This window comes from Rousettus aegyptiacus, unplaced genomic scaffold (genome assembly GCF_014176215.1).
Source record: "Rousettus aegyptiacus isolate mRouAeg1 unplaced genomic scaffold, mRouAeg1.p scaffold_m13_p_4, whole genome shotgun sequence".
Classification (NCBI taxonomy): domain Eukaryota; kingdom Metazoa; phylum Chordata; class Mammalia; order Chiroptera; family Pteropodidae; genus Rousettus; species Rousettus aegyptiacus.
The window spans coordinates 156,945,958-157,009,876 of record NW_023416307.1 but is presented as its reverse complement, the minus strand read 5'-3'; the positions used below and the strand labels follow the sequence as shown (position 1 = coordinate 157,009,876).

The following is a 63,919-nucleotide window of genomic DNA, read 5'->3' as shown; positions in this document are numbered from 1 at the left end:
CCATGCTCCCCGCTTTGGGGCACTGGGCATTTTGCCCTACAGCGGCCTGGCTGCCCCCCGCATCGGGATATGGGCTCGGTGGGAGCGGGACCTGGTCGTGGTCACCTTGGTGGCCCCGTACCCTGCCCAGCGTCTGGCTCAGCATCGCTGGTGTGACAGGAAAGGCAGAGAGGCTGCTCCCTGCAGCTGTGTGGCCTCGGGCCAGACACGGCCCTTCTCTGAGCCTCGGTTTCTCATCTGTGGCCAGGAACGCAGAAACGCTTCGGTATTTGATGAACAAGTGAGTGGATAAAGGAGAAGTTGGACCAGGCGGTCTCCGGATCCTTAGCGGCTCCAGCCCCCTCCTGCGTCTCCTCCTCGGCTGAGCTGCGAGGCCGGGTGCACGGGGAGCATCCGCGGAGACTGGCACAGGCTGGGGCTGGGGGTGGTCAGGGCCGGCAGGAGGTGCAGGGGAGCCGAGCAGCTGGGACCTGGACGAAGTGATTGGCGACAGAGTCTCGGGGGAGGGCATAGAGACTCCAGGGTGACAAAGTCCCACCCCGAACATGCCTGGTGTGCAGGAACCCCAGCCTGCCTGGGGGCTGCGCCTCATCCCCAGCTCACCCACACTGCAGCGGCTTCTCCCCAGACTTCTGCTCGGCTCACCCGTCTGTCGCTGGGGCTGCTGATTCACATGCTCCGCGATTCTTTCCTCTTCCCAACTAATTATAGCTCCTGTGTGTTTCTCCCCCTGGAAAAATGTCTTCCTAAAAAAATATATTCCCCAAGCCAGCAGTAATTAATCTGGTGAGCCTCAGTGTGCGATTCAGACTGACTCTGAGGACAGGAAGGTCCCAGGTGTGGGGGGATGCCTCCTGTCCGACGGAGACGGGACGACGTGGGGGTGCACACAGAGTGGACATGGGGCGCTTCAAGCTGCAGAGGCTCAGCCCATCCCCCACTTCGCTTATCATGGCTCTGGGGACCCTGGCGAATTACAGTCACAGTAACAGTCGTGGGGACTCTGTTGAGCACTACGATGTGCTGGACACTCCGTCCTCTGACACCTGCCAAAGCAGGCCCTGTTGGCCCCACTCTGTAGAAGAGGAAACTGAAGTTCAGAACTCGCCAGAAACTCGGGGTCACACAGGCAGCAGCCATCAGTGGTGGGGTGAAACATGAAGCCCATGGTGCTAGGCGTTGGGTGGCTGGGTGGGGACCACAGCCAGAGGCCTGAGCAGAGGAGGGCCCGGGGCTATTAGACCCTCCGAGGGACAGGCAAGCACCTGGCCCTCTGGCCTGTCTCCCTCCCCGGCCCTCTGGGAATCGCAGCAGCTCTCCTGGAGCTGGGCCAGGCTTGAGACCACAAGTGTCGTCTGAGGGCTTCGTGGGACCCGGCAAGCGGATGTCTGGGCAGGTGTCCCGGCCAGGTGGGGAGAGAAGACGCCGCCAGGACAGGGTCCCAGAGCAGCAGTGCCAGAGAGGCTGGGCTATCTGAGGCTGGCCCAGTGGGAGCCGGGCAGAGACGGAGGCTAAAACCCAGAGACAGTCAGGTCTGCGTCAGAGACGAAAGGACAAAGATAACCCCAGAGAGAAGAGACAGAGACACGAGGCAGGAGACCGAGCCAAGAGGGGCAGCCAGAGCCTCAGCAGGGACAGCTGAGACGGGAGAGGACCCCAGACCTGGTGTGGGGGAGGGACCTATTCGGCCAGCGGACCAGAGGACTGGGGTCTGAGAGAGGGAAGGTTCTCGGGAAGCTCTTCATACGGTCAGGCTCTGCTGGTGGGGTCTAACGAGAGCCACGGCGGCTTGGACACTCCAGGAGTTGGGAACATGGTACCTTCTCATTGCTATCAATCCAGGAAGACCGCTGGGGGAGGCGGCCCCAGAGGAGGTGAGCACGTGGACAATAGGAGAGCTGAGGATGCATGGGGTCAGGGAGTAGGCAGGGCCCGTTATGGGAGGGGCTCCCCTGGAATCAGCTCTCTGAGGCTGGCCTGTCCCTCCACTCCATTAGCCCAGAGGCAAAGGCCGTCCCCGGGGCTGGGGAGCCGCAGGCAGGGCCTGGGCCGTCTCCTTTGCTGGGTGGGGAAGTGAAGCCCCAGGGTTGTTCACGTTCTCAGCCTGAGGCCAGAGGGGTCTGGCCTGGTCCTGCAGAGCCACCCTCTCCCAGCTGGTGGGGACAGTTCGGAGACAGGTCCAGAGCCCCCCTGAGTCCAAGAAGCGGGCAGGCTTCTCTGCTGTCAGGCTGGGACGACCCCCACCTGCCATTCCCCACTGGCCATTGGGAAGCACGCCCCCTTTACCAGGCCCCAAGTCTAGGGGTCTGTCCCCTCCTCAAATTTCTTGGGCAGGTCTTTGAGCCTAGGACAGGACTTTCCCAGATCCTCAGGACAGGAACTGCCTCCTCCCTCAGACCCTCCAGGCCCGGCAGCGCCCGGCCCCCGCCCCCCGGCCCCTGGCCGCCTTGGCAGCCCAGGAGGTGTTGACAGCCTCACTAAGCGCGGGCAGGCAGCCCCTGGCTCCGGCGTCAGCTTCCCCAGCTCCTCCGGACACCTGACGCGGCCGCCGCCTGCCCTGGGCAGGGCCCGCGAGCCAGGCAGCTGTCGCGATTTCCGGCCAGGGCCTGTGTGGCTGACGCTCTCGGCCACTTTCTCGTCTGGACTCTCCCGGCCAAGTCTTTGCTCTTCTGGGGTCTGTGTCTGGGTCCCAGAGCATCTGTCATAGGAAAGGAGAAGGACACAGTGGGGAGCAGGTGGCCTGGGTGGCTTCGAGCCCAGACTGGCACAAGCCCCCAGGGTGCGTGTGCTCTTGAGCCCTCGGAACGCAGAGGGGAGAAGCGGCCGCAGACCCCTGGGAGGGCCTTTCGCCGGTGCTGGAAAACGGTGCGCGGGCGGGCTCCTTGCTCGGGGTCCAGCTGCCCCAGCGGGCCTGGGACACTGTTGTGACTGGGACATTTTGCGCGAAACGCCTGTTTCATGGATCCCCAGAACAAACCGAGAAACCTCCTTTTGTGACGCCGTGACGGGAGGCTGGCGGAGCGGGGCCGCCCAGCGCGGGTGGATGACAAGCCGGCGTCTTCGCCTGCGGAGCGGGCTGCCAGGGCGCCCACCGCCGGGGATGCTGACACACGCGTGGCTCCAGAGGCGCTAGCCTCCCCCCTCGAGCCCCTGTCCCCTACTAGGTGCGTCCCGGCCGGGGAGACAGGCAGCCTCGGCCTCCAGCCCAGCCCCACTGCAGCCGGCGGCAGACCAAGCTGAGGTCTGAGGGGACAGAGAAGGCCTGAGTAGAGGCCAGGGCCAGGAGAGGCAGGTGGGGGTCCCCTCCTGGCGGGAGCGCCAGCAAGACCCTCTCCTCGCTGGGCTCTGAGCAATGGGGATTGGACTGGCCGAGTGCCTTCCAGTTCGACCTAGACTACCCAGGCCACCCCCAGGGCTCAGCCACCCTCTGGACTGCCACCCTGGCCCCGGCCGCCCTCCAGGCCGGCCCGGCCTTTGGCGGGCAGCACCTCCAACAAGAAGAGAGGGAGAATGCCAGGCCCGCCCCCACGCCGCACCACTTTTAGCCCCGGAGGAACTCGGCGTCCTCCCAGCAAGGGTGAGTGGGTCGTCGCTGGGTATTAATAGCTCAGCTGGAGGAGGTGACCTGGGTTTTCACAGCCAAACCCTGGAGGCCTCGCGGCCCGGGCGGGCAGGGCTGCCCTCGCGTGCCCGCGGCCTCTGCTGGCCCCCACCGCTCCAGGCCTTCCCGCAACCCCGTGCAGCCCCCGACCCCTCGCACGCGCCTGCATCCCGCCTTGGTTGAAGCTCGCTGTGGCCCCCGGGGAGGGGGGGACCCTGGGGTCAGGGCTCCAGTGCTGGGTGACCGGCCTGAGGCTGGTCCGTGACCAGACCCTGTGGGAGACGAGAACAGAGAGGCTTGTGATGAGGCTGCCTCCCCGGACCCCGCTCCTCCGTCTGCTGGCCTCTCATTCCTGCGGGCCGGCTCTGCCCCCAGCTCCCCCACTGGCTGCTCCGTGGGCTTGTCCCCACATATCTGCTCGTGCTGGGCCCAGAAAGGAGAAGAGGCGGGAACACCCGGGGGCAGAATAGAGCCCTGACAGGCTGCACTCTGCTCGGTGGGGCAGCTGAGGCCTGCGTGGGCTGCTCGGCCACCTCTCAGCGGGACCTGGAGCCTTGGCGGGGTTCCGCCCCTGAGCCCCACACCTCACTCCACACCGTGCCACCGACGAGGAAGGGACTCGAGTCCCTGCCAGGCTTCTCGCCCCCTGCCTCGACCACTCACCCTCCCCGAGTCGGCTCATCTACCCCCACCCCGGGGCCCGCCCCAACTGAGTCCGGGGTTTCCATCCTAATCAGGTCAGAACAATGGGCCCTGCCCTCGGACCCCTGACTCCAAGCCATGCCAGGACCTCTACCCGCTGGGCCAGACTGAATGAAGCCCAACCCTCTGATCTCCAACCTCAGCTCAGGCCTTAGGCCCACGTTGAATCTGGGCCACCGGCCGCCACCTGCTACACCAGGCTGAGCCCGCAGCCGGCGCAGGCCTAGCGAGGACTAGTCCCCACTTCCATGCCTGAACCTTCCGCGCCCGAGCTCCTGGCTCCCAGCTCCCGGCTTCTCAGCCTGAGAAGAACCCGTGTGCCCCTCGCACCCACTTGGCCACCCCCACCCTGAGTTTGGAAGCAGCTGACACAGGGAGCTCCTCACACCAGGTGATTCACGACCTTGACGAGCAGAGGCTGGAAACACAGGCCGTCTCTGGGCTGGACCTAGCTGGTCTGGACCGCAGGGGAAGCAGCGTCCACAGCAGAGGGAAGGGAAGCCCAGACTGAGAGATGGGCCTTCGAGCACACAGATGCCCCATGGTGGGATGCAGAGGTGCTCGGTAGCCTGGGGCTGGGACCGTGATCCCCGGGGCAGAGAGGCGGGCGTGCCCACACACCCAGCCTGGAGGAGACAATCGTGATAAATATGGTGTTCCCCTGAACCCCTGCACCTCGCTTTCCTTCCGGCTGTAGAACCCATATTCCCGGTGGCTCGGAGCGGACCCTGGGCCCGAGTCCCGGCTCGCCTTCCCGCACGCCGTGAGACCCAGGGCACGCTGCTCAGCCTCAGCCTCCAATAGTCTCAGCATCCTCACTGGAAATCCCCATGTGATGCCACCTTCCTCTTGGGGTTTTATGAGGACAGAATGCAACTGTGGAGGCAGAGTGCTGTGCACGCCGGGCACCGCGAGGCTCGCGAAGCGGCAGCTGCTAACATTTTATCAGAGATCAAAGTCCAGCTGCTCCGGCCGGGGGGTCAGGGGCCTCCCCTGTCTGCTCCTACACCAGTGCTCTGGGGGACACAATTTGGAAACCCTTGACCTAGATTCGAGGATGGCAGTAGGACCAAAAGTAGCATTAGCTGATGGTTACGGGCGGTGGGGAACAGCACGCAATTTGTCAGCACGGAATTAGGTCACAGAATTCTTAAAACGGAGGAACCACAGAAGCCAGAAGAGCTCGACGTCTGCAGGCTCAGTGCCCCTTCGATTTCCTGGGCCAAGGGTGGCGTGGGCTGACCAGGAAAGGATGGAGTCCTGCCGTGGACGGCAGGCTTGGGCGCTGGCACGTGCCTGCGGGCTTTCTCCAGGGTGACCCGGAGCATCCAGGCGGGGGGGGGGGCGGCCTTCCAGCTCCATCACAATCCCCAAAGCCCCCCGCTTCCCGGGGGGTTCCCTGCTTTCCCACGTGCACTAAGCTCAGTGTCTGGAAAGAGTCCAGCTGCTCCTAGACACGCTGCCCGCACCTGACCGCCTCTACTGACCCCTCCCAGGTTCTCGGCCCAGCTGCTGAGGTCCCTTGGGGCCAATCCCAGGGGCCCTGCAGAGTGGGCTCCGGACATGCTGGGCCACTGGGCACTGGTGACGGACAGCGCTGGCACCTAGCAGCCATCCGTCATCTCTGATCCAGGACACAGAGGGTCAGACAGGGAAAGTGACATGCCCACGGCCATGCAGCTGGGGAGTAACCGGGGGAGAGCTTGACCTGAAGCCGCTGTCCTAAGGGGAGAGGAAAGAAGGGAGGTCCCAGATGTGTGGCAGGCCACCCCTCGACAGGCAGCAGCATGGACCTGCGGCCAGCAATCCCCACCCCGACCTTGGGGGCGGGTGGCCGAGCCTCCACCCCAGGTGCCATTCCCACCGACCTTTCCTTCCAGGTGGCTAACGAGGCTGGGGCGCCACTCAGTGATTGGCCTCGTTAGGCAGCGGGGGCTGCCCAGGGCATGGGGTGGAGGGTGCTGGGCCCCGTGGGGACAGGCCAGACAGCCTCCCGTTAATTACCTGAAAAATCAGACAATGAGGCCCCCTGCCACCCGCTGCCCACGTCCTGCTGGCCCCTAATTACCGACGGCTGCTGAGCAGACCAGGAGTGACCTGGATTTGGACAGAGGGCCAGCCGCCGCCATCTCTCCAGCCCGCACCCTGCATCTGTCACAGGCTGAGGACACAGGGAGTCCAGTGGGAGTGTCTCTCAGGGATTCTCCCCTGAAGCACCCCCCTCCCCGCCCCACCCCAATACCGGACCCTTCCCACCCACTGTCTCCTGTGTCAGGCAGCTCAGGAAGAGAAGATAGGGACGCCTGGAGCCCTAGAAGCCCTCGGGGAAGATGGGGGGCCGCTGGGGGAGGGGCAAAGGCCCAGAAAGGGGTCCAAGAGGCGTGGAGGTTGGTTCAGTGGCTGACCTCCCCCTTCTGCCCAGCTTCTCCAGGGAAAGTTTCCTGAACTGTATCCAGGAATAGAAATGGCAGAGAAGAGGGAGCTGAGAAGTCTCCCGTGGGCCTTGGCCCAGCTCAGAGGATACCGCGGGCCCAGGCCTGGCCCTAGGGAGTCCCCCCACTCAGGGGAGATGGACCCAAACGAAGCCCGCCCCGGCTGCGGCCCGCTGTGTTGGTGGAGGTGCAGAGAGGACCTGGCTTGGCTGGGTAGTCCTGGAAGGCCTCCCAGAGGCGATGGCCTTTAGGCTGAGCCAGGTGGGGGTATGCTGTTCCAGGCAGCATGTGCGAGGGTCAGCCTTGCCCCAGGAGGGATGAGCAGGGGAGCCGGGATGCACGCAGCAGGGTCTAGAGTGAGGCTCGGCGAGGTCGCGCGAGGCAGATGCGCTGTCCCTCTGCCTGGAAGTGCTGGCCGCCGCCTCCGCAGGCAGGTCCTGGGGAGAGAGGCTGACCCGGGGGTGTGGGACTCTTCCCGCGAACACCCTTGGTCGTGCCAAGCCGGCCTGCAGAATGTGCGTGGGCCGGCCTCTCCCTCTTTCCTGTCCTGGTTTCTGAGCTGGGATCGAAAGTGTCTTCTCTCATTTTCCTGGGGGGCTTGGGAAAGACGCCCTCGGCTAAGAGGGACACTCCCAGTCCAGAGAGGTCCAGAGGCTGAGCCGAGGTCACCCAGCCGGATGGCAGGAGTGGACCTCAGAGAGGCGCCCTCCCTGGTCTTCCAGTGGCGATTCTGACCCGGGCGGCGGCCTCGCCCAGCAGGCCCATGCCGTGCGCCTGGCGCGTGGGAGGCAGAGGGGCCCACTGGTCACAGGTCAGCCCACGGACGGCGCCGGCCTGGGGTTCCGGGCCCGGAGACTCTGGAGGACGCTCCGCTTTGCCCCCCGTCCAGCTTCTCAAGGCTGCCCGGTTCCTGCGGTTCATTCCTTTGCCTTCAGAGCCAGCAACGCCAGGATGATTCTTAAAGACCCTCACGATCACGTTAAGCCCACGCAGATCATCCGAGATCATCTCCCTATTTTAAGATAAGCTGATTAGCAGCCGTAATTTCATCTGCAACCTTAATTCCTCTTTGCCCCGCGAGGTAACATATGTGCAGGTTCTGGAGATTAGAACGTAGGCTTCGTCGGGAGGCTGTTATTCTGCCTCCCATGGGCGGACAGGTGGCCGGATGGATGTGTAGGTGTACGGACGGGTGGATGAATGGGTGTTTGCGAGTGGACGAATGGCAGACGGAGGCCCCCGAGGGGGGACGAGGCGCTTGAGGCACAGCAGACCTTTTAGCTCCTGTCCGTCCTCTGCGTCCCCTACCTCTACTCAGGTGCCGCAGCCCCGCGGAGGGACCTTCCCCAGCCCCGCACGGCTCTGCCTTGCATTGCATCTCCCCGAGTGGCTCAGACTCTCTCAGAGGTCAGGCACCCTGCCCCACCCACCGACCCGGCACACCAAGCCAAATGTGGCCCTCGCCTACTAATGAGTGAGGGAACAGTGTGGGACATTCAGCTGGGACTGGAGGATGGAGGGGAGCCAGGGGCGGGGTTGGGGCTCCTTCTGGATGGACGGAGAGGGCACCAGTGGCATCCTGAGCTCGCCCGCTTGGGTGGGGTCGATTTTTTGGGGGGGGTCAATTAACTTTGTTTACTCATCATTTATCTGTTTCAATATAATATTTGATGAATATAAAAGGATATCTGTGAGTGACAGTGAATGATAATGTAATGCACGTTGCTGACCCACTATGCGACACGAGAACAGGAAGGAAGTTTGCCCTGGGGGGCCACGACCCGTGTTGCCCCGGCCTGGGCCGCGCCCCTCGGCGGGAGTTTGGTGGTGGGTCTCCCCGAGCCTGCCACCCCTCCCCAACTCTCAACTCTGCCAGACCAGTGTACCCCGAATCTCTTCTCGGTGTTTTCTAAACACAGTCGGGCCTCAGATAACACAGAGGTTAGAGGCGCCACACTCCATGCAGTGCAAAATCTACACACCGCTTCTGACTCCCCAAAAACTTAACTACAGTTGGCCCTCAGCAGCTGGGGAGGGATGGACTCCAGCGCCCGCCCCCTCCTCAGCCCGTGTCCGCGCGCTCCAGTCCCTCATATAAGCCGGCCGGAGCGACGCGCGCAGCCGGCCTCGGCCTCGGCATCTGCAGGTTCCTGGCCATGGGCGGACCCGCCGTGCGAAACCCAGGGCCGCGGAGGATCCGCCGACAAGGGCACACCGCGTTCAGGGACCCACGCAGTGGGAACCCGTGTCGCTCAAGGTTCCGTCGCGCACAGACCAGCGCCTCGGACGGCATCCTCCGCTGCGCTGGGAGGGGGCGCGAAAGGCTCTGGACTGAAGGCCGCCCCCGCGGTCCGCCACACGTCAGGGCTTAGGGTTCGGCCACCCGCGCTGGGGCTGTAGCGGACTTCTCAGTCGCTGCTCTTAGGGACGGTGCTGCTAACGACACCCTCCCCCCACCCCGCGGGGGACGGGGGCTGACATCCTCGTCATCACTGTCTGGTTCCCATCCCGTGAGTTCACGCTCCCTCCCCCCCCCCCCCCCCCCGCACACGCTGGCGCCTCCAGGCTCGCTGGCGCCCAGAGAGCCGGCCCTGGGGTGGGGGTCAGCGCAGCGCCGGGGCCCCGGAAGGACTCAGCTGCTCCTGTCTGGACCCCTGCCTGTGCACCCCACTGTGAGTCGCCCTCAGAAGTGCTGGCCCCAGGCCCTCCGGTCAAAACAGGGTGACGTGGAAAACAGACTCTGTGGCTGGACAGTCTGGGTTCAAAGGTCCGGCGCATCACACACGAGCCGCGCCTGTGACCTCGGGGGAGTCGCTTCTCCTTCCCCCGCGTGCAGAGCGGGGGTGACCTGAGGGTGCCCTCACAGACGCCACCGAGAGCCCCGTGCGCGCTCCCTCTCTGTGTCCGGCCCTGAGGCGCGGACGCGGGGGTGGCGGTGAGGGCGGCCCCAGCGAGTCACTGTCCCTAAGCCCAGGGCCAGCGGCCTACAGCACGACCGGAGCCCAGCCTCGCGCCGGGGCGCCGCGGCTACCTCTCACCCTCCCACGAGCACCCCGAGCTCCTACCCTCCCTGACCAGCCCCCCTCGGTACTGAGGACTCCAGGTCCTGCCTGGCTCAGGGCCTCCTGGACCCCGACACAGCCCCCGCCCTGCTCCGAGGGGCGGGCGCAGGATGGGCCCTCGCAGCCTCGTACCAAGGGGGCGACAGGGAGCTGCGGCCGGCTCCCCAGACAGCGGGCGGAGGTGGGTTTGGGAGAGTTCCCGGTGCGCCCAGGAGTCGAGCGCTTAATTCTGCAGCCTTGCCTAGTTTTGGGGTGAGGAGTGGGGCTTGGGGTCAGGGTCGCGGCAGGGAAGGGCGACAGAGGAACGGGAGCCCGGACCCGCCCTGCTCATAGCCCTGCGCACAGCGCTGGGCCGGAGGCTGTGGAGGGGGCTCCTGAGTGTGTGCGAGGGGCCGAGGGGCCGGGAGGGGGGATCCGAACGCCGACTTTGTGCCGGAAGGACCCCGCTCCGCTGCCACCACCGCAGCCGGGCGCCCCTCCACGACACAGGCCCAGAGTCGGCGCCGCCTGCACCCCAGCTCTCCCCGGGAAGCGCTGTGCTTTGAACAGGCCTGGGAAGAAGTGGGTGAGAAAGAGTCACCCCCTCTTCCGCCTCCGGCACCCCTTCCCCCACCATCTCCTCTCAGGGAACCCCCTTCTCTGCCGCAGCCTCCCCCCTCCGGGCTCACGCCCCCGCAGCCCCGGCAGGCCGCCCGCGCCAGGGCGGGAGCACAGAGCTTCCAGTTATTTTTGGCCAGGCCCCTCCTCCAGGAGCCGCCAGTGGAGGGGAAGCCGCCCCCGCTCCTGCAGGAGCTGCTGGGGGGGCGGGGCGGGGAAGTGATCGATTAAAACCCCGCTGCCAGGGCTCTGTGCCAGGCGGGCCGCCGGCCCGAGACACTGAGCCAGGCCCCAGGCTCCTCAACAGCTGGCCCCTGCTGCTGGGGCTGAGCAGTTAGGAGTGGCCGGGGTCCCCGCGGGGCCCTGGCCGCCACACGCAGCAGCTGCTCCTCGGGCCCCCGCCCCCGGCGCTGCCGCCGCCGCCCCTGCCAGTCGTGAGGAGGGCATCCCTGGGCGCCCCACTCCTTCGTCCCCTCTGGGGAGGTCGCCTTGGGCGCAGGCAGCCTTTTTCTCCCGGGGAAATTTGGGCGGGGATGGAGAAGGACCCTATGTTGCCTGCCTGGCCTTCCCACTGGCTCAGGCCTCGTCCCAGGAGGGCTGCTGCGGGGGACAGAGGCTGTGGGCTGGGCCCGGGTGAGTGCTCGGCATGAGTGGCTCTCTGGGGCTTCGCCGCCGCCGCCTCACAGGTGGGGACGTCCAGCCACCGGGCGGCTGAGTGTTGGCTGGCGGGCACCCAGCTGCTCGGTGTCAAGGTACGATGGCCCTTGCCCTCCAGCCTTCACCAGCGGTGGCCTGTCAGTGCCAGAGAATGTGGCAAGCAGCAAATGAACGAGGGCGGGCGGACTTGGCGGGGCGGACTCGGCGGGGTGAGGTAGGCCCGCGGCCTCTGCACCCGCCACCCGCCACCCGCCACCGGCCGCGGATGCCAGAGGGCACGCCATCGGAGGGGCCCTCCTCCTCTTCCTGGCACGGCTTTGAAGCTTTCAGGCACAAGCTTCCAGAAGAGGCTTCTGGAAGTGGCCTCGGCAAAGGAGAAGAAGCCGGGCGACCCTGGGCAAATCACTCCACCTTTCTGAGCCTCAGTGTCCCCATCTGCAACATGGGATGAACAAGGGAAGCCACTTTGAGGGTGTGGCGAGGACCAGCACTGACCGATGCTGAGCTCCCGGCTCCAGGCCCGAGCAGGGCGCCCCTTCTCCGCCGGACCTCTGGACTTACGGCCGAGGGCTGGGAAGGACGCTCACTGCCGGCCAGGCCTCTGGGGCTCTGGGGGTGCAGTGACAGTCAGCTGGGGTCCGGTGCCAGAGAGACGTGGGGAGCAAATGCTGGCCTCTGCCCCTCCAGCACACTGTGCGCTCCCCATCCCCTCCCCGCCTCTGCCTGATCTTACGCCGCCTGCTGCATGCCTCCTCTTCCAGGAAGGCTTCCCAGGCCCTCTCCCCACCCCCAGAGGCTTCTGGCCTGGCTGGATCCTCCTCTGTTCTGCATCTGGGGGGGTTGTGCCGGCAGCTGCCTCCCCTCCCAGTGCCCCAGGCTCCGCACACAGCAGGTGCTCCAGGCGGTCACGGCAGTACCCCTGGCTCGATAGACAATAGATTGTGAGCTCAGGGCCTCGCAGGGCCTCTCCACACATCTCCCAGGTGGGGCCAGGGGTCACCCTTTCCATCAGCTGCATCAGGAGACTCTACCCCAGCTTGGGTGGCTGACCTGTGTTGCATGGGGTCAGGGGTGAAGGGGGAGGGAGGGTACCCCTGGGAATTGGGTGATATGCCCAGTGGCCCACAGCTTGGAAAAGGGCAGTGCTTGGGTCAAAACCCGCAGCTTGTGGCGACAGCCCTTTTTGCTCAGGGGGCACTTGAGGGGTCCTTGGGAGTCCCCAGCCCTCCTGACTGTGCCCCCCCCTCAGACCCCCAGCTCCTTTCTGCTCTTCGTGACGTCCCTTGTGTCTGCACGGGGGGCTGATGGGGGGCGGGAAATGGGGAGCAGGCAAGGGCAGGCCAAGAGCCTTCGCTGGACCCCTTCCGCTGTCAGGTGTGGCCTTCCCCCGACCCTCATTGCCCGTCCTTCAGCTCAACAGTGAGGACCCCCTGGCTCCGACCTTCCTGGTTCCCCCTGAATTTGCCACATGCTCCAGTGCGCTTGGGAAGCCCCTTCTCCAGTCCGGGCCTCAGTTTCCCCACCCATCTGGCGAGGGCACCAGAGGGTCGTCAAGGCCCCTGGCCCAGTGCTGGTTTTCTCTGCTCTGCCAGCCCCCCGGGTCTCCAGGGAGAGAGGGCGACTGGAAAGCTCAGCGAGGTGATAGCCTGGGCTGGGAGCGTGGGCGGATGCAGGTGAGAGGGGCGTCCAGGCAGAGCGGGCTGAAGGAGGGGGGCTGGAGGGGCCGCGGGGGCCGCTGGGCTGGAGAGGAAAGGGCCCCTCCCGACCCGCAGCTCCATTCTTCCTTTGCAGATGCCGTCTGCGAGAAAGGAGTCTCCTTAGCCCTTGGTGCTTTTCACCTCAGAGCGGAGGAGCCACTCAGCGTGCAGTCCTGCCCTGTCCCCTGTCCGGCACCCTCATGCCCCCACCGACTCTGTCCCTCCCTTCAGAGGCAGGGGCCAGCACAGAGGACGCCCCCGCGCCGGGCATCCGTTGGCCGTTAAGGCCAGGGTTCCTCCGTGGTCACCTGGTGCTTAGTGTCACAGGGCTCCCTCAGCGACCTCACTGGGCACACGGCGGCCTACGCGCCTCTGGGTCCTAGTGGCATCTGGACCATTGTCACTGCTCTGGGCCGTGGGACCTCTAGCAAGTCGTGCCCAAGGCCTCTGTCTCCTCGCCTGTGAAGCAGGGCGACGAGAACCCCACTGCCCCCCGAGGCTGCTGTGTGCTCCCTGGGTGCACAGCCCAGCTCCAAAGGGCTTCCCGCCACTCAGCGCTGGGCACGACTCTCCCTCCACTGTGACAAACGAGACCAAGGCCAGAGAGGTGAGGTCCCTCTGCCGGTGAGTGGCAGTCAGAATTTGAACCCGTCTCTGATGTCAAAACCTGTTCATCTAAACCTCAACAGGCCTGGCCCCCAGGACTGGGAGCTGGCCCAGCAGAGGCTGCACCCAGGGGTGCCCACAGGCGCCACTGCCTTCGCCCTGAACCCTCTCTGGGGGAAGACGCCCCTCACCACCACCACTGTTACCAGGAGCTTGGAGCCAGGGGAGACCCAGCCTACCCCAGAGAAGCTGCCGAGAAGGGGCAGACAGGCCTGGATCCATAGGTGTGGGGTGGGGCGGGGCGGGCCGAGAAGCTGAGAAGTGGGAGACGCGAGGTCTGGGAGGGCCGAGGGCTTCCCGCGGAGGAGCCGCTGCAGCCGCCCCGCTCCGTCTGCGGTCCCATGCTGCCCCCGTGCGGGCCGCCGCCGCTCCTGGAACCCCGCGGAAGGACAGACGCCTGGGCTGTGAGGCCCGCCCAAGGGCGGTGTCTCCAAGCCTCTGCCCCGACCCCCAGCCCGGCACCGCGCGCTGCCCGCAGCCTTTCCTCCGGAGCTCCGAGTCCCAGACTGTCCAAGGAATGTGAACTTAAGAGCTTATCTTCCAACTGCCCACCCCTTTCTCACCCTCCATTCCTGGAAATTTGGCGACCGCGTGCACACTCTGAATCGGGGCGCCTGCTGTCTCTGGGAGGGGTCCATGGTTTGGAGGAAATTGCAGAAATGACCCTCGTATGGGGAGCTGGGTTTTGCCTCCCTCCATCACAGCTCTGCCCTCTGGGGCGACCCAGAACCAGGCGGCCTCTCGCTGGGGAATTTCTGAGCAGATGCAAAGACCCAGTGCTTAGGGATCCCTCCTCTCTACCTCTGCGTTCTTCTCGCCCACAGAGAAAACATCCTGGTTCTGACAACCCACTCCCGGCCTCTCTCATCAGGGCACCCTGGTGGTCCCTGTCTCTCTGGAACCTCAGGACTGAGGGGACCCAGCACCGAGAGCTGTCACCTCCCTCCGTCCTGGCCTTCCCTCACATCCTGCCGTGTTTAGCACTCACTTGCCACTGACACATTCTTTCCATAAGCCCTGACTCCCTCCCCAGGCCTTGCAGAGAGAAGGCATGGCGGGAGAAGGAAAAGAAAAAGCTGGGACGGAAGACAGTGAGCACCTGCCTGCACTCAGCAAGGTGTTTAGCGCTTTACTCAAATTACCCAATTTCACACTGCGAGGCCATTGCGGTTTCTGTCCCCAGGTTACACTCAGAGCTGAGGCTGAGAGAGCAAAGAACTGGCCCAGCAGAAGTGCTGACCCTTATCTCTATGAACTCCCTGCAGGCTGGCTGGCCTCTTGCCTCCTGACCCTGCTTTCTGCCTGGATTTCTGAAATGTGTACATTTAATTCCTCAAATGTTCATCAGGTCCCCACACGCACCCGGGACTGCGCCAGGCATGGATCCCACTGGGGCTGTGGTCTGGACAAGGCCACTGCAGGCCACATGGCTCGGGAGGATCACACTCAACCCCGCCCAGCTCATTGAGGCCTCATGTCTTCCTCTGTCTTGTGCCTGAGGCGGAAGATGCTCTGCTGGGTCCAGCTAGTGGCTCTGTCCAAGGTTAGACCACAGAAGATGGCCTCCCTGTGTCCTTGAGATGGGTAAGAGCTGATCGCTCACAGAGGGTGGGAGTGTGTCAACTCTAGAAGGGTTAAGGTCCTCACCTTTTTCTGTGTCAGACTCCTTGGACATCTGGTGCTGTTTACTGAACTCTTCTGAGAATAATGTTTTTAAATAAGTAAAATAAAGTAGGATTACAAAGGATTTTCATGAACAGGAAAAGATGTCCACAAATTATGACTGAATGAATGAAATCAGGTTACAGGAGAGCTTGCATAATGAAGTTCCATCTACGAAGAGGGGAAGAGAAGGGAAGGGGAGAGCGAGCTGAGGGAAGGAGGGAGGGAGGAAGCACGTGCACTTGAGCGAGCAAGCTATCCCTCACGTACAGCTGTCTTTGACCCTGCCTTCCCTGTCAAGACTATGGCCCTCTGCCTGCTCTGGCACTGTCATAATAGCCTGGCAAGACCGAGTCCTAAGCAGGTGTCACTGCTCACTTTTTAGGAGCTGTGGGAGCTACAACCCCGCTGGCAGGCCGGCCACAAAGGGGGCAGCCTAATCCCTTTAAAATCCTCACAACCCCCACCCCCCCCGCTGGCTTCTCTTTCCCAAGGATGCAGCAGTCAAACCTTTGCCGCTCTGTCCCAGCCTGAGAACCTGACTCCCCGGCAGGCATCGTGCCACCTCCCCACCCCGCCTCCTGCATTCCCCGCCTCTGCCCACCAGCTCCTCCACCTGTTCTCAACACTTCTCAAGGACTCTGCTCCTGCAGACACCTTCCTCCTTTGCCTTAACTATTTCTTTGTTGGCACTAGGTCACTCCATCAGCATCTGAGCCTGCCCTTCATTCTCCTAACTCACACCTGCCAGAGTCCTCTCCCCCTTTTCAGGAATGCTCGATAAGGAGTTATCTGCAGATCCTGCCTACACATCCTTCTTCCCCCTCACTCCCAAACTCTGTGCAACATGCTTCGGTCATTCTGAGAACCTGCCTAACCAAGGAATGTCCATTCCACAGGTGTTTGTTAAGCTCCTGTCCTACATCAAGTGCTGTGCTAGGCAATGGGAAAATGAACACTGCCAAGCCAGTCCCAAACATGATGCTTATGCCAATGGACATATACACAAGCAGAGAAAGATCATAATCTTGGAAAGTTCTATGAGAGCGGCAAACAGATTGAGAGGACACAGAGACTGGGGATTAAGGGTAGAGGGTCTCTATTTTAGATAGGGCAGTCTAGGGAGGCCTCTCCAAGAAAGCACGCCATCCAAGGAGCAGGGAGAAGGTGGTCCAGGTGGACAGGATAACAAGTACAAAGTCCTTACACAGGAGCAAGCATTTGTGCTTGGCAAGAAAAAAGTCCATGGGCTTGGAAAGAAGCGAACCATAAGGAGAGGGTTGTCAGGGTTAAGGAAGGAAAGGAATTTATCTCCAATGCAAGAGGAAGTCCTTGCAGACTTTAAATGACAAGATCTGATTTTTATCTTAAAAAGCGCCCTCAGGCCACAAAGATATGTGGACAATGAACTGCAGGGGTAAGAGGTGAAGAGGGCAAGAGAGTAGTTAGGACCCAATGCTCATTCATTTTGAATGTCCAAGAAGCATGTCACATTAAATGAGTCTAAAAAGAAACATCTGGATCAGTGGTCCCCCGAAGGCAAAGCAACAAAACTAGGCTCTCTCCCAATCTCCCCCATTTCGGTAAACAGCAACCACAATTCATCCAGATGTTCAAGCCAAAAACGTAAGGGCCACCTTGGCCTCCTTCCTCTCCCTCATCCCTGCATTCCAAGCCCAGTCTACTCTCTTTCCTTTTCCCCTGCTCTCCTTCCCTACCGCCCCCACCCTGGTCAGGTGCCATCCCTCCCCAACTGTGTCCAGCACTGGCGTCCTCACGGCCCTCTTCTCCTCCATCCCGACAGAAAACTCCACGCAGTAGCCAGGGGTATTTTTTAAGAATAGAAATCTGTCACTCTGCCTAGCACAACCCTCAAGGATTCCCTTCGCCTTCAGGACTCTAATGAGACCTGGGCCCAAGACCCAGCCCAGGAGGAGGAGAAAGGAAAGGTAAGACCGGAAGGGGCGGAGCCCGGCTCGTGGCACCGCCTGCCCGCCTGCCTTGCGCTCTCCCGGCCTTAGGAACTATTCTTCTCGGCTCCGGGGGAAGCTTTTCCAGTAGTACCTTCCGGCCTTGACGACCCTATTTCCCGTGCTGCACCGCGGCCTTCCTCTTTCTCTTCCGGTCCCAGGCCTTTCGGGAGCCGCGGGATTCGGTGAGTACCGGCCGCGCGGCATCCGAAGCCATCCGCGAGGCGCGGACGGCGGCGGGGCGCAAGCACCGGGCCGGCCGGGGAGACTGGCTACTTGGCTGTGGGGCGCGGAGGCTGCGGGGCGGGAGTGATGCTCGTGGGGACCCGAGGAGTGGATGGGAGGGGGAGAACTCGATTTACGGATAGAGCGCAACCTTGCGGTGGCGGTGTTGGTTTCGGGGTACTATTAACCTGATTTTACGGGGACTGGCGTCTAGTGCAGAGTGAGTCGAGGCGGGTAGAGGCCGCAGGTGCAAGGCGTTTGGGCTGCAGCCTTATTCTGGCTTCTGGCCTCGCGTTCTCCCGCATCAGGGCGGCAGAGGTAGGCCCCGCCGCAGAACCCCGAGCACTGATCTCCACTTTCGATCTCCAGGTGCAGACATGGCCAAGTCCAAGAACCACACCACGCACAACCAGTGTAAGTTCCTCTGGCCCAGCCTCCGTCTCACGTCCCAGACCCTAGCGAGGCTCAAGGATACTGGGGCAAGGCAGGAAAACACATTTCTAGTGTGGACGTAGTGCTTGTTTTTTAGTACTTGTTTTCAGTCAGTATTACTTCTGGGGTTATAGGTTTAGAAGCCACGGGGGGTCCACTGAGAGCCCCACAGTCCTCTGCACTCAGTGATAAGGGGTTTCCTGGATCTCATTACCTGCTCTGGGAAGTAATGGTTCTCCAAAGCTTGCCAGCTGGGTGGTCATTTTTAGAAGAAACCTCTTTTTTGGTCGTAATTCTTTTTTTTTTCCCCCCAAAGCCCGAAAATGGCACCGAAATGGCATCAAGAAACCCCGATCACAAAGATATGAATCTCTTAAGGGGGTAAGTGTGCACCAAATCACACACAGGTGTGTCTGTTTGGTTCCAGCTTCACCATCTGCCTGTGCACCGTCATGAACTGTCCTATGTCTTACCAGGCCTGCCAAAGCCTACGATTTTTTTCTCTACCCAGCCACCTTTTGCCTGAACTTCAGGCCCTACCAGACCCATAATAAAAAGCTTTACTTGGCCTTTTCCAGCCCAGGATGTAAACCATGGTCAGGTGCAACCTGTCTCCTGAGGGCAGTTTGTCTGACCATCTCCCTTGCCCACCCAGAGCACTTCAAGGGAAGGAATGGTCTTGTTTGTGCGTACTACGTACGCTCTGAGCCTTCCGTTCCATCTTGACTAGCCATAGGACCTTGATCTGATCCGGTGCTGGGCTTGCGAAGTTTCCTTCCAGTACTGGAGAATGCTACGGATCAGCTAAGAAGGCTGAGGCTGTAGGGTCTGAGTAGAACTGAACCCTGTCACTGATCCTTGGTTTCTTATTCTACGTAATTTGCTGTGAATATGTTGTACTAGATTTAGTATTTAATTGATACCTTCCGTTAAGGGGGCGGGATGTCCCTGAGGAGGTTTCAGGACGCATCTGTAGCCCAGCAACCCTGGCAGAGGGGGCAGTCTTCGTTCTTTCCTTCCACACTCATTTGAGCTCTACTAGATTCTGGGCATGTAGCCCGGAGGATGCGCTTTTATATTGCATGGCAGAAGGCGATATTGGCTTCTGGGGTGGTAGTGTGTTTCTTTGCAGATAGTTTACTTTAGCCTTCAAGGGTTACTTGATACACTGTCTAAGCCCCCAGTAGGCCTTTGCTGGAGCCTGATAGTCTCCGGGGTACCGCTCTGGATGACTTGGTGACCGCCTGTACCTTTCCTGCCTTCCAGGTAGACCCCAAGTTCCTGAGGAACATGCGCTTTGCCAAGAAGCACAACAAGAAAGGGCTGAAGAAGATGCAAGCCAACAACGCCAAGGCCATGAGTGCACGTGCTGAGGCTATCAAGGCCCTCGTAAAGCCCAAAGAGGTCAAGCCCAAGATCCCGAAGGGTGGTAGCCGCAAGCTCAATCGACTTGCCTACATCGCTCACCCCAAGCTTGGAAAACGTGCCCGTGCCCGTATTGCCAAAGGTCTCAGGCTCTGCCGGCCAAAGTCCAAGGCCAAGGCTCAAACCAAGGCCCAGGCCCAGGCCCAGGCTGCAGCTCCTGCTCAGGCTCAGGCTCAGCCTCAAGCTCCAGCTCCCAAAGGTGCCCAGGCCCCCACAAAAGCTCCAGAGTAGAAGTCCGTCTGCCGACATGAGGATGGAAGGACTGGTGTGACCCTGGGCTGCTGTCCTCCTGTGCTGTTTGTACAAATAAACCTGAGGCAGGATCTGTCAGCCTGCGTCTATGACCTCAGGGCTGGGGCTGGGGCTTGGACGGGGTCGGCGCCTCCATTTTATGTGGGAGAAGAATTCAGCCTTCTCTGGATGACGGTGTGGTTGGGCGTTGGAGGAGGTAGTTCCCTGGAGTACGGGAAGGAGCTTGGTAAATAAATGGTTGGTGGCCTGGGGAAGCCGGGGCACAGCTTGCTGGACTGAGCGGGCTGGCGAGGAAAGGGGGAAATGCCAGAAAACCATGTTAAGCCTTGAAACTTACACAGAGGGAATGGGGCCCTTTTGAAGAATTCTCCATCTGGCTTGAGGTGTTCCAGGCTTAGGGAGTTCCTAGTGCACCTGGCTGGCATCCACTGCTCTGGCTTGTGCCAGCCCCCTTGAGCGCTAGAAGCCCTTGGGTATGGAGGGGACTGTTCCGGGACGTCGCGCTGCTGGGTCACGCAGATTGGATCGTCGTGTCCTGCAGGGAGGCCTGGCCAAATGAGGGAGACCTTCCTGGGCCGAGGGGCCCCTGGAAGTGAGGAGCGCAGCACCTGCTTGGGGAGCGGATACGCTCCAGGTGATGTTTACCCGGTGTTTGCGGAACTTGACAGCTGCTTACACAGCAGTGATGATTTCGCAGAGTCCCCAGGACCTGGTACCAGGTGTGAGCATCCATGCTGAGCGTTGGGTTCGCGGAAGAGGGAACGCACAAGGCGGAAGGGGTTAAGCAAGGTTTATCGTAGCAGAGTGACAGCGAGGCCGAGCCTAAGGCGTCAGCCCCAAATGCAGTGGGACCTGGAACATGGGCTTGAGGAAGCTCAGGAATGTTCCGGGCAGATAGAGTCGTGGAGGAGGGGGAAGTGCAGTGGAATGAGGCGAGCGTGAAGCGCCGCCCACCTGGCTGCGAGGCCCGGCTCCCACCCGAAGGGGCGGAGTCTGGCTTCCCCTGGGGGCGGGGTAGGCATAGGGCCCTCCTGGACCTCAGCCCCACACCGCGTCAAGACAGGACGGCGGGCACTCTTGGCGAAGATTTGGGGGATGCTAGTCTTGAGACTGGGTCCGAGCTCTGGGGAAGGTTCGAGGGGAAAGTGAATGTCCAGGAGGGAAGGGACCTGGGAGGCTAACCCAGAAGCAGAAGTGGCAGGATCTGCTCACCACAGGCAACCTCCCCCCCCCCCCCCAAATAACGAGGCCGCCAAACCCTGTTGTCCTTGGAACTGAAACTACTGGAATCGGCAGTGGGGTATGCTGCTGGTTTGGGACGGGTACTTTAGGCCACTGGAGGTGAGGACCGTTCAGTCTCTGGTGGGGCCCTGTCATCCTGATGCAGTTGGGACCCATGGACCTGTGCTGTATGTGGACCAGTACATGCGCCGTTCAAAGGGGTCCTGGTCTGGCCTGTCCCCTACCTGTTCACAACAGGAAGCATACCTGTCCCTACACAGCCTGGCCAGATTCCCGAGGCCACAGCTACGTTTACCCCCAGAGATCAGGCTACAAGTGTCAGTCATAGAAGAAAACCAGAAGTCCTAATTCAAGTCCGTACTAAATACCTGTCTTTCTGACCTTAGACTTGGGCCGTTCCTGTGGCATCCGGTTACAGCTCCCTGTGCCATCTGTGCCATCATCTGAACTGAATGTTTTGTTTTTTATACCAGACGAGACTGCTAATAGCTCTTTTTTTGTTGACACATGAAATCTCAAAGTCCCTAAGTGGTCCAACCCCAAGCCTAGGTGACCTGTTAGCACACTGGTTCAGGTCCGGGGTGGCAGGCATGATGGATTGCTACTTTAGATTTGCCTTTATTATTATTACTTTTTTTTTGCGTGTGTCTGTATTGCTGTGACTGTGTCTCTAGCACAGGTAATTGGAGACCAAACCAGCTACCTCCCTGCTACGGAAGGCCCTGGCTGACCGCCTAGGGCACCTCAAGGAAGGAGCTGGGTGTGTGAGATTGTAAGAGCCAGTCACGGGGGCGGAGTGTGGAGAGACTTCCATGACATGATGCTGTGGCTCCTGCAAGCTCGGCCCAGGCCAGATGGGGATGGCGTCCCGTGACCCGCTCAGCCTGAGCAGCCTCTCCCCCGTGGCCCAGTGTGCTGGTCCCTGGACCAGCCACTGTCCTGCCCCTGACAAGGATGCGAGGCGGTTCCCCATATCTGGAACAGGTCACGCCCCTGTGCCCTGGCTGTCTGGCCTGGTCTGTATAATCCCTCAGCACTGCCATGTCGCACGGACCATATCCATGCCCTCAGACTGAGTAGCCTGCCTCTTTGGTCTTTCCCTGCCCTCCGCTTATAGAGGTTGATTTTCAGCCTCGGGGCTTTTCCCCGGGTCCATGTGTCAGTGCTGGGAGGCAGGGCCCTCTCTGCTGGGCCCCCTGGGTCAGCCGCTTCGCCTGCAGTCTTAGTCCTCCGAGGGACCAGTGAAGCCAGTAGGGGAGTGGTGACAGGCCTCCTGTGGAGGGCGTCAGATGGAGCACTGCTTCTGGTCACACTTGGTCCTCAAAAGCGGCCTCAGTATGGCGGTTATGTAATTTGTGGTCCAACCCTGGGTACTTGGGAGGCTCAGAAAGGGTCGCTATTAATCACACTGGGGCAGCAGGTGCAACCCTGGCACGTGGTCCCCTGCCTCTGAAGGAGGTGTTATATTATCTTTGTTTCACAGTAAGGAGCCTTTTTCAAGATCACACTGCTAGGAAGGGGTGGAGGTAGCGCTGACACCCAGGTGACCCACGCAGGGCCCCAGGAAGCCAGAGCCAGGCCGCCGGCTCCTGACAGTCATCCTGGCGGGCTCTGTGGGTGGCCAACTGCCCCCACCAGCTGGTGTCAGATAGGAGGTGGGGTCTCAAAGGGACCAGGAGCAGGTTTTGTGTCCTGAAGCTGGCTTGGCCTGGCCTAAGGTCACCAGGTCGGATGGCTTCCAGAGTGAGGCCTGTGCTCCAGTCCCCAGGACAGGGGCCATGAAGACTCTCCTTTCCCATCATCCTGCTGCAGTCTGAAGGGGGAGGCTGGACCCCGATCCCAGGAGACCCCGGGTCAGGGGCTTCACCTAGGCCTTCTTCGGTGTGCAGCCCTTCGCCCCCAGCTGCACGCAGGGCCTGTGTGCAAGAAGCACAGCCCCCTGGTCCTGAGTCTCAGGTCATGTCTCCATCACCTCCAAGCTGCGCAGTCTCGGGCAAGCTATTCCCGCAGAACTTCTAAGGTGGGCACAGTGAAACCTGCATCAAAGGGCAGCTGTGAGGCCTGTGGGAAGGTGAGGGGCTGGCCAGGGTGCTGGGCCCCTGTCAGAACTCCATGAGCTGGGTCATTCTACTACCAGGACTAAGCCCGCAGGCCACAGAACCAGGCCCTGGACTTCCCTTCTGGCCATAGCCAGGAGCTTCCAAAGCCAGCCCTCCTTGTCTCCCAGGCACTATGCTTAGGGAGGTCAGAACAGGACCAGATCTGAGCAGTAGAGGAGCAGGATCTGGTCTCAGGGTCACAGCTGATACTTTCAGCTGCCTGGGGCCCTGGCTAGGCTGACAGACTGAAGCCCAACTTGTGGGCCACTCTGGCAGAGCCATGACCCCTGCCCAGGGTGCTGGAGACCCTCGGATGAGCTGACCTGGTCCACCAGGGCTCCTGCCCCTCTGGGACCCATGCTCTCAACACCAGAGCGGAGGCCACACCCCCTTCCTGTCAGCCCGAGGTTTTGACAAATGCCAGTGGTCATGCTTTGCTGGCTGTCCCTCTGCCCCACATCTGGCCTCCAGTTCTGGTCCTGTTCCCGGAGCCCGAGTGTGCTCCCAGAAAGCCAGGCGTAATCCCCTGAGATCTTGGCCTTGGTGTCCCTCTCCATGGCGATGGTATCCCTGGCCTCACAGGTCAGATACAGACGTGGTGGTGGCCACTGAGAACGGGAACCCTCGCCGCTGGACACAGACGTGGCGAGGAGGTGCAGGGCGGGTGTGCTGTGCGGGAGGACGCGGCAGAGCGCCGTGGTGGGGACGTGCCCAGAGCCAAGCTCTGTTTCCTCATCTGTGAAATGGGGATGGGAACAGCATGTCCCCAGAGAAATGAGAAACCCTGCTCCATGAAAGTCCTTGCTGCTAGTACTTTAGAAGCGGCCTCTGTCCACACACAGCCTTTATTGCCGGGCAGTGGGGAAGGGTCCTTGGCACTGGTCGGGTGGAAGCCGCAGCGGTGGAGGCCAGGGAGCGAGCGGCTCAGCCGTCACTGGGCAGGGCGGGCACGCTGGCCAGGGCGGACAGCAGCCGTGCGTATATGTCGATCCCGCGGAGGAACACGTCCTCATGCAGTCGCTCGTCGTGGTCGTGCAGAAGCACAGGCGTGCGGTTCATGGGTGAGAAGCCCAGAGCCGGGATCCCTACCTACAGGGGCAAGGAGGAGCGTGAGGGGAAAGGCCAGCCCCCGGGGCCCCCGCACTGCCCACTCTGCTGCCAGCGGCTCACCGCGCGGAGGTAGCGGCTGTCGGTGGCGGCGGGGAAGATCTCTGGCTCCAGGGTGAGGTTCCTGCAGAGGGGAGAGCCTAAGGAATGGGGAGGTGGGGGGCAAGGGAAGAGGAAAGGGGCGAAGGGTGGTGGAAGGCGGGCAGAGGAAAGAGGGAGGGAAGGGGGAGAGGAGGGCAGGCCAGGACACGCACATGTCCTTGAAGACCCCGCTAAATGCAGCCCACCAGGGGTCTGAGTCATCAATGGATGTCACTCGGGACTCCAACCACTTCTGTGGGGAGGAAGAAAATGGCAGCGTCAGGACAGGGCCTGAGCATCCTGTATTTTCATAGGGTGGGTGTGTACCTGGCACAGGGCACGCGCCCGCCCCCCACCCACTGCCCAGGTCTCCAGCTGGCTGGTTCTGCACGCCCTGTCAGGTCCTCAAAGGCCGCAGGTCTGGGACCTTCCGCTGCCCCCTGCTCTCTTACTTCCTGTCCATTCTTCGGATCCCAGCCCGGGTACCCCTTCCTCAAGGGGGCTCCCCGACCTCTCGGACTGGTCATAATACTCCAAGTACGTGTCTCAGACTACAAGGTCCACCCTTTCCTGGACCACACATGTTCATACGTATAGAGAAGTAATATGAACACGTGATTTACGTCTGCGACCCCTTTCGCGCCGTAAGGATGAAGAGCTCAGGACCACGTCTGCTCCGTACGCTGGTCCCCAGCCGCCAGCAGTGGTCTCCCCCAGCTCACATCTCTCAGAGCCGAAGCGATGCCCACGTGTGCGTGGGCACACCCGGCACGCCCTCCTACGGTGACACACACTTGGCAAGCCCAGTGTCCCCAGCTCCCACGACACCCCCATCATAGGTTCGCAGTTGATACCTGAAGGATCTCGAAGGCGACCCCCTTGCCAGCCGCCCGGCACCAGTCCTGCAGCTGTTCCTCAAAAGCCTACGAGAAGGGAGATGAGCTGATCCCTCGAGATCCCTAGGATGAGCCTCTAGGACAGGATCGAGGACCTGGCTCCCTCCTCCAGACCCGGGGGGGAGATGGCACCTTCGGGTCCACGTCTGGAGCTAAGCGGAAGTCAAAGCCGGCACTCATCATGGCAGGAACCACGTTGTACGCCACGCCGCCCTCCAGTTTAGTCAGGTTCACAGAGGTCACAGCCCCCAGCTTCAAGTGGGGGTTTGACTGCAGCCTGTGGTGGGGGCCCGGAGCAGGAGCAGCAGGGGCAACAGCCGATGGAAAAGGAGGCTCGGCCTCCCTCCTCTGGACACAGCCTCCCCGCCCAGCCCCCTCCCAGGCTGGCTCACCTCTGCCTCTCCTTCTCCCGGAAAGCCAGAACTAGGCTCACAACCTTGTGCTAGGAGAGCGTAAGGTCAGGTGTGAGGGAGGCCCTAGGACAGACCCCGGGGATCCCCGAGCTCCAGCCCCGTGTGCCACCCACCAGCTTCTCTGCGGCTGTGTCCTCGATGAATCGCGAGGCGTGGCCAGGGTTCCCGGTGCTTATGAACAACACCCCTGGGAGACACAGGGGGGAAGGGGTGGCTTCAGCACAGGAGGGGCTGGGAAAGCACTTGGCCCTGGGGTGGGCCCGGGTCTGCCCCCCCAGGAGGCACAATGCAGGGCTGATTCCTGCCCTGAGGGAGGGCCTGACCTCAGAATCTCGTCAAAGAGAAGCCCAGGCGGGAAGGGGCTCAGAGGCAGAGGCCCTGAGTTCCAGGCCTCCCTGGGCCCCTGCCTCTTCTGGCCTAGTCTCCCGTCTGCACAGAGATGCCCTCCCCCAAACCCGTACTCACACCAGATGCTCCGTTCACTGTAAAAGACAGTGAAGGCGTCAGTGGGGTTGGCCAGGCCTAAGGAGGGAGCAGAGGGGTTCAGGGGGTGGAGTGGCCCAGCCCCGCCAGCAGCATCCCTGGCCCCTGCTGGCCACTCGGTGGCCTGCCACCCTGCTCACCCTCATCCAGGGCGAAGCCAGCCCTCAGTGCCTGGAACTCAGGCCGCCGTACAAACAGCTTCATGCCTTTGTAGCCCCCAACCTCCTCATCTATAAAGAGGGACAGGAGATGAGAGAGATGTTCCCCAAACACTCCCTCCCCCAAAGGTGCCCCTCACCGAGCCACCCCTACCAGGCACAAAGGTCATGTGGATGGTTCTGGGGAAACGGTGGCCCTCGGCCTTCAGCCTCCTCACGGCCTCCAGGTACCTGAGGGGCAGCGAGAGGGTGTAAGCAGGTGCCGAGGGAGCCACCACATGCTTGGGCGGGAAGGGCTGGAGCCCTAAGGCCTGGGCCCTGCTCTGCCACAGCCGGGCAGGGGACTCGGGAAGGTCCCTGTCCCTCGGCCTCCCCATCCATGCGGTGGTCATTGCAGCAATGCCTGCCCAGTGTAAGGGGTCAAGACGTTCCTCAGTCCTGAGGTTCTCCGATCACACTCTGGGCTCTGGGTCATTCCGAGGGGCCAGCGGGGCACTGTGGGGAACTGGGAATGGCTGGCACTCACTGGATGCTGACACACTTCATGTCCTGGGCGCCCCTGGCGTAGATGTAGCCCTCGGCATCCTTGAAGGCCTCGAAGGGGTCATGGCTCCAGTGCTCCTGGAGGCGAGGATGGGAAGGGGGGCCCACGCCCTGAGTTTGGTTCTGTGCCCACTGTGGCCCTGCCTTAGGAGTCTGCTGGAGGGTTGGGGTGATGGGGGCGCAGTGTCGAAGGGGACAGAAGAGGGCCGAAGAGGACAGTGGACTGCCCCCGCCACGGGCATGGAAGAGCTGCTGGACAAAGGCTGCTTGAGTGGAGTGATGCCGACTGAGGTCCAGTCAGCGCCAGGGCCAGCGCCGGGAGGGGGCTCCCTGAAGCTGAGTGGGGGAGCATCTGCCTCGTCTTTGTCCCCCACACCCCCTCCCTCCCCCAACACACGCACCTTGAATACGGGTACCACATCCATGTGGGAGTTCAGCAAGAGGGAGGAGAGTTTAGGGTTGGTGCCTGGCCAGGTCAGCACGGTCACCACAAAGCCAGGCGCCACCTGGAGAGGGCCAAGAGGGGATGTGGTCAGTGCAGGGTGAGGCGGTTCCCCCGGCCCACCACCTCTCCCCACGCAGGGCCCCAGGCTCACCTCCACTTTCTGACAGCCCAGGCCCAGCTCGCGGGCTCTCTCCTCAAGAAAGGCCACAGCAGCCCCTGGGGACACAGAAAATCTTGGGGCTGCTCCTGCCTACGCAAGCCTCCCCTGGGCCCAGGCAGAGCCTGGGGGCACTGCCAGAGATGGGCACAGGCCCTGAAACGAGTTACTTCCTTCTCAACACAATCCCACATCCCTCAGAGACACCTGTACTTCTGTCCCCAGGGCCAGTCAGTGACCCTTTGTGGGAGACCGGGTGAGAAGTCCAGGGTTAGAAGCTGATTTAATCGTTACCTTCCTTAACGGTGGGGAAACTATGGCACAGAGACATGATAGTCATCCAAAGTCCCTCAGCTTTAAAAACACAGCAGGAATTTGGACTCAGGTGTACAATTGCAGCCACCAAGTCTGACTCCGTAAGGGCTGTGGGCTTTGTCCTGCCCCAGGAGGCCTCTGGAGGCCTCTTCTTGCATGTGGCCGCCCCAGTCTCCCCTCTTGCACCCAAGCCCTGGAGAGTGAAGCGAAGTTGTTCCTTAATTAGCCATTGGGGTAACTTTTGGAGGAGCACGGCCTCTCCAAGCACGTCCCTCCCCGACCCGGAGCGACTGCAGAGCTGGCCATGGACCTAGGGAATGGCTAGAGGGGCTGAGGCACCATTTGGGGCATCAGAGCGGGGCTCCCCTGGGTGACAGGAGATGGAGCCTGTTTAGGGCTCAGTCCTGGGCCCCGAGGCCCCAGAGCGGGCCCTGAAGCCTCCACGTCCTCACCGTAATCGGGATCAGGATGGACGGTGCGGATGCGCAGGTACCGACGGAAGAGTGTCACAGATGGGTGCTCGCTCTCGTGACTCTCGCTGGCCATGTCGCTGTGCGTGGTAAGCTGGGGGCAAAAAGAGTGGCTACCTACCCCTTCCAGCCGCTGGCACCCGATGGACTCCAACTGCACACAGCCCCTCCCCGGGGCGGTCCCCGTAACTCTCACCGGGAGAGGACGCCCTATTTCGAGCCCCCATTCTGCCTTTCGGCGTTGTGCTGCTGTCTACTCCCAGCACATTTCCTTATTTAATCCCCCAAAGAGCCCCCGAGAAGTTCGTGCCTCTGCGCTTTCACTTTGCAGGAGAAAGCTGAGGCTCGGAGAGGTTCCGGGACCGCTGGGGAGCAGCAGGGCCAGGTTTGAAACCAGACATCGGCTCCCCACGCCCCGCTCCAAAAATGCGTCCCCGATTTCTCGTAGTTCATACCGGGGAGGCCCTGATCCCCCTACCTCTCTCCAGGGCTCTCCACCTCTCTCTCTGCTGGGCTTGGGCCCACGTTCGCCTCTCAGCGTCCGCCTGGGACTGTGGCTGCGAGTCAGGGTCCTGCGAGGTCTCGGGCTCAGAACCAGCCCTCGCCCACCACGTGGCTGGACTGGGATCCGGGTCGGGACCGAAGACCGAGGGTTTGGGCTTCTCGGCTCCACCTGGTCGCAGCCTCTGCCGGGTGATTAGAGGCGCGGATCTCGCCTTCGGACGGGGAGACGCAGCTTGGGCCGCCAGCTCCGCCCCGCAGCGACGGAGAGTTCCCAGCTGGCCCCACCCCTCCCGCAGGACACGCCCCGGCCCCGCCCCCGGCCCGGTGCAGCCAGGTCCCGAGGGTCCCTCCCCCCCAACCCCGAGGGCTCCACCTCCTGCAGCCTCCGGATTGGGCCGCCAGAGAGGCGGGCGGCCGCCGACCCCGAAAGCGTGGGCGCCACGTCACTCTCCGGGCTCAGCGCGGCAAAGTCCTGCGGGAGCTGGCCCCTGACTGCTCCCCTACTTTTCCCCTTTCTTGTCTCAGCTCCGCAGGGAGGGGAGGGCCTCCCTGGCTGCCTCGGTCCACTGAGCGGAGAGGTTATTGATTAATATCTGTCCCCCAGGCTGTGATCTCCAGGAGGCTGTCTCGTGTAACCGCTCCCGTCCGTGACAAGGCAAAGGGCAGACAGAAGCCCAGACGACGTGCCAGGAATGAAGGATAAAGGGACGGACAGGAGCACGTGACCGCGACGTGGTCATGTGAACGAGGCGCTGTGTGTATCAGTGACTATGACCACGTGTATGGTGGTTGGGTGTGACAGCGCGTGTGTGACGCCGGATGTCAGTGTGAGAGATGGGGACACTGCACCAAAAGCATGTGGGTGACAGGCTCTTGACTGACCCTGTGCCAAGCTCCCTGGGTCTTCTGCAGCCACCAGAGAGGGCGGATAAAGACAGGTGTCCCAATGGCCACCCACAGGCTGCACACAGCTGTAGCTGCTCACTTGTGTGCCCAGCTGCCCTTTGGACCCTCAGGTCCGGGGGGCTGAGTCAGCCTGGGCAGGCAGGGTTGAAGACTTTCACCCCTGGGCCCAGAGGAGGCAGGCTGGGAGGGGAGGGAAGAAATCCATCCCAGCCCTCCTGGGGGTTAAGTCCTGGCTACTCCCCCACACGTACCCCAGGGGAAGTGGGCTTGGTGGTTCCCCAGCAATGCCACATCGTTAAACCATTAAACCGAATTCCTCACTGCCCCGCCCCCCCCCCCCCCCGCACACACACATGTATACAACCTGCCCCTTTGGCCTTAAGTCCTAGATTCCTGACTCACTCAGCTCAGCTGCCAGGCCCTGGATTTGCCACCAATCCCGGGGGTCACGCAGGAGTAGTAATATGCCCACTCCCGCAGCACCGCGTGGCCCGGAGCGCCACTGACTCAGACACGTCCAACCCAGAAGCCACGTGTGTTAGTGACCATCACGCCCGTTTCACGGCTGCGGAAGCCGAGCGGAGAGGCGAGGGCAGCCCGCTAGGAGGCAGCCGCGCCCCTGCCCTCCTCCCAGGCTGCTGGAGCGCTCGCTCAGGCCCCCAGCCCCGAAGCGGTCCCCACTCTCCTCCCGCTCCCGCCCCACCTGCACCCCACCAGGAAACAGGGTCTGTCACTCCCCGGGCATGACAAAAACGCTTTTATTTACTGTGTCTGTGAGGTGCAATGAGAGCTCCTGACTGGGCCTGGCCCTCTGGCCTCCGCCCTCCCACCCCAGTGGGGACTGGTCCGGACCCTCCAAGCTCAGGCCAGGCCCGGGGCCTGGGCAGTGGGTGAGCTCAAGGCAGGTGGTCAAGGAAGGCAAGGAGGGCAAGGTGGAAGTCCCTCGGCTTGTGGAGGTAGCAGGCATGGCCTGCGTCACGCAGCTTCACCACGGAGTGGTTGGGCAGGTGGCGGAGCCGCCGCAGTGACTCCCGGGCCAGGACGCGGTCCAGTTCCCCATACAGGATGAGAGTCGGGGTCTGTGGGGCAAGGCAAGGGGCTGTGATCCTGGGGCCTGGTGGGGCCTGGCCCTCAAGCCACCTGCTTAGGAAATCCTCCCCAAACACCCATCTCTTCCATCCAGATCAGGGATGGGGCCGTGTGTCCTGCAAGTGAGTCCTTTCCCCGCAGGACTTGAGCCATGACAGGAAGCCAGTACCTTCACGGCCCAGAACTGTTCCTGGGTGTAGTTCTGGGTGGAGGCGGGTGCGATGGGCACGAATCCGCGCAGCTGGTGGTGGCTTCGCATCAGGAAGGGCAAGGTGTAGTGGCCGCTCAGCGAGGGGCTCACCAGCACGGCATTCTGCACCCCCAGGGCCCGCAGCACACGCTCCAGCAGCTCCGCCCGCCCGGCCTCTGTGCTGGCCTCCTTCGAAGGTGCGGAGTTCCCAAAACCTGGGAGCAGGAGGCACCACTGAGGGAGGCTGGGAAGGAGCTCAGGACCGCTGCTCACCACGGTGGGGCAAAGAGATGGGGAGCAGCGGCACGTGGCACATCTACCCCAAACGTCCCAGAAGCTATTTTTTTGTACTGTGATAGGCCTGCTAAAAAAACATCTTTCGTTCATCATATCGGCAAAAGTAAAAAAGACAGATAAGTTGTGGGGAGATGGGCACTTTCATACGTGACTGACGGCAGGAAAAAATCCATGTAGCAGTTTTGGAGGGTAAGGTAATATTTGTCAAAATTTAAAAGATGTGTGTCCTTGACCCAGCAATTGTCCTTGGTAGCTTACCCAACAGAAATTGTTGGCCACATGCTCAAAGAAGCATGTCAAAAGATGCTTCGGCTTCAATACTTGAGCATGTCAACAGAGCATTGCAAACTCTAAGCCAACGTACACACCCACCGGTAGAGGAATGGCCAGCTAGAAGCTGTGCACCCCTCCACTGGCACGCGCCGCAGAGGGGGAGCTGCACGGCGCTGGGCGTGATCCCTGAGACGCGGTGCGGGGGGAGAAAAACAAATCGCAGATAGGTTCACCAAGCAGGCCGGACGCCGACCCCGTTTACGCCCCCGCCACACGACCCTGCACATCGTCTATGTCTCTAGGTATGGAAACGCCCCCAAAAGGGTCTGGCGCCCCCAAGCTGCTCAGAGAGGTGAGGGAGGGAACTGTGGCGTGGGTCTCTGAGGGTGTCGCTCGTTTGATTTTTTAATGACAAGTGGCAGCATAGATCGTTTGTACAGCTAAATGAACAAACAAACAAAAAGCTCCCTCGTTTGTGGTAAAAAGGACAGCGACTGTCCCCACGCCATCTCAGGGAAGCGAGTCACGTTTCCATTTGCTCCGTGATGTGCGACAATCCACTCTGTAGTTTGCAAGGGCAGAAAACAAAGACACAGATCTTTGCATGCTGTCATCTCATACTGCCACCAGCCACTGCTTGTCCAGATACTGGGGTCCGAGATGTCCCCGAGTCACATCTTTGGCCTTTCCTGCTCGCCCAATTCCCCCCTCTGGGGAGCCGCCCCCTCGTACCTGCTGCAGGCTGCCTCCCCAGGCCCGGGGGGGGGGGCTCTCACCTGGGAGGTCAAGGGCCACGGCTCGGTAGCCGCGCTGCGCCAGCAGCTGCAGTGTGCCCAGCTGCTCCCACGTGTGGGAGTTAAAGGCCTTTCCATGGAGCAGTACCACCTCCACCCTGCGGGCACACAGCGGGGTGAGGGCCCTGCGGGTCCGGCGGTGGGCACACAGGGGGGTGAGGGCCCTGCGGGTCCGGCGGTGGGCATATGGGGGTGCGGGTCTTGCAGGTCCGGCAGTGGGCTCAGGGGGGGTCACACGGTGGGGTGAGGGCCCTGTGGGTCTGGCGGTGCGCACACAGGGGGGTGACCACCCTGTGGGTCTGGCGGTGGGCATACGGGGGTGCGGGTCTTGCAGGTCCGGCAGTGGGCTCAGGGGGGGTCACACGGTGGGGTGAGGGCCCTGTGGGTCTGGCGGTGCGCACACAGGGGGGTGACCACCCTGTGGGTCTGGCGGTGGGCATACGGGGGTGAGGGTCTTGCGGGTCCGGCAGTGGGCTCAGGGGGGGTCACACAGGGGGGTGAGGGCCCTGCGGGTCCGGCAGTGGGCATACGGGGGTGAGGGTCTTGCGGGTCCGGCAGTGGCCCACTCTCTTCCTAGGCTTATCCCACTGGCCTCCCAGGCCCTGAGCACCCTTAGCTGAGCTGAGGTCCCACACAGGGACACCCCATAGGCCTAGTCCTTCCACTATACCCTAGGGTCAGCACCCACCTGCGTGCCCGGTGGAGTGGGAGCACCTCGCGGTAAAAGATGGGGGAGTCGCCAGGGGTAAGACCAGCCAGGATTGTGACATTGGGGTCTCCCCAGAGCCAGGAGGTCTGCTCGGGGGGGCCTGGCAGCCCCACGTACAGTAGCAGCATGAGCAGCAGGCCTAGGCCCAGCAGGGCTACCTGGAACCGGCTCATGGAGGCCTGTACCACAGTCTGGAGGAGGAGAAGAGAGGGAGAAGAGGCTGGGGCTGAGCCCCGACAAGGCCCCCTGGGCCCCGCCCCCAAACCCCACCCAGCAGCCCCCAGCAGAGGACAAGCTCAGCCCTTGCCCTGCCCCCCGCTCTGGGCAAGGGTCTGTGGCTTCACACACAACTACTCCATATGCCAGAGCAAGGGCTCAGGTACCCCACGGCGTGAGAAGGAGCACCTGAGATGTCCCCCCGGCACACAGCAGGCTCAGAGACCGCTGCCGTCACCGCCAGCTAACACCGCTCCCGTTCACTGAGTCCTCTGACAGCTGGGCCCTGTGCTTGGCCCTTCACGTACAAGGGCTCGTGAATTCACACGACACTGGGGAGCAGACCTGACTATAGGTCTCTTACAGATAAGGACACTGAGGCTCAGGGGGTAAATGCTCCTGCCCAAAGTGCAGTAAGCAAGTAGAGGAACTGGGATTCGAACCCAAGGCTGGGCTCCTAAACACTGAGCCACACGCGGCTCCCCAAGGCAGAAGGCATGGTGCTGGTAGGTGACGGGTGAACTGGAGCCCTGCGGGTGGGTAGAGTGGTGAGGGGTGTCACGAGACATCCCGCTGAGGGCACCTCTGGAATTTTTTTTTTTTTATCATATTGCATATAGTACTGCTAAAATCAGAATGTGTTTTACACCTGATGGGAATATTTAATGCTCCACCCCAGCTATTAGGTGGGAGGAGGGCTCGTGGAGAATTTGTGGAGGAGGGAGAGCTGAGGCCCGAGGAGACGCGGACCCAGGGAGGAGAACAGGACACTTAGAAATGGAAAGGGCGGCATGGAGGCCGGAGAGAAGAACGACCACGTCCCCAGCTTCACGCCAAGTCCATGACCTGCTTCACGGGCTCCTCCAGTCTGGCTCCTTCGCATGCCCAGAGGACAGACCTCGGGACCCAGGACCCAGACAGAGCAGTCAGCCCTGGCTTTGAGACCCGCTCTGCCACTTCTTGGCTGTGAGTTTTCAGTTCGTCAGTAAAATGGGGAGGAGAACCTCACCGCTGCCCTCCCAAGCCTCCTGTGAGACTTCAACAACACAGCGGCCTTGGCCAGGAGCTGTCCTGTCGTCATCTGGGGGGCCTCGGGGGAGCATGCCTCCTTGCTCCCAGATTCCAGTAAACACATCTTTATCCAGTGCCGACTGCGGGCATTGGCCTGAGCTCGGAACTGGAAACCTGTATCCAGCTCCACCCACTTCTCTGGGGGTGTTTCTCCAGAGAAACATCCCACCCCCAGACTCCCAGGTCAGGCGGAGACCCGGGAGCTGAGCGGAGGAAGTGCCCGCTTTTCTCTTCCCTCTGACCACGACCAGCCTAGGATGCCGACCTTCCCGGCCGCGGTAGCTGAGGTTCCCGCCAGGCGGGGCAGGAGCATCAGCTCTGGACCCCACCACGCAGGTGAGCCTGGGGCACAGGACGCGCCCCTCCGGGTAGCAAGGGGCGGGACATCGGCTGTTGCCTTGGCAACCCAGGGAGCTGGAGCATTAGAAAACCTGGTCTAGCAGCTACAGATACTGGGGGCAGGGGCTGGAGAAGTCCCCGTGTTAGGACCTTGGCATATGTGTTGACAATGACAGGTGTGTACACACGTGCCCCCATGTGCTTTCCTTTTGCACGCGCTATTCCCTACACGTACATGCAGCCTCTTTGTACACACGCTGGCCACACATGCGTAGGCAGACAGACGGACACACACAGAGACCATCAGAAACACACACGCGGACATACAGGTAGTACACACCTTCGAAATCACACGCACGCAGAAAATACACACAGTAGACAGACAGAAAACAAGCGGGCGGACAGACCGACACATTCTCCAACACAGGGACAAGAAACACCGACACACAACACCCCGACACACGGACACACGCGTACAGCCAGACCCCCAAGGATACACGCAGACAAAAGCGCGCGCGCGCACAGCGCACGACCACGGGCACGCTGGCTTCCCCAACGCCCGCCGCTCCCGCAGGACTCTGCCTCGGGACGCCGGGCAAGGGGTGGGGCGAGCTTGGCCCGCCCCCGGGCACCCTGCAGGCCGCACTCTCTGGAGACACTCACCCGACCGACCGAGATGACCCGGCCGGCCTCCGCCGCGCGGGCCCCGCCCCTGCGCAACAAGCAGCCAAACAGTGCGGCGACCATGGCGCTGCCTCGGCGGCTCCGCAGGCTCCTGCCGGCACTGGGTGGCTGAGAGCGCGGCCACCAAGGCGCGCTTGCGCAGTCCGCAGTCGCAGGCCCAGCTCCTGGTAGCCCCGACCCACAGGGGACTGGGGGCGGCGCCCCGCAGCCCGCAGGCCCGGCCCCCTGTCCAGGTTTTCTGGATTGTTTTCGGCCCGAGAGCTGGGCGGAGAGCCACCCGGCTTCTTCCCACCCTCCGCTCTCACTCAGACTCCCGTCTGTAAAGTGGGGCTACGGTTGACGGTTGTGTTAAGGACTGAAGGACCGGTCAAGCCTTAGAGCAGTATCTGAGTAAATGCCAGACATTACTGTCATGCGGCAGCTCCAGGTCCTCAACCTCTTCCCTAGCCTTACAAAATGCACTCAGGCCTGTGTACACTCAGAGCCCAGGGTGGCCTCTGGGCTCCCTCGCATCTCTGCGGCACCCATCCTGGTTGACAACGTGTGACCGACCTCTGCTCTGCTCTCAGGCTCAGGCACCGTTTGGCGACGAAGCCCAGCACCGAGGCTGCGCGGAGCGCGCAGGATTCACTCCTTTATTGGCGCCCTGAGAGGAAGGCGACATCACACTCATTCTACAGCAAAGAGGCTCGGAGGCGTTGGGCTAGCGATGAAGGCTATTTGGCTGGACGTTGCCGGAGTCTCGCCCTCAAACCTGTCGGGCCTCAACTTCTTCATGCCTGCCTGGCACACGATTCCGGGCCTGGGCGGTCCAGTCCAGCCTGGGGATGAGGGAGGAAGAGAGAAGGGAGCAGCAGAGATGCGACTCCCCAAAACCCCTCCCCATCAAGGGGCGCTGTGTGGATGTGGGGCGGGTGGCCAAGAGTCTCGGGCCGCGCCCAGCCCGGTGTTTCGGGCACGTGGGGGCATGGGGCTTGGGGAAACCGAGTCCGGTGTGAGAAGATACACCTAGCAGCACCGACCGGTCCTGCGGCGACTTGTGGCCACAAGAGGGTGCCCCGGAGCACGGCCCGGGCCCCGCCCCCTGCGCGGCCACATTCCTGCTTACGCGCTCCCAGCCCCTGCCCAGTCTCCGTTCTGCACCAGCACTCGCCCGCCTCGTGTCTGCGCGAATTCACGCAGCTCTCCAGGTACCTGCCCTGCGTGCGCCCTGGACCCTCTCTTCCTCTCTCCAGTTAGAACCCCCACCTATCTCCCCTTCCCAGCTCGTTTTCCCAGGTCCCTTCCCTCGCGTCTGCCTCCGCCCCTTCCGCGAGCGCCCTACCAGGCCCAACAAGCCAGAACTGAGGTCCTCGGAGGGGACAGTGGCGGCATCGGTGACTGCGCCCCTGACCTCGGCGTCAGCGCACTGAGCACTCCGCGTCCCTTGCGGGCGGGAACTCCAAAGCCTTTCCCGGCTCGGCGCTCCCGTTTCTGCTTCCAGATAATGCATCTTTTACTCCAACCCCGACCCCCTCCCAGCGGTGTCAACCTACGACCCCGTAACAGAGCCTTGAAGAGGAAGAGGTTCATAAGCAAAATAGTCAGCTACTTACTGTTGACTGAGCACTTACTTGCTTAGTACCAAGTGCGAGGCCCCGCGCATGCGTCGCCTCATTTACTCCTTTCAGCCGCCAATGAGCTAAGTATTATTGGATCATCTCCATTTGCGGAAAAGGATAACAATGAGAACAATAATCGTAATGGGAGTCCCGTGTATTGATTTTTTTTCCAAGCGCAGGCACCCTCACTACCAATTTTTTTCTTTTTAGCTTGTTAATTCTTGATCTAGACTTCAATGTCCCGTAATTCAGATGAGAAAGCTAAGGTCCAAGGCCATGCAATTAAGTGAGTGGCAGAGGCAGAAACAACACCTACGTTTTCCTCACCCTATAGCACCTTCTGAGAATTCTGGAAGCCTCCCGTAGACGTCCTTGCTGCTCCTCAGGGACCCCCTCACTCCCCCGCGTCCCCTTCCCGCAGCCTCCCTGCTCTGCCTGCCTGCAGGCTGCTCTGTGGCTCATCAGCCCGGCCTTGAACCGCAGGTGCTGCGCCAGCACAGGGCAGTATGGCCGGCGTGGAGCTGCACGAGGGCACCGTCCAGGTGCAGGGCCAGAGCCTCTTCTTCCGGGAGGCGCGGCCGGCCGGCGGGCAGGCTGCGCGCTTCTCCGTGCTGCTGCTGCACGGCATCCGCTTCTCCTCCGAGACCTGGCAGAACTTGGGCACGCTGCACAGGCTGGCCCAGGCTGGCTACCGCGCTGTGGCCATTGACCTGCCAGGTACTTCCGGGGTAGGCTTCTGGACAGGGGTGGTGGGGGCCTCCCTGGGGGCCCAGGACTGGGGGCTGGCGGACAGGAGGGACCTAGCCAGGCTGGGCCATGAGCTCAACAGGGCACAGTGCACACTGCAGGGACCTTTGAGCCTCTCTAGTCTTGATCCAGATGCCTGGACATGCCCAGCTGCTTCTGTGTCGCCCGGGTCAGTGTCTCAGTGTCTCTGGGCCTCTGCTTCCTCATCCGTAACGGGAGATAACCACACTCCTAGTGAGAATGGAATGAGATTATCCGTGGAAGGATGTGACCAGTACCTGACACGTAATAATTGTGCTCAGTCAGTTGGAAGCAAAATATTTTGATCGAGCCATTCCCATAGGCTCTGTTAGAAGCCCTGGCACCTGTGGGGGAGGGCAGGACCTGGTAGGTGGCTGAGCCCCTAGTCTTGATGCCAAATAGAAAGCATTAAGCTGGGTTCTGGGAGAGGCGGGGCAGTCCCAGACTGCCAGCCACAGCCCGCATCAGCAGGCCCCAGCCCCTGGTGCCCGGTGTGGAAGGGTGGGCTGACCTGCCCCCCTCATGATCACCGCTGTAATGGTTTCACTGCCCAGGGGCGGGCCTCCAGGCCCTGACCTGATTGATTTTGACAGTGGGTTGGGCGGAGCTTCGAGGCTAAGTTCTTGAGCTAACCTTTCAGAGGGAAGGTAGAGACTAACTGGAGGGGAGGTACGTGTGTAGAGCCAGCCCCTCAGCCGCTGTCCTGGACGCGCTCACCCTACCGCCCCTTAGTAGTTAATTTTCACAACGCTCCCAAGTGGCAGATGCTTTTGCCATCTCCTTTTAACAGATGGGGGAAACTGAACAGCTGAGAGGGGCCAAGGGGACTTTCCCAAGGTTGCATAGACAGTAAATGGAAAATTGGGACTTGGACCCAGCTGTGTTGGACTTCAGGGCCTGATTCTTTCCAGGGCACCGTACTGCTGGGGGAGTCGGGCACAAACACGAGGGACGTGCCTCGTGCTTGCCACTGATAGGACTGATATAGGCTGCTGTACGAATAAACTCAGGCACACTTCATGTTGCAAGAACCTGGCACAGAATGACTAACCTAGGAGGGCTCCCTGTAGGAAGAGACCCTTTCTCTCGTTTTCCCACCCACTGCCCTTGTCTTGTCTGTTCTACACCTGAATCCCTGCAGGTCTGGGGCGCTCCAAGGAAGCAGCAGCTCCTGCCCCTGTCGGGGAGCTGGTGCCCAGCAGCTTCCTGGCAGCTGTGGTGGACGCCTTGGACCTGGGCCCCCCTGTTGTGATCAGCCCATCACTGAGTGGCATGTACTCCCTGCCCTTCCTCACCGCCCCTGGCTCCCAGGTCCGGGGCTATGTGCCAGTGGCCCCCATCTGCACTGACAAGATCAATGCTGCTGACTATGCCAGTGTCAAGGTATCCATGTGTGAGAGCCTGACACGCCCCTGCCAGGAGCAAGGAAAGGTCCTTCCTGGCGCCCTTCCCATCTGGGGACTGGGAAGCCAATGGATGGCTTTTGGGGGAGCTGAACCACCAAATGCTGCCCTGCTGGTTTAATTAGCAGATTACTCTGCCAAGACGGACATAAATCCACATCCCTGTCTCTTGGGAGCTGGCCCCCTTCACTCCGCTAGGCTAGCTTGTCTCTACCCCACGTTTGGGGTGACCCCTGGGAGAGACTGAAGTCATGAGGAGGGCTGAAGCCAATCTCTAGGAGGATGGGGCTGGTGTGGTAGGTCCCTGTTGACCCTGCCTCCTTTTCCTTTCTCCAGACCTCGACCCTTATTGTATATGGAGACCAGGACCCCATGGGTCAGACCAGCTTTGAGCACCTGAAGCAGCTGCCCAACCACCGGGTGTTGGTCATGGAGGGGGCGGGACACCCTTGTTACCTTGACAAACCTGAGGAGTGGCATACAGGGCTGCTGGATTTCCTGCAGGGGCTACCCTGAGGCCCAGCCCTGCTGCTGGGGGTGGGCTGCTTGCCCGCTTCCTCTCCATGGGCTCCTTCTTGCTCATCACACACATGCAACAGGTGTGACTGTCTGGGGGCCTGTCTTAGGGGGTCTGTCTGTCTTTTCTTCTTTCTCTTGCAGTGATACACTGAGGAGGTGAAATCCAGAGCAAAAAATTCGGGAGCCAAGGGACTTGATCTTGTGGAGGGTAACCCTTTAGATGAGCTTCTGCTGTGGGACCTCTTGCTCTGCTGTCCTCTGCTCTGCCCTGCCCGGCCTCCGCCTGCTGGCTCTCTCGGCCTCCTCTGGCTGCCCTGCAGAACACCTGCACTCATGGCCCCTGCCCCGCCTCGCAGGCCTCAGATACATGCACGCGACACACGTTCCCCACGCTCTCCGTGGGGGCTCTGCCTCTGACTGACACGCAGTCAGGTGCAGCTCTGCGTTGCGTGCAGACTCACCTGCATGCACACTTGTGCTTCCTGCACAAGCACTTGCACAGGCACATGTGCCTGCCCGGCTATGTAGCACCCCACTCTCTGGGAAGGTGGGGACCCCAGGGGACAGCCCTCGCAGGAGATGCGCTGCCCGGCTTAGGGTGTGGCCTGCTGCATTCCATTCGCCCACAGGTTGCAGGTGACTTCAGATCAGAGTCATCCCCCAAAAGGAGAGGACTACCCCTTTGACCCTCAGATACCCCTGCTTTCTCATCTTTCTGGAGGCTCCACACCCTCCCGGGTTATTAGGCCTGGGTCTTCTCAGCCAAGCTCGTTTGGTGCTCTGACGTTTGGGGGGGCGGCGAGGAGAGTGGAAGTCGGTGAAATAAAGTGATGCAATTAGACTCCGCAGGCTCTGCTGTCTCCAGAGCGTCGCCCCTCCCCCGCCCCTAGGGACTGGTACCGCGGGCCCCTCCTCCACCCTAGCGAGACCAGATGGTCCCCCTGCCCTTTGTCCACCAGACCAGATGGAGGGGAAGGGAGATTGGATTCCCCTCCCCACCCCCACACACCCAGGTGCCAAGAGACTCAGCTGTGGGGGGAGGTGGAGGTCAGTGGGACCGGGCTGAGCCGATTACGGGAGAGTGAGGTAGATCTGGTCCCCTGAGCGTGGCGGCAGGGGGTGCGGTGGGGGAAGGAGAGGGCCTGGGAACAGCCCAGCCTCCCCGTTCCCTACTAGAGTACTCGACTGCGCCGCCTCCTTTGCGACCCTAGCCCCAGAAGGAATTCGGGGGTAGCTTTGGGGGAATCGCGGGCGTAGTGGCACGGGTCACACCGCTCTCAGGCCCCTCCTCTGGCTGGTCGGGTAACCTGTCCCGCGCAGACTAAGGCCGGGCCTCGCGGAAGCCATGGGTGGTTGAGGGGTGCGGGTCTTGGTGGGCGAGAGCCCCGCTCCGGGATGGATGGCGCGGAAGCAGCAGAGCTGGGAACCCGGCCCGGCGGAGGGCGGAAGCCCGGGCTTCGAGGGGCCCGAGCCGGAGCGGGCAGCGCGGGGCCTGGCGGCGGGGGCGGAGGCCGGGATGGGGGTGCAGGGGGCCCGGCCGAGGCGCTGGGCGGTGGCCCGGCCGGAAGGAGGGACTCGAGGCCTGGCACCGCGCGGGCGGCGTGGGGAGGACCGCAGCCGAGCCCGCGCTCCGGGCCGGGCCCCCCGGCGCCCCTCACTCCCAGGGGCCGGCGGAGCTGCGAGGGGAGGGTCGCCCGGCCCTCCCGGAAGCGGCGGCCGCGCGGGGCGCACCGCGGCGCGCGGGGCGGGGCGCGCGGCTGCGGCACTGGGGCGGGCCCGCCGCGCTGTAATCGGATCCGGGGAGGGGGCGGGGAGGGGCCGGGCCGGGCGGGCCGGGGGGTGGGGGGGGGGGCGCGGAGCCGGGCTCCGGGCCGGCCGGGCTCCGCGCCTGTCAAACCCCTCATTGTTCGCAGCTGATGTCACTCGCAGTTGTGAGCGGCCGCCTCTCCCGGGGACAATGTGGGACTGAGCGGCCCAGCCGCCGCGCCGCCGCCGCAGCCGCCGCAGGACAGCCCCAGCGAGGTAGGGCGCGGGCCGGGCGGGGCACCGCGGGCCGCGAAGTTTGGGGGTTCGGCCAGGGGCGGGGAGCCGGCGCCCGAGTCCACAGGCCGGGGTCCCGGGTTTGGGGGACTAGGAGGCTGCGAGGAACAAGCTCCTTGTCCCACGCGGGCCCAGGCCTGCACAGGTGGGGGGCGCTGGTCTGCCGAAGGAGCCCCCAGCACCAAGAAGGAGCTTCCTGGACCTGAGACTCCCCCAGATCCCAGGCCCTCATCCCACCTACTGTTTCTGTCCTTTGAACCTGCTCTTCTCTCGACCTCCTGCCCTGGGTTCTGGTTCTGCTCCATCCCCGTCACTCCCCTGCGGGTTCTGGCCCAGCACACACCCCTTCCCGTCCTCTGCAGTCTTTGGTGGGGCCAGACACAAACCTCCAAGCCAGGGGAGTGTGGAGATGACAGTTGGAGTGGTCCCTGGTGCCCTGTGACTCTTCAGCCCCTCGGCTCTGACTTGGCTTCTTAGCCGGAATCCTGTGGAGTAGGGGGCTTGGCTACTCACTTCAGCCTGGCCCTGGGCCCTGTCTGGCCGGGGGAGGGAGGTGCCAGCCTCCTCACTCCCCTGTCCCAGGCCGGCCATCTTGAGACCTGTGGCACCCAGTGCCCCACCCGGCCCCAGCACCCTGGGACTGGTCTTCAAGGGATGCATCCAGGGTCAGTTGCACTCCCTTCTCCCAGAATGTGGGCTCTTGATCCCCACCAAGCCCAGGAGGGTTACCTTCATGCCGGACCAACAGGGCATGTGTCCCCAGAGGCCCTCCTTCCCCAGAAAGAGCTCTTGGACCCCCCAGGACTCCCCAGGAGCTTAAACCTCAATTCCAGCCTTCTCTGTTTCCCGGGGTTACCCTCAGTGCCTCAGGGCCAACACCTAGGACCCTATCCTTCTCCCGTCTAAAGGTCCCCTAGCCCCTCTGGGCCCTGGAACCTTCTCAACCTCCAAGGCGCCCCCATCCCAGCCCGCACCCCCCAGCCTTCATCAGCATGCAGGCTCAGGCTGCCCAAACACAAGGGGATTGTTCTTCTTGCATGCTCAGGGTGGGGGGCTGGGAGCAGGCGGCCCACACACCCTGGCAGGCCCAGGCCACAGGGAGGCTGGCTTTGCCCCGCCCTGTGTCCCCAGACAGGCTCTGTCCACCCTCCCTGCTCCCATCGCTGCCCATGGTCCAGCCTCCATCACTGTTGCCCAGTGGCGCAGACTTCTTGAAGGAAGAGCTCCGAGCGGCACAGGTGGACCCCTGGGTTCTCCCAGCTCTGCCCGTCGCCTCTCGCGTAGCCTTCCAAACAAGCCCCTTCCTCTCTGGGCCTGGGGTTCCTCTTTGGTGTGGCCCTTCCAGCTGTGACAGGCTAAGCCCGGCTCTGTGAAACCTATGCCACACCCCAGCTCTTCTTCCAGTCCCCATTCCCCATGGGGAAACCCACTCTGGGCCCCCAGAAGTCTCAAAACACAACGCACACCCTCCACCCTAGTGACATGCCCAGGAAGCCCCTAGACCCAGAGGAACAGAAGGAACGGGCTGAGGACTGGGAACTGGGAATCCTGTCCAGGAGGATCCTGGCTGCCCCATGTGGCTGGTCCCCTGTGCCCCGGGTCTTCTTACTCCACCCTCACTGCTCCTCTGGGACCCTTAGCCCCGTCTCTGGTCCATGAGGCCTCCAGGCCCTGTAAACCCTGTCTTCTCCCTGCACACTGGGCTGGGAGCTGCCTCCTCTCTGGAGTTCTCTGTGTTGTGGAAAGACAGGCTGGGAGATGCCTGTGTGGGGCTCCTTTGAGGTTGCAGGCCTATCTTTAGGGGGCTCAGAGGCCTGTGCGATTATCTGGCTTGGAAGGTTGGGAAGGGCTTCACAGGGGAGGTGGCATTTGAGAAGGATTTTGACAGGGAGTGGGGAGGATGGGCATTCCAATCCGGGATCAACTTGGGCACAGGCCCAGAGGCCTGGAGGTGCTAAGCATGTTTGCGGCCATGCGTGGGGGGAATGGGGTGGAGATGAGACAACAGAAATTGGCAGGGGCCGGATCATGAAAGGTGGCTGTCCGTGGAGGTCAGGCGTTGCTCCTCGGGTGGGCACTGGGGAGCCAAGGATGGCCGTTGGGCAGCAGAGTGACCCAGTCTCCAGAATGGAGAATGGAAGCTTGGGACCTTTCTCGATTTGGGCGAGACGCTGAGGGCGTGGGTACCAGTCGGCGGGGCTGTACCACAAAACTGTGCCCTTTCTCCTGGATGCCCATCTGGGCCTGGGCCTGCCTTGCTTTCTGTTGGCTGTAAGAGCTCCTGCGGGGCATGCCTAACGGTGCTCTAAGGAGGCCATTGCATTTCTGGCACCAGCCTGCTCGTCGGCTTCCCTTCCCTGTCTAGCACAGTGTCCACCAGACATCCCTGGCCCAAGAACCCAGGGATGTGCAGAGGCTGGACCTGCAGACCCCAGTCTTCTTCCCTGCAGGCCCCTCCCTATCCCCCGACTTTCCTAAGAAATAAGGTGTGAGTGGCCATCCTGGGACGCCGTGAGGTTGAGACCAGGCACCCAGGTCGAGGATGGGGGGGGGCGGTGCTTACCGAGGCCCGGCTAATCAGGAAGGGTGGGCATGCCCAGAGCAGTGGACGAGCAAGGGAGTCAGACTCCCTCGATGCCCCCAGGCCCTGTGTCCACCCCTGCCACGCCCTGCTTCGCCTGATGGCCGAGCCATTCCCCAGCATCATTGGGTGTGGCCGGCATGGCTGCTTTGGGAGTAAGAGCAGAAGGAGGTTGCTAGGTGGGGGCTGGATGTGCCGAGGAGGGTGTTGGCGGACATGAGGTTGGGGATGAACTTGGAGGCTGGACCCCTGTCTCCCCAGCCCAGGTGGGTCTACAAGCCCTAGTTGGTCCAGACGCTCTGGCCAGTAGAGCTGAGGGAATCCCCCAAGGGGCGGGCCAGTCCACTGGAGTGGCCTGGCCCCAGGAGCCCTCCCCTCCCCCAGATTGTTCTTGCTCCTGAACAAAGCCTGGGTAGACACCTGATCCCTGCGTGTGGGGGGAGCTGGCTAAGCCCCCAGCCCTTTGATTGGGCAGCTGTCATGAGAGAGAGGGAGACAGCTGGGGGGGAGGGGCAGGAAGGGGCAGCCGCCATAGCTTACACAGCTGTCACCCCCCCCCCCCCCCCTCTAGCCTGAGTGGCAAGAAGCCAGGGACAGAAGGAGTGGGCGCTGGGTCTGGGAGGGGGCCTGGGGAACAGGAGGGAACGCCCGAGGTCAGAGGCCTGGTCTGGGCCGCCGTGTATTTTGCCCGGGAGCCCTGCTGACCAGAGGGGGCTGGGCACCCCCAGAGGTGAGCTGGAGGTCAGCGTGGCATGACGTGTGCCTGCCATGTGGGTGGCCCAGCAGGAACCCAGGGCCCACCAGGCTGGAGCAGCAAATAATTCCTTAGAGACCTGGCAGGGACAGAAGGGGATCCTGTACGCCTAACAGGGCTGCTTGTTCTTAGGGCCCCTTGGAGAGTAACTGGGGAGACCTTGGGGGTCTCTCAGAACAGGAAGAACACAGAGAGACCAGCAACTCCCCCACCCTCCCCACAGCGCAGGTGGGTAAACTGAAGTCCAGGTCTGACGAAGTCCCGGCCAAGGCCACCGTTGAAGTTGGGGCAGTGGAAGCTGTGCAGACTGCTGGTCCCCAACACCCCCAGTGGGGCTCTGCCGCAGACCTTATCTTTTTCAGGACAGGAGCCCCGGTTCTAGCCACATTCCAGCCTTTCTGTCCCCCTGTTTTTCCTGGAGCCTTAGGCCCACAAGAGGTGATGTGGAAATGGTGTGAGGATAATGTCAGGTCTCCCACTGGGTACCACCCCAAAGGGGTCCCCTAGGCCCCAGAAAATTCTGAAGCTTCAGACCATAGTTCTAGATAAGTTGTCAGTCTTTTCTAAACATGACACACGTCTGCTAGCCAGACAGGGATCTCAGAGACTATTCAAACCTGTTCCCCACCTTTGAAGGGCCCCCCTCTAGGAAGAGGGCTGCCAGACTCAGACAGGATGGCCGGAATTGGGGGGCAACCGGGGCCTGTGATAGAGCCCTGCACTAGCAGGCAGGACCCTGCTGGTCCCACGGAGCCCTGGCTCTCCGTGACCTTGGGCAGGTTACAGACCCTCTAGGCATCGAGTTCCCTTTCCATGTGGTGAATTCACCTGTCCAGCTAACCAGCATGTTCTGAGCACCTTTTCCAGCCTTACTCTGGCCTGAGCTCTGGGGACACAAGGAGAAGGCAGCAGCCATGGCTTCTGCTCAAAGGGGCTGCTGCCCTTGGCTGTCCAGGGAGGCAGAACCAAGAGCGTCATCACAAGCGCTTTGCGGGGGAAGTGCCGGCAGCTGGCGGCATGTTCGCCAGGGCGGCCGGCCGGCCGGCCAGGATGCCCACGGAGCACAGTCCCTGCATCCGCCGTTGCCCTCTGACCTCTGGAGAGTCTATGGGCGAAATCGGAATGGAGGGAGGAGCAGGTGCTGGAGGAGCAGGTTCCTGGGCTTGCGGGGACAGGGTGTAGAGACCAAGAAACAGGCTTCGTGCCGTGCAGTGGCTTGCTCTGGCTTTCTGGGAACGAGCCAGGCTGAGAGCCCCGCTTCCTACCCCATGCCCAAGCCCGGGCTAGTGCGGGGGCTTCGAAGAGGGTATCGGACAGAGCTCCATGTCCTTGACCCTACGTCAGGGCAGGGGACCGAGGAGGAAGGTCGATGCCCAGGGTGTCTGGAGTGCTCCAGGCCCAGGACTTTTAATTCGTCCACACGCCCTCCCGTGTGGGAGGGATTTGCAGGGTCAGGGTTTGGTCTCAGCTCAGACTTGGCACCGGTTGGTCCTGCCCCCTGCGTTCCTCCTGAGGCTCTAGTCCCCCAGCGTGCTCGCCATCGAGGAGGCTGAGCTCTGGAGGGAGCCAGTCGCCGGAGGGAGGGATTTCCAGGCAGGATTAAGGTTCAGGATTAAATCAGGGCCTGCAAAGGGGTCGGGCGGGAGGGGGCGGGGAGGGCTGGCTGCTGCGTTAATCCCAGCAGCTAATCTGCTCCTCCTTCCTTCATCAGTTACTTGACGTTCCCCGGCCCCCCAAATCCCTCTCTTACCCATCGCTCAGTCCCAGGGGGAAGCATTCCCTCCATTTCATGGGTGAGGAAATTGAGACTCAGAGCCCAAGTTGCTTGTTTCTGGTACATAGAAAGCGCCGTAGGCTGGGAACGTGTCCAGCCTGGACGCTTCCCCCCAGGCACCTGTGCAGACGGCTGGTGCCCACGCCCCCGCCGCCCTCCAGTGCTGAGCGAACCCCGCCGGGCGCTGTCTGCAGGGAGCGTCTGCTTCAGTGAGCTCTCTTGGACAGGAGCCACCCCCGGAGGTGGGGCTCCCGGCCCACACCCCCAAGCCTTCCCACGCAGGGAGAAGGCGGGCAGAAGGCCCCTCCTAACGCCTCGCTATTTTCACTCTCACCCTCCTGTCAAGACCGCGCACAGCCGCTCCAGCGTGCTCTCCTCTGCTCCTCCGGGCCCTGGGCAGCAGGGGCTCTGGCCCCCGGATGCAGCGCCTCTCCGAAGTAACATTTCAACCTCAGCTCATTCTTCGAGGCCTGAATCACGGGGGTCCCCTCTTCCAAGAGGCCAGAGGAGCAGCTTCCTTTCTGTGGACTCCCATAGGCCTCCTGGTTCATTCTTCTAACATTCGGGGGGGAGGGAAGGGTACTCATGCAGACTGCCTACCACTTGTGTGCTTAGCTCATTTTAATTTTCGCAACTCTTCGGGGGTAGGACTTGACTTCCCCTTCTTCCAGATGAGGAAGCCGGGGCTCAGGCGAGCGAGTGAGCCGTCCAGGGTTACACAGCTGGTGACTTTTACGCACGCGCCTTGGTCAGTGGGACATCTGAAACCCGGCGTCTATGCCATATCCCTTCTCCGGGACTTATCACAGCTCCGGGGGCCCCCCACAGAAGGGCAAGGGACCTGAAAGAGAGCAGGGCTTCTGTCTAACCCGTCTTCTGCCACCCCCGCCAGAGCCAGCCGGGCCGCAGCGTGGACGCACTCCCAGGCCACTGCGGCCCCAGCCCCGCCTGACAAGATGAGCGGCTCAGACGCGGGGCTGGAGGAGGAGCCGGGGCTCAGCATCACCCTCACGCTGCGGATGCTGATGCACGGGAAGGCGAGTGGGCTGGGCGACTGTCCCGTGGCTTGGGAGGGGCAGAGGGCAAGGCGAGGAGGCAAGGCCTGGCCAGCCAGGGTCTGATCTCAGGTGTCCTGCCTCCTGAGGCGGGCAGGGGCAGGGCCTGGGCATGGGTACCCCCACCTCCGACATTACCCTTGTCTCGTTCGCAGGAGGTGGGCAGCATAATCGGGAAGGTAGGTGCCTGGTTGTATCCGTGTGTCCCCTCAACCTCTCCTTCAAGTCCGACCGGGAAAGGTGGCACCGGCCTCTCAAGCTGAGAGAGCCTTTCTCTGTTTTGTCTCCCGCAGAAAGGAGAGACTGTCAAGCGGATCCGGGAGCAGGTGAGGGTGGGGTGTGGGGAGGGGAAGGGCGATCCCTGGCCCACCTCCTCCTCGAACCCCACCGTCTGGGGGGACCAGCGAACGCCCCCCAAGGGCGGTGGTTTCCAGCTTTGCTGGGGCCTGCGAAGGGGGCAGGCGGACGTGTTGCTGGGGAGGGAGCAGAGGAGCCCCGCTGCCCGTCGCCTGTCCTGTGCCCGCAGAGCAGCGCCCGGATCACCATCTCCGAGGGCTCCTGCCCCGAGCGCATCACCACCATCACCGGGTCGACGGCGGCCGTCTTCCACGCGGTCTCCATGATCGCCTTCAAGCTGGACGAGGTCCGTGGCCGTCTGGGGCGGAGGCCAAGGCCGTTCCCCAGGAGGAACGTGGCTCCAGTTCCGTGCAGCGGGTGTGGGTGGGAGGGGAGGCCAAGCCCAGGCAGGGTTTGGACACCGGGGCGGGGCTCCAGGGTGGGCGAGCAGCAGAGGTGCGCGCACGGCCGACCCGCCGTCTTCCTGCCCAGGACCTCTGCTCTGCAACCGCCAACGGGGGGAACATCTCCAGGCCCCCCGTGACCCTGCGCCTCGTCATCCCTGCCAGCCAGTGTGGCTCGCTGATCGGGAAGGCTGGCACCAAGATCAAGGAGATCCGCGAGGTGAGGGGAAGGGGGTCCTGCCCCCGGAGTCCCACCTCCGGCTGCGGGAGGGGACCTGGGCTCGTGGCTCCCTAATCCCTGCGGAGCTCCGAGTCCGGGCAGCCCTGCTCTGGGCTACGGGAGCAGCCAGAAGTGGCTTCTGCGCTCTGCTTGCAGACGACGGGTGCCCAGGTGCAGGTGGCAGGAGACTTGCTGCCCAACTCCACGGAGCGTGCCGTCACGGTGTCCGGGGCGCCCGACGCCATCATCCTGTGCGTGCGTCAGATCTGCGCTGTGATCCTGGAGGTGCTGCTCTGGGGCAGGGAGCCGGGCAGGGAGCGGGGCAGGGGCTGGGCCTTGTCAACCTGAATCCTGGGCAGGCGACACCAGCTGGGGACGGGGCGGCTCAGGAGCTCCGGGATGCATGGCCCCGGGGGGCATGGGGAGGGCCTTGAGGACACGGGGCCCTCGGGAGGCCAGGGTGGCCTGAGAGGTCCTGAGAGAGCTGCCCCATTTGTGCCTTCCAGTCCCCACCCAAAGGAGCCACCATCCCGTATCACCCAAGCCTCTCCTTAGGTACCGTCCTCCTCTCCGCCAACCAGGTGAGGGGAATGGCACGAGGGCGAGAGCATTACCGCAGAGGACGGGCTGAGATGGTGGCGGGGGCGGAAGGAGGGACTGAGGGTCCGGGCAGAGACAGCGGGGGGCGACTCTGGCCAAACCGCCCTTGGCCCGTCATGGTGACTCCTTTCACCCACTTTGTCCCCACAGGGCTTCTCCGTCCAGGGTCAGTATGGGGCTGTGACGCCAGCTGAGGTGAGTGACCACAGCCTAAGGCACCGCTCCCCGAACCGGGCCTCCTCTGACTTCTGACCCCTTCTCTTCGGCACAGGTCACCAAGCTCCAGCAGCTTTCGGGCCATGCAGTCCCCTTTGCCTCACCCGGCATGGTGCCAGGTGAGCAGCCCCTGCGGAGGGAGGCAGGGGCAGACCCCGAGGGGCCAGGCAGCGCCCCTGAAAGGGACGTGGGGAGGCAGGAAAGGCCCACGACCACGCCTAAACCCCTTCTCCTCCCCAGGACTGGATCCTGGCGCACAGACCAGCTCGCAGGAGTTCTTGGTCCCCAACGACGTGAGCAGGGCAGGGCGCGAGGTGCTTCGAGGGTGGGTGGGGAGCCGGGGGTCTGGGCCTCGCCTAGGGCTGAACTCCGCCCTTCCCCCAGCTGATTGGCTGCGTGATCGGGCGCCAGGGCAGCAAGATCAGTGAGATCCGGCAGATGTCAGGGGCCCACATCAAGATCGGGAACCAAGCAGAGGGCGCTGGGGAGCGGCACGTGACCATCACTGGCTCTCCGGTCTCTATCGCCCTGGCTCAGTACCTCATCACTGCCTGGTGAGTGGGGGGCGGGGGTCACAGGTCACCGAGCTTAGGTGCTTGAGAAAGGCGCAGGCGGGGTGGGGAGAGCTGACCCGGGTCCTTCCTCCGCCTCCCCTAACCTGCCGGGTTTGCTCCGTGCTGCCCCCCATCTTCCCCTCTTATCTACCCCTCATGCCCTCTCTCCCCATCCCTGGCTCTGTTTCCTGGGTCTTTAGCTCCCCCATCTCTGCCCTCAGCCTCTACTGTACCCACTTGTCCTCTCTCCCATCCCCACCCTCCCGCCTTCCCGTCTCCTCCCCAAACGCAGCCGCCCCACGTCGTTCTCCCCGATTCTGCTGTCTCGTCTTTCATCTATCTAATCACCCCACCCCCCCGTATTTGCCCTCGTTGTCCCCTCTCTCGCCCTCACCTGCCCCTTCATCTCCTCCCTATATCCCTCTCTCCAGTCTAGAAACAGCCAAGTCTACCTCTGGGGGGACACCCGGCTCGGCCCCCGCAGACCTGCCTGCCCCCTTCTCACCGCCCCTGACGGCCCTGCCCACGGCTCCCCCAGGCCTCCTGGGCACACCCTACGCCATCTCCCTCTCCAACTTCATCGGCCTCAAGCCTGTGCCCTTCTTGGCTCTACCACCCGCCTCCCCAGGGCCACCGCCGGGCTTGGCGGCCTACACTGCCAAGATGGCAGCGGCCAATGGGAGCAAGAAGGCTGAGCGGCAGAAATTCTCACCCTACTGAGGCCGGCTGAGGCACAGGCGCGGCAGCAGGCAGGACCGCCGGCAGGGGCTGCCTCCACACCCCGCCTGCCCGAGGAGACTCCGGCCTGGGGTCCCAAATGCCGCTAATGCCCGGAAGCATGGATGCACCCCCCACCCGGCCCCGATCCGTGGGAATTCCTGTGCCCAGAGTGGGGGCAGTTTCTGGCCCAGGGTTCTGGGAGCTGCAGCAGCCCCAGCGTAGGGGGCTCCACCCCCTCTAGCTCTGCTTGGATATGGGGAGCATCCTTAGTGCCCCCACTTTGGGGGTCACTCATGCACTCCCCATCCCTTAAGGCTTCCCAGCCTACTGCCCCCCTTGTGGGGATCAGGGAGGAGGGCTAGGGGGTAGCTGGGGGCCATGCTTCTCTCCCCACCTCCTTGCAGATTCCTGCTGCTTCCACTGACACCCTTTGACTGGAATGGACTGGCTGGGCTTGGCAGAGGGCAACCCAAAGAGGGGGCACTGCCGGGCAGCTGGGGGAGTGGCATGGGGGCAGGGCTGAGTTCTCAGCAGCAGACACTCTGTACAGTTTTTTCAATCCCTGTTTTTGAATAAATATTCTGTGACCAGGAAGCTGTGAAACACTATGACTCTCTGCCAGACCTCCAGAAAATGGGTGAAGCTGAGGCCCCAGGGACCCCATCTGTGAATCCACCAGCCCTAGTCGGACCTCAGCCCCTTCCACATGCCAGTTCTGGGGCCTCAGGACCCTTTGGCGGACATGTCCAGCCTCCTGTCTCTAGCACCAAACTGATTCAGTTTTCTGGGCAATTTAGAAGCTGATGGAGGATTTCCAGTAGCCTTGTCCAGCCTCTCCTGGGTGCGGAAGTCAGGGAAGTCATTCTGAGCATCTCTCTTCTGCCGTGGCTATAACCCAGACCCTGCCCTGCTTGGCCCATCTCTTTGGCTGTGAGCCTTCAGGGCCTTCTTTGTGGTCCTGCCCATTTCTGCTCCTTCCTTGGCCTGGGCATCATCCGTGAGCGTCCAGACCACATAAGCTGGAGAAGCCCTTAGAGATGGTCCAGGATACAGAGAGGGAAACAGGCCCAGGGAAGGACAGGTCTGTACACAAGGCCGTGCACAGTTAGGCCCAGGACTGGGCGTTCCTAGCTCCCGGGAGCTGCGGGCTTCACCAGGCTGCAGGCTCCCTTTCTCCCACTCCGGAGCCGGAAGTCTAGGCAGGGCGCCGGCCACGACCTGCGCAGGAGGCTGGCTGGGCTGCTTCTGACGCCACCCTCTGTTCTGTAGTCCCAGTTCAGCGTATGAGACAGATTTCCTTTCAGGTGGCCTTTGGCATGCTGAGGCTCTCCGCTCCTGCCAAACCTGGATCTTGTTCTGGTGCCTCGGAAGGGCCTGGGGCAGGGCCCCCTGGAGGTCCCTGGAGGTGCTGCAGGAGTGCGCGCGGGCGCCAGGCCCGCAGCGTGCAGGCGCGCAGAGCGCCGGCCCGCGGGGGCCGAGGCAGCGCCCGGCGGGCCAGGCGGCCCAGCGCCCGGCGCACAGGGCGCTGCAGCAAGCCATACAGGAAGGGGTGAGCCGCGAAGGCCGAGTAGGCTACCCAGGTGACAGCCGTCTCGGCAGCCGCAGCCTGCGCGGCGGGCGCCAGGCACGCACAGCCGTAAGGCAGCCAGCAGGCTGCGAACTGGCCCACGGCCAGCGCGGGGGCCAGGGCTGCTTTGCCCCCGGGGAGGCGAGGCCGCAGCGGCGGCAGGATGGAAAGGCGGCTATCCAGAGAGTCGGAGCGTGGCCGGGCTCCGCGCGCGGGCGGCGGTGGCCGCAGGGCAGCGCGGCGCGCCACCAGGAAGATGCTGCCGTAGGCGCCGAGCAGCAGGAGGGCGGGCAGCGCGAAGGCCAGCAGCGCCCAGAGCGGCCGGAAGGGCCCGAGGCCGCCGGCCAGGACCGAGCAGCGGGCCGGGGCAGCGGGCGGTGAGGGCGGGGGCCCGAGCAGCGACAGCGCGCCCAGCAGCGCCGCGGCGGCCCACACGGCGGTGAGCACGAGCGAGGGCGGAGGCCACGCGCGGGGCCGCAGCGGGTGCACGATGAGGCGGCAGCGCGCGAGGCCCAGCGCGGCCACGCCGAGCGTGCAGGCGGGCAGCAGCGCGGCCGAGAGGAAGCGCGCGGCGCGGCAGGGCGCCGGGCCCAGGCGCAGGCGGCCCAGGCCCAGGGGCGGCGCGGCCACGAGCCCCAGCGGCAGGATGGAGGCGGCCGCCAGCAGGTCCACGATGCACAGGTGCACCAGGTAGAGCGTGTCGCGCAGTCCTGGCGTGCGCAGCACCACGACCAGCAGTGCGCCGTTGCCCAGCAGTGCCGAGGCCTCCACGGCGGCCGCCAGGACCAACCCCATGGAGCCCGCAGCTTCTGCAGCGCTCAGCGCTGTGGCGTTGGCCATCTGAGCACTCGGGCTTCACCCTGCGCTGGGATGCAGAGTGAAACGGGATAGCACCCTCCCTCTCCCCACTGCCGTCACCAGTCCCTTGCTCCTCTGGCCCCTCACCTCACGGGCTGCCCAGGCCCTGGCTCCGCTGCCCAGGCCACCATCCTCTTGGGGACTTGGCCGGCCCCGTGGAGGGCGTGCAAGACTGAGGCTGCAGCTCTCGGCTCTCTCTGCCCCAGCAACTCAGCCCCTGCTGGAGATGGTACTGGCTGTCACTCTGATGTTGCCCTTCACAGACACACAGAGCTGGCAAGGGAAGGGCAGGGCCTGGCACCAGTCCCCTGGGTCCTAGCAGCTGCCAGCTGGAGGCTGGAGGCTAAGCCGCGAAAGTGCTGGGGGCGCCCCTGGAGGGGGCGCCTCTGGAGGGGGCGCCTCTGGAGGGGGTGCCGCTGGAGGGGGGCGCTGCTGGAGGGGGCCTAGAGCAGGCAAGGCCAGAGTCCAGACCGAGGACGTCCGTGTGTGGAAGGAGGAAGAAGCAGTGTGTTTTTCCTCTTATGCTCAGCCCAGGGCTGTCGATCTCCCTCTGTGGACGGCAGCCTCTCTCTCCTTCAGGAGGCCCCCGCTCTGTGGTTCTAGCACCTGCAGGTGACTCTGGCCTCTGGGCATCGGGATACCATCTCCTTCCGTTGTGGCTCCACCCCAAGAGTGGTCGTAGCTTCCACCCTTATCGTCTCCTTTCCTGTATCAAACTCCTCTTGTCTGACATACCTAGAGTGATTTCTGCTTTTCTGGCCGGACCTAGACTGACACACGCCCCTACAGTCCACTCTCTGCACAGTGGTTGAAGTGGGGCCTCTAAAAACAGATCTGGCGGGTCACGCCACTGCTCTCATCCCTCCGAGAGCTCCCCATCCTCGACAGAAGCTCAGCTCCTCTGTGCTGAGTTGCTCTTCCCACCCGCCTGAGGTCGCCCTCCTCCATGGCTGTCCTCCTTCCAGCCCCGGCAGGCGTCTTGCCGGGCTTCCCACATGTCAAATTCGTCTCCTCCTCGGGATCTTTGCACTCGCTGTTGCCTCTGTCAAAACACCCTTCCCTCAGATCTGTCCATGGCTCGCTCCCCCGCCCAATTCAGCTCTGTTTTAGAGAGGCCTTCGGCGACCGTGTATTCTAAAATCCTTCCTTTCTCCCATCACTGAGCCTTTCACCCTGCTTTATTCTTCTTCCTGGTGCTTTCCCTACCTGATAGTGTATTTCCCATCTATGCTCGTGCTTGTTTAGAGCTTGCTTTACTAGAATGTAAGCCTGTGAGAGCAGGGACCTTGTCTGTGTCTCGCTCACGCTTGTGCTCCTGGAACCCATCACAGGCACGTTTCATCACGAGTAGAGATTTAGGTGGTAGTGACCAGGACTTGCATCTCCAGGTTGGACTCGTTTCCTGCTAGAATCTGAAGGGCCCTAGCCCAATTCTCTGTTATACGGAAGAGGAAACTGGTGCCAGAGAGGGAAGGAGTGTGTCCCAGATCGTGCAGCTGAGTTGTACCTGGAACCCAGGTCACATGCTTCCTAGGTCCTGTCTGCCATTTGAATGTGGGCATTTACCTCCAGGAGGCAAAGCTGGATTTCTGAGGTTATTGATCCGAGGAAAGAGGAGGCATTGGGCTTCTCCCTGCCTGTCAGGCCTGCAGGCTGGGGCAGCCCCTGAGCCCCCAGGGCCTGAGGAGAGCTTAGCAAGGCCAGGCAGAAATAACAAATGAGAAAATGGGCTGGGACGCACGACAAGGAGGGATGGGAGCTATGGCGTGCTGGAGAGTCTGCACTCCTCCAAAATCATCCAAGTAAATTTTAAAACGTTATAGTTTATCTTTTTAAAAAATTTGCTGAAAGAAATGCAAGAAGGATAAACCAGAAACAAACAAGCCTGGCTTCCTACAGCAGGTGGGTGAGAATTAGAAGATGAACACTCTCCCGAGTGCACTATTTTGTGTAGATTGGACTTTTTGGGACTATGTTAATGTTCTGTGTATTGAAATAAAATAAATCGATGAAAATGAAGAAAATCCCCAAAGAGTGAACATAAGCAGAAACAAATGAACCCACCTGTGCTTCAAATGAATAGCATAAAAACATCGAAGGGAAATAACTAATCTAACATTTGAACTGTGTTCAAACTCATTGACTTCAGTTTAAAAACAAAAAGATAATCTTGAATAAGATTGAATAAATCTTGAGCCCAGCTTAGAAAGTTTATTTTTCACAATGGCATGGGTGTAGCAATTCTGAAACTTTTTGTGTGGGATCGAGCAAACAAATAAACATATTGATGTTAATAGAAACCAAGGTTCTTACTGTTAGAGAAGGGGGTATAAATATGGAATTGGAGAAGAATGGATGAAACTCGTGGTGTTGGATTGAAACTGGAGAAATAGATATGGATAGGTGTGTTTGTTTATTTACATATACACACGTCCTAGCTTTCTTTGCTATAAGCACTTAAAAGCAATGACACCCCAGTATCAATGCGGGGCAGAGCATACCTACTCCCCAGATCTTGAATTTTAAATACCATTTTCTGCTCCAGGGGACTAGGGCTCCTTGGAGAAATGGCTAATTCTGGTGTTGTGGGAAAATCCCAAAAGCTCCAAAAATCAGATCAGAGAAAAACCAAGCAGTAACTCAGAGAGAAAGAGAACTCAGTTTTATTATGCGCGGTCCCAGAGGAGCTAGTGTTCTGAAGATCTGGGCGGTGCCCTTGGTGGAAACATTCCTTTTATAGGAAAACATTACACAAGCTGATTGGCCAGTTTGAACATAAACCGTTACATACAGCAGGAATTGCTATGCAGATTTCAAGTAGTAGCAAAGAGTAAGGCGGGGGAGTTGCTATGGGTAACCAGTAAACACAAATTATTACAGGAAGCGGCAGCTGCTAGAGTACAGTTACATTTATAAGTCGAGCAAAGTGCAAGGGAGCTCTTGCAGGAGCCCTTGCATGCAATAAGCTGATCTGCAGAAAGCAAGCAAGCATATTTACAAAAGCAGAAGGCTGATTAATTTTTCCTGACATTTCCTCATCGTGATAATGGGTACACCCTTCCTGATGGCAGAGCTGGGCCTCTCGGGTATGTGCTCATCTCGTTTGTCATGTTCACACACGAGACTCACATGGATGTTTGATGGTAAGATATGAGGGATACTTGATTGCCTTGCCATGTCCGGGCTAAAGGACAGAATCACCAAGTGGGTCCCCAAATGACCAACAGGTCTTCAAAGGGTCACCTTCGAAGGCTCAATGATCCGAGGAGGCGGGTCGTAGCAGTGATGGATGTAGATGGACTGGGGGTGAGTGTGGGACCCAGGTCACCCCGGGAGTGAGGCTGGAGCTGCTGCGTGGTATGCTGCATCACTGTGGAGAGAAGGGAGGCCCAGGCGTGGCAGGCTACGGCACCGCCGAGCAGAGACAGGGAGAGCGAACACAACGTTTGACAGACCTGTCCGTGCATGCCTGAAGGTTAGCCTGCCTCGGCGATCACACCCTCGGATGAGCAGCCTGGGCCAGCGGGGATGGCCCGGCGGGGTGCGGGATCCAGCCCGCTCTCGGCCCGTGCCCTCTAACTACACAGCTCTGAACAGGCTGGTGCATCTGTGTCCCAGCAACGACGCCAGTCCCTCACTGCCACACCGCAGGAGGCGAGAGTCCGGGGCTCCGGCCACGCCATGGCTAGCGAAGATCGGAGGGAGTGGGGGACGCCGTCTGGGACATAGCAAGGAGATTGGAGGCAAGAAGGGGAGATGTGGGGGCACCAGAGGCGGCAGGAGGAGTGAGGATGGCTGCCCGCCCCCGGCAGGGCCCTGCGGCGTGGGACGGGCAGCAGCTCAGGGGTGCAGCTTCAGCAGGTAGCACAGGCGGCGCTGGCTCCTCTGGGAGGTGAGGTCCTCGCTCCGGGAGAATGTGGAGCTGCCGAGCACGGGCTGGGCCTGGGCCACGACCACGCGTGGGCTATCCGGGTTCAGCTCAGTGTCTTGGGTCAGATCTGCAGTGCGCACACCCAAGGGCCAGGGGTGACTCAAGGGTGACTGGTCCTTGGTCTTCCCGGTAAGCCCTGCCCCTGGTGCTCTCCACGTCTGGCGCCTGCTCATTCCCACCTTGCTGCCTTCCGAACCACTGCACAGGTTGGGCCTTCTGCCTGGGCTACCCTCCCCCGTTCCTCTGTCTGGGAAACACCTACACATCTTTCAATGCTTAGTCCATGACACCTCTTCCTGGAAGCCTTCCCGGAAGCCCAGAAACGACTTGTTGAATGACTAAGTGAATGACTACGACGAGGAAGTCTGCTTCTTCTTGTCCCTCTCCGCAGCCCTTCTCTGCCCACCTCCTCCCTGAAAGTGTCCTGGTCCCCTCTCTCAGCCCCGCTTCCATCCTCAGGCCTGTTCAGCTTTGTGGGACTCACTTGGCTCCGTGCGGCCTCGGGCGAGGACGCTGTCAAAGCGGGGGGCTGGCCGCGTCACGCTGGGCTCGTCCACGGTAGCATGGTGCTCTCTGCTCAGTGTCGCCTCACCCAGGAACATGTAGCCGACGTGGCGGTCGGCCTTGTGGGCCATGCCAGGCTCTGGGGGACACAGCGAGACTCCGTCCCGCCTGACCCCCTGGATTCCTCTGCGCCATTGTTATCGCCTCGGACTTCGCTGCCCCAGTCCAGAAAGGCTCCCGTTCTTCCTCCATCCTTAAAAACACTCCCTGTTCTGGCCATGCTCCCGCCCACCTCTTTCCCCCATGCCCAGGCTCCCTGAGGCCAGCCTCTGCCCCGGCCCCGCTGCCCTCCCCACGGTCAGTACTGGCCTCCCAGTGACCAAATCTGGGGCGGGGGCTTTTCTCCCGGGCCTGCTCTGGTGATTTTGCCACTAGCATTTTTCACCCTTTGCCTTGGGACCCCCTAGCACTGGCCCCCCTGAGGCCACCCTCCATTCCTTCTTAGGCCTCTCTGTCCTCCTGCTGGACCCCTGGGCCGCGGGCAACCACGGGTATCCCCGAACTTCAGCCCCAACTGCCCTTGGACCTTGCCCTCTTGGATGGGTGGGGCGTAGTGGTCTCTAATAATGGAGTCAGCCCGTGCTGAGGAGACAGTCTGGGGAGGTCACCCCAGTTAAGGACACCTCTGGACAGAAACTTGGGGGTCAGTATACACCTTCGACCTTTTCCCACATGCTGCCCTCCCGCCTCCCACACATCCCTCTCGTGGATTCCCTTCTCCCCCACCTCCGCTGCATGGCCGGGGTGCCCAGCACATCTGGCCGGATGCCAGCGCCACCTCCCTGTAGCCTCTGGCCTCTGCTGCCCTCTCCACGGCTGCAGCCACTGAGGTCCTGCTATGCACAGGTCCAGACGGGCTCCTCATGGCTTTCTGGATAAGGTCCCTTGGTCTTTCCGGGCCCCCACACCCCTGCCACGCGAGGCCGCACTTGGAGGTCCTGACTGCGGGAGCCCCCCAGCCTCTGTGACGCCCCCTGGCTGCTTCCCCTTGAAGCCTCCTCTTTTACCCCCTCCCAGGTCTGGTTGGTTTGCTCACCCTGTCTGTGTGGCCTTTCGCGAAGAAGCGGTCCCGAATCCCCCCAAGCCCTGGGACGCCCCTCTGAGCGCTGTGGCTGGTAACCATGCAAGGGTTCCTCTCCCCGACCCTCCACAGGCTGGGTAAACGCCAGGCCCAGCCCTCCTGCCCCCACGCCGCCCAGGGCTTGGCCCGAGGGGCGCCTCGCTGTAGCCCGCGGACTTACTGTTCTGCAAGCCTGAGTAGATGTTTTTAACAAAGCCCCTGGCATGCGGCACAATGCGGAACCCATGGCTGAGGATGGCAGCCACCAAGGCCCTGTTGGTGCCATTCCACCAATTGTCCAGCTTGGGGCGGGCCTGGGGCTCATCTCTCTGAGGGGGGAGAAGGTGGGAATAAGAGAGCTCACGTGCCGCTCTCTGCTGGGCAGAGAGCCTGACCTAGGCCTGGGGTCCCTCTGGTCACTCACGCCCCCATGCACACGCGCGCGCGCACACACACACACACACACACACACACACACACGAGACCCAGGTCTGGTGGAAACTGGTCAATGCTGACGATTCACTGAGGGGCAGGTAAGTCAAGGTCACCTCCCTACGAGTCCGAGTGGTGACAGGGGAGGGCGGTGGAGGACTCTCGCTCACCTCCCCCTCTCGGTTCACTTTCCAAACATGTTCCAGAGCAAGGCACTCACAGTGCTTGCCAGTCTCTTTTAAGTGGGTTCGTATCATCTGTGGGGAGAGCAGAAGCTGGGTGCCGAGGACAAGACGTGTGGATGAACCCCCACCGGTGCCCCCAGTCCCAGAGCTGTCCTCAAGCCTGAGAGACACAGGGATAGAAGGCCATGGGGAAGGCACTCCTCTGGGCACCCAGAGGGCAGATGGGCAGAGGGTCGGTGCCCACCACGAGCTCGGCTCCTCCATGGGGCCCGGCCCACCTCGTACTCAGGCTCCTCTGGGTCTAGCAGCTGGAGCTGGCACCCGAGGAGCTGGTAGGCTCGGTCCAGGGGGTGTGGCACGTCCTCCACGTCCTCCTCCTTGAGGGCTGCCTCCTGGGTCTGGACCAGCTTGACGACGGTGTCCAGCACCTAAGATGATAGGCACTGGCAGCTGTCTATCCACCTGGCCCCCGGCTTGCCCTCTCTCTCCCACGGGACGGGGACTGTGGCCACCCCACTCGTCTGTCCACCAGTTTGCTCCTGCCCCATCTGTCTGGCCTTCTCCCCTGTCCTTTGGCCTGTCTACTGCAGTCCGTCTCTCTGGGCCTTCTCGGCCATCCGTCCCCTGTCTCCCTTGCCCAGTCTGTCTGTTCGGTAGCCTCCTGCCTGCCCACCTGCGAGCCCTCACCAGCAGTATGTCCTTCTCAACCTGCAGAAGCCTGGGGGAGTCAATGGGCGGGGGTTGTTGGCGGCCGAAGTTGTGGGGAATGATGGTGTAAAAGTCGGAGGACAGCTTGCTCAGGCCGAGGTCAGCGTCTGCAGGGGTCGTCAGGGCCTCTGCCAGCTTCTCTAAGGCCTCAAGGCCCCGTGCAATCTGCCGCTGGCTCAGCATTTTCACGGGGAACTTGTTTATGTCTGGGGGGGCGGAAGGTAGGGGTGGGGAGAGTTGGAAGACTTAGCCCCTGCCACCCCTGGGCCCCTGCCACCCTGCCTGACCGCTCTCCCTCACCCAGGTTCATGAGGGCCATGGCGTCACTGAACATGTCCTGGCTGGAGATGCTGGCGATGAGATTCTGTGTGGGGACATCCAGGGAGCAGGGCCGCACCTGCGGAGCCACAGCCCTCACTGGGCCTCCATCCTCCCAGGGGCAGAGCGCACACGGGGAGGGCAGGGCCAGCGGGCAAGGCACCTACGCCTGGAGCAGGGCCAGGCACTAGACCAAGACCAGCCAGATCGAGGCCAGAGCGGGGAGGTCTGTGCCCGAGGGTGCGTGGCTGGGCGGCGGCAGGGCCCCACTGCCCGGGTCTCCCAGTCCCCGCCCTCGGCCCGGGGCCCACCCATCCTCCCTGGCCACTTCACCTTCCCCGCAGCAGCTTCCGGGGCCTCCGCCTCTCTGTATTCTTCGATAAGCTTGTACTTCCCAGGGTGGGGCTTAAAGCAGTGCTGCTGTGCCCAGGCGTTCTTGGTTTTCTTCCGAAATTTCGTCTCGAACCACTTCTTTGCAGCCTCCAGTGACTGGAAGTTTTCGGTTTCTGAGTTGCCTTTCTCTCCCTGTAACCACCAGCCTTGAGGGGCGCGCCGGCCACAGTGCCCACCGCAAACACCCGCTGGTCTCTGTTGTGCCAAGCGCCCCCTGAAAGGTCAGCATCTGCGGCCGTTCAGCCTCAGTCAGCTGGGGGGACCCTGGGCAGCAGGGGGCACGTGCTGAGCGGGGAGAAGCGGAGAGGAGGCAGCGCAGAGGGGCGGGTGGCACTCACTACGCGGCCCCAGAGGTTCTGGCAGGAGAAACTGTCACCCTCTTGCAGCAGCCGGATGGTGTAGAATTTGTTGTTGTTCTTCTCGATGTCTGTCTGGCACAGTGTGCAGTCGTAGTCCTCATACGCCCGGGGCTGGAGGAGGCATGGGGAGGGCAGGCCAGGGGCACAGGATGCCCAGCCCCACACTGACAGGGCTCCGACGGGTACGGGAGTCTGCCTGCACTGGGGAGGAGGCCCTGTCTGGGAAGGCTTCAGGGGGTCAGGATTCTGCCTTGGGGGATGAAGTCTGAGGGGATGTGGCTAAGCTCAGGCAGAGGGGGGAGGTTTTGGGAGGACATGGTTGTGCCTGGGTTGGGGAATCATAGGAAGACAGGATTCTGCCTTGGGAGTCTGACAGAAACACAACCTTACCTTGTGAGGGATCTCTAAGGAGGACATGGTCCTACCCTGGGGGGCTGGTTTAAGGGGACATAGGGGAGCCCCGGGGAGGCTGTGGGGGTCAGAGTCCTGCCTTAAATGTGGCAGGGGAAGGCCTGAGAAGCTCAGGGGGCCTGCCCTGCGGTCTAAAGAGCAGACACAACCTGCCCGGATTTGACGGGATCTAGCCCTGCCTGACCTTTGGGGTTTGGGGAGAACATGGCTTACCTGGGAGCCTTGTGCTCCTGGCCAGAGCCAAGCCCCCATGAGGAGGGGGGGTGGACTGAGTGTATTTGTACCTCGGAGGAAGCAGACTCCAGGGCTGACTGGGGACTGCAGCTTACCTTGGTCTCGGGGTGGCTGCGTGCACCCGTAGAGTCCTCTCTGGCTGCAGGGTTCTCTGTCGGTGCAGGCGTGAGGGCCTCGGGAGTGGAGCGGAAGCTGTCTTCCTCTGCCTCCTGCCGCTCCTTCTTCACAGGGACCTCATGCTGCATGGCGAGCTTGTGCTTGGAAGTCATGGCTGTTCTGGGGCACGGAGGGGTGGGGTGGGGGGCTCAGGCTGAAGAGGAATTTTCACTCAAAAGGCTAATCGGCTCTTTGTTCTGCTTCTGTAGATACGCTTGCTGCATAGGCCTTACTCGAAGTTAACTAGACTCATCTTCCCTTTCGCTTGTTCTGTCTAAGCAGCACATGTAACTGCCTGTACCCCCTAGCAACTCCCCGGCTTTTTACTCTTTGTAACTGCCTGCCACCCATAGCAACTCTCGAGCTTTGTAACCGTCTGACGACAAATTAACCAATCAGCCCATGCATGGCAAATAAGCTCCGTATAAGCAAAGCTGCCACGGAGCTATGGGCCCAGATCTTCAGAGGGCTAGCTCCTCTGGAACCGCCGGTGTAATAAACCTGAGTTCTCCAACTCTTAGTTTCTCACCGGTCTGATTTTTGCAACAAGACCACCTTGGTCTTTGGACCTCACCTGGCTGGTGCAGCAGCAGCTTGCCGCGGGTGATCTCCCATTGCCTCCCCCTGCCTCCATTCCTCATTCCGGCCCCAGACCAAAACCAGCTCTCTGGCTCCCCAGATATGCTCCTGTCCCTAGCCACAGGGGCCAGGCTGGGACCCTGTCCCATCTGGCCGCTCCTGTCAAGGAAGAGTGGTTCCCTCCCCTCTCTGGCTCGTCAGTGTGTCCAGAGGTAATAGAGAAAGTAAAAGGAGAATCTCCTTGCTCCCACTTCTGGGTCCTTCCCCTCCAGAGCACTCTGGGCATGGGCTGCTCCTTCCCCTTCTCAGCTACTTCTGACGGGGCAAGGAGGCTGGGCAAAGTCACCCGCCCCGCTGTGGAGGACAGTGGGCAGAGGCTGCCGAGGACGGCACCCCTAGGGCCAGATCTGTCCCTCCAGAGCTTGGGACCCAGTGGCACAAAAACCTTTCTTGATAGCCTCAGAAGTTCTGGGGTGCCAGCCAGGGTCCCAGACCAGTGGCTTCGAACTGTCCGAGGGCAAGGGCCATCCCACCCTACCCTGCCCTGCCCTGCTCTGTGAAGAGCTGTGGACAGTGCCACAGGGCACTCACCTAAGAGAAGTAGGGACCTGAGAAAGGAAGTGACCACTCTGCCCGGTATCAGGACCTCCCACGCAGTGCCAGTTCTAGGGTCTCTTCCAGCAACTCTCCCGTAAGGCTTGTGTGTGACTTGGGGACTTTCCCGTAAACGTCAGGGGTGGGGAAAGCTGGAGTGGTGTAGACATGGGATTCGGCTATTTGTTAATTAGTCGGGTGAGTCAGAGGCTAGGTCAGGCGGATGAGGATGGCCTGTTCCACAGATGGGTGGACCCTTGACCAGGGCACTGCCATGGCACAAAGGACTGATGCGCATTTGTCCTGAGACATGCAATACGAGTCCGCTGCTTGACAACTGAATTTAGACCCAGCTACCGCCTTCCCTTCTCCGGGGCTGCCTAGGTCTCCCCTCAGGTTATCTAATGCCAGATTGGTACACCCTTGTCCCTGCCCCCCCTGATGGGGTGGAGTCACTCTCCGCGACTGGGACCCGCCTCATCTCTGGCGCCCCCAGCGTCCAAGGCGCGAAAACACAAAGAAGGCGCCCCGGTCCGTCCCTCCTCAGACGTCACTAAGTAGCGGTGCGCACGCGCCGCAGCTCGGGGCCGGAAGGGCGGGGAAAAGGCTTGCTTCCTATTGGCGCCTGGCGCGGAAGCCTGCGGGCCCTAAGAGGCGTGGCCACAGGCGCTTATCCTATGGGCGCTCGGGGACGTGACAGAGCCTCCCGAAGGACCCAATGGGGCCGTGGGAGGCGGGGCCCGCCGGGCGGTGGGGGCCAATCCCGGGGCAGAGTGTCTCCGGACCGCCCGGGGCCGGTCGCCACGTGAGTGCTCCTGCCCTGCCTGCAACACACTCCGTGGGCAGCATGTCGGCGGCAGCGGTGGCTCGAAAGCGGGGAAAGCCGGCCTCGGGCGCCCGCGCTGGTGCGGGCGCCGGCAAGCGGCGGCGGAAGGTGAGCATGGCGCTTCTGCGGGCTGCGGTCAGACCCGCTACGGGGCCCACCTTCATCCTCTCCTATCCCCATCTCGATCCCCTCCCCGGCCTTTCTCCCGGGACCCCAAGCTGGAGTGGGCTTCATCACTCTCTCTGCCCGAAGACCTTGCATTGGAGTCGGGGGGCACCGCCTTACCCAGTCCCAGGGCTCTCGAGAGACCGGAAGGGGCCCTTGGTCAATGCGGGAGC

General features: G+C 62.0%; 8 protein-coding genes across 25 annotated transcripts in view; 4 read left to right on the top strand and 4 right to left on the bottom strand.

Moving 5' to 3' along the window:
- Positions 1-17,143: 17,143 nt before the first annotated feature.
- On the top strand, positions 17,144-19,458 carry RPL29 (ribosomal protein L29). The gene is made up of 4 exons (XM_016133186.2): positions 17,144-17,231; positions 17,641-17,685; positions 18,020-18,084; positions 18,970-19,458. Exons 2-4 carry the CDS (start codon positions 17,649-17,651, stop codon positions 19,357-19,359), a joined length of 492 nt encoding a protein of 163 aa, XP_015988672.2. The 5' UTR covers positions 17,144-17,231; positions 17,641-17,648; the 3' UTR covers positions 19,360-19,458.
- A 2,616-nt stretch (positions 19,459-22,074) lies between these two features.
- On the bottom strand, positions 22,075-28,553 carry ACY1 (aminoacylase 1). The gene is made up of 15 exons (XM_016133180.2): positions 28,268-28,553; positions 27,772-27,883; positions 26,999-27,063; positions 26,804-26,908; positions 26,386-26,480; positions 26,014-26,090; positions 25,842-25,931; positions 25,684-25,740; positions 25,332-25,405; positions 25,198-25,247; positions 24,938-25,082; positions 24,764-24,832; positions 24,083-24,162; positions 23,892-23,952; positions 22,075-23,810 (listed from the first exon to the last, which is right to left on the bottom strand). The coding sequence occupies exons 2-15, from the start codon at positions 27,863-27,865 to the stop codon at positions 23,646-23,648; spliced, it is 1,227 nt and encodes a 408-aa protein (XP_015988666.2). The 5' UTR covers positions 27,866-27,883; positions 28,268-28,553; the 3' UTR covers positions 22,075-23,645.
- Positions 28,554-29,935: 1,382 nt separating this feature from the next.
- On the bottom strand, positions 29,936-36,585 carry ABHD14A (abhydrolase domain containing 14A). 3 transcript variants are annotated; one of them, XM_016133182.2, is made up of 5 exons: positions 34,841-35,383; positions 32,531-32,742; positions 31,825-31,940; positions 30,458-30,693; positions 29,936-30,278 (listed from the first exon to the last, which is right to left on the bottom strand). In XM_016133182.2, exons 1-5 carry the CDS (start codon positions 34,922-34,924, stop codon positions 30,096-30,098), a joined length of 831 nt encoding a protein of 276 aa, XP_015988668.2. In that variant the 5' UTR covers positions 34,925-35,383; the 3' UTR covers positions 29,936-30,095. The 3 variants fall into 3 exon arrangements, with proteins under 3 accessions (XP_015988668.2, XP_015988667.2, XP_015988670.2); XM_016133181.2 differs by lacking the exon at positions 34,841-35,383 and adding an exon at positions 33,777-34,634; XM_016133184.2 differs by lacking the exon at positions 34,841-35,383 and adding an exon at positions 36,475-36,585 and having other exon boundaries at positions 29,940-30,278.
- On the top strand, positions 34,060-40,000 carry ABHD14B (abhydrolase domain containing 14B). Of its 4 annotated transcripts, none has more exons than XR_004950401.1 (6): positions 34,060-34,174; positions 35,431-36,051; positions 36,946-37,179; positions 38,372-38,613; positions 38,970-39,360; positions 39,782-40,000. XR_004950401.1 is itself a non-coding variant. In XM_016133185.2 (5 exons), exons 3-5 carry the CDS (start codon positions 36,969-36,971, stop codon positions 39,147-39,149), a joined length of 633 nt encoding a protein of 210 aa, XP_015988671.1. In that variant the 5' UTR covers positions 34,060-34,174; positions 35,431-36,051; positions 36,946-36,968; the 3' UTR covers positions 39,150-39,552. The 4 variants fall into 4 exon arrangements, 1 of the variants encoding a protein (XP_015988671.1); XR_004950399.1 differs by lacking the exon at positions 39,782-40,000 and adding an exon at positions 39,750-39,762 and having other exon boundaries at positions 38,970-39,550; XM_016133185.2 differs by lacking the exon at positions 39,782-40,000 and having other exon boundaries at positions 38,970-39,552.
- A 1,065-nt stretch (positions 40,001-41,065) lies between these two features.
- PCBP4 (poly(rC) binding protein 4) lies at positions 41,066-51,000 on the top strand. Of its 10 annotated transcripts, none has more exons than XM_036219019.1 (14): positions 41,066-41,174; positions 44,660-44,755; positions 47,194-47,338; positions 47,512-47,535; positions 47,650-47,682; positions 47,883-47,999; positions 48,185-48,316; positions 48,473-48,601; positions 48,823-48,897; positions 49,067-49,111; positions 49,188-49,251; positions 49,373-49,446; positions 49,517-49,686; positions 50,118-51,000. In XM_036219019.1, the coding sequence occupies exons 3-14, from the start codon at positions 47,258-47,260 to the stop codon at positions 50,404-50,406; spliced, it is 1,233 nt and encodes a 410-aa protein (XP_036074912.1). In that variant the 5' UTR covers positions 41,066-41,174; positions 44,660-44,755; positions 47,194-47,257; the 3' UTR covers positions 50,407-51,000. The 10 variants fall into 10 exon arrangements, with proteins under 10 accessions (XP_036074912.1, XP_036074915.1, XP_036074917.1 ...); XM_036219022.1 differs by having other exon boundaries at positions 44,660-47,049; positions 49,373-49,425; positions 49,544-49,686; XM_036219024.1 differs by having other exon boundaries at positions 44,660-47,049; positions 49,373-49,425; positions 50,315-51,000.
- Positions 51,001-51,706: 706 nt separating this feature from the next.
- Positions 51,707-52,890, bottom strand: GPR62 (G protein-coupled receptor 62). The gene has a single exon (XM_016133106.2). It carries the CDS (start codon positions 52,811-52,813, stop codon positions 51,707-51,709), a length of 1,107 nt encoding a protein of 368 aa, XP_015988592.2. The 5' UTR covers positions 52,814-52,890.
- A 2,581-nt stretch (positions 52,891-55,471) lies between these two features.
- On the bottom strand, positions 55,472-62,937 carry PARP3 (poly(ADP-ribose) polymerase family member 3). Of its 4 annotated transcripts, none has more exons than XM_016133208.2 (11): positions 62,753-62,937; positions 61,522-61,702; positions 60,761-60,892; positions 60,363-60,554; positions 60,012-60,108; positions 59,691-59,917; positions 59,282-59,431; positions 58,989-59,075; positions 58,568-58,715; positions 57,247-57,405; positions 55,472-56,829 (listed from the first exon to the last, which is right to left on the bottom strand). In XM_016133208.2, the coding sequence occupies exons 2-11, from the start codon at positions 61,693-61,695 to the stop codon at positions 56,672-56,674; spliced, it is 1,524 nt and encodes a 507-aa protein (XP_015988694.2). In that variant the 5' UTR covers positions 61,696-61,702; positions 62,753-62,937; the 3' UTR covers positions 55,472-56,671. The 4 variants fall into 4 exon arrangements, with proteins under 4 accessions (XP_015988694.2, XP_015988695.2, XP_036075534.1 ...); XM_016133209.2 differs by having other exon boundaries at positions 61,522-61,697; XM_036219641.1 differs by lacking the exon at positions 62,753-62,937 and adding an exon at positions 62,157-62,386 and having other exon boundaries at positions 59,712-59,917.
- A 599-nt stretch (positions 62,938-63,536) lies between these two features.
- RRP9 (ribosomal RNA processing 9, U3 small nucleolar RNA binding protein) overlaps positions 63,537-63,919 on the top strand; it is a 6,940-nt gene continuing 6,557 nt past the window's right edge. The window contains exon 1 of the mRNA XM_016133210.2: positions 63,537-63,689. Coding sequence (XP_015988696.1) covers positions 63,603-63,689 — 87 coding nt within the window. The 5' untranslated portion in view covers positions 63,537-63,602. The remainder of the gene's footprint in view (positions 63,690-63,919) is intronic.

Coding starts and splice junctions, on each gene's coding strand:
- ABHD14B (XM_016133185.2), top strand. CDS start 36,969: ATGGCCGGCGTGGAGCTGCACGAGGGCACCGTCCAGGTGCAGGGCCAG. Junction 37,180..38,371: donor TGTGGCCATTGACCTGCCAG/GTACTTCCGGGG, acceptor GAATCCCTGCAG/GTCTGGGGCGCTCCAAGGAA. Junction 38,614..38,969: donor CTGACTATGCCAGTGTCAAG/GTATCCATGTGT, acceptor TCCTTTCTCCAG/ACCTCGACCCTTATTGTATA.
- PARP3 (XM_036219640.1), bottom strand. CDS start 62,197: ATGGGAGATCACCCGCGGCAAGCTGCTGCTGCACCAGCCAG. Junction 61,703..62,156: donor GCTGCTGCTGCACCAGCCAG/GTGAGGTCCAAA, acceptor TCCGTGCCCCAG/AACAGCCATGACTTCCAAGC. Junction 60,893..61,521: donor GCAGCCACCCCGAGACCAAG/GTAAGCTGCAGT, acceptor TGCCTCCTCCAG/CCCCGGGCGTATGAGGACTA.
- ABHD14A (XM_016133181.2), bottom strand. CDS start 33,902: ATGTGTTTACTGGAATCTGGGAGCAAGGAGGCATGCTCCCCCGAGGCC. Junction 32,743..33,776: donor GGAGGCTTGGGAGGGCAGCG/GTGAGGTTCTCC, acceptor CTCCTCCTCCAG/ACTGTGGTACAGGCCTCCAT. Junction 31,941..32,530: donor CCACTCCACCGGGCACGCAG/GTGGGTGCTGAC, acceptor GTGTGCCCGCAG/GGTGGAGGTGGTACTGCTCC.
- ACY1 (XM_016133180.2), bottom strand. CDS start 27,865: ATGGCCAGCGAGAGTCACGAGAGCGAGCACCCATCTGTGACACTCTTC. Junction 26,909..26,998: donor TGGGCTGTCAGAAAGTGGAG/GTGAGCCTGGGG, acceptor GGCCCTCTCCAG/GTGGCGCCTGGCTTTGTGGT. Junction 25,083..25,197: donor CGGGAGAAGGAGAGGCAGAG/GTGAGCCAGCCT, acceptor CCCCCACCACAG/GCTGCAGTCAAACCCCCACT.
- RPL29 (XM_016133186.2), top strand. CDS start 17,649: ATGGCCAAGTCCAAGAACCACACCACGCACAACCAGT. Junction 17,686..18,019: donor CCACACCACGCACAACCAGT/GTAAGTTCCTCT, acceptor TTCCCCCCAAAG/CCCGAAAATGGCACCGAAAT. Junction 18,085..18,969: donor GATATGAATCTCTTAAGGGG/GTAAGTGTGCAC, acceptor CCTGCCTTCCAG/GTAGACCCCAAGTTCCTGAG.
- GPR62 (XM_016133106.2), bottom strand. CDS start 52,813: ATGGCCAACGCCACAGCGCTGAGCGCTGCAGAAGCTGCGGGCTCCATG.
- PCBP4 (XM_036219018.1), top strand. CDS start 47,258: ATGAGCGGCTCAGACGCGGGGCTGGAGGAGGAGCCGGGGCTCAGCATC. Junction 47,536..47,649: donor TGGGCAGCATAATCGGGAAG/GTAGGTGCCTGG, acceptor TGTCTCCCGCAG/AAAGGAGAGACTGTCAAGCG. Junction 49,447..49,516: donor TGAGCAGGGCAGGGCGCGAG/GTGCTTCGAGGG, acceptor CCCTTCCCCCAG/CTGATTGGCTGCGTGATCGG.